At 40.7% G+C, this 72089-nt stretch overlaps 1 protein-coding gene and 3 long non-coding RNA genes across 23 annotated transcripts; 3 read left to right on the plus strand and 1 right to left on the minus strand.

Annotated features, from left to right (window-relative positions):
* Positions 1-9517: 9517 nt before the first annotated feature.
* LOC111251232 (uncharacterized) lies at positions 9518-16131 on the plus strand. Of its 2 annotated transcripts, XR_015328933.1 has the most exons (4): positions 9518-9763; positions 10473-10785; positions 11352-11467; positions 15595-16131. It is a non-coding gene; the product is annotated as an uncharacterized LOC111251232 (long non-coding RNA). The 2 variants fall into 2 exon arrangements; XR_015328932.1 differs by lacking the exon at positions 11352-11467 and having other exon boundaries at positions 10473-10658.
* An 11339-nt stretch (positions 16132-27470) lies between these two features.
* Positions 27471-30656, minus strand: LOC147755464 (uncharacterized). 3 transcript variants are annotated; one of them, XR_015329164.1, is made up of 3 exons: positions 29170-30570; positions 28408-28793; positions 27471-28102 (listed from the first exon to the last, which is right to left on the minus strand). It is a non-coding gene; the product is annotated as an uncharacterized LOC147755464 (long non-coding RNA). The 3 variants fall into 3 exon arrangements; XR_015329163.1 differs by lacking the exon at positions 28408-28793 and having other exon boundaries at positions 30349-30656; XR_015329165.1 differs by lacking the exon at positions 28408-28793 and having other exon boundaries at positions 29170-30656.
* Positions 30657-32187: 1531 nt separating this feature from the next.
* On the plus strand, positions 32188-39198 carry LOC111251678 (uncharacterized). 15 transcript variants are annotated; one of them, XR_015328730.1, is made up of 7 exons: positions 32188-32498; positions 32880-33062; positions 33545-33598; positions 33744-34680; positions 34950-35038; positions 36633-36845; positions 37042-39198. It is a non-coding gene; the product is annotated as an uncharacterized LOC111251678 (long non-coding RNA). The 15 variants fall into 15 exon arrangements; XR_015328732.1 differs by having other exon boundaries at positions 33753-34680; XR_015328726.1 differs by having other exon boundaries at positions 32880-34135; positions 34607-34680.
* An 11727-nt stretch (positions 39199-50925) lies between these two features.
* Positions 50926-59444, plus strand: LOC111251299 (uncharacterized). 3 transcript variants are annotated; one of them, XR_002673693.2, is made up of 13 exons: positions 50926-51492; positions 52063-52207; positions 52369-52597; positions 52975-53073; positions 53321-53407; positions 53793-54146; positions 54428-54541; positions 54668-54879; positions 55150-55334; positions 55656-55834; positions 56281-56437; positions 58329-58612; positions 59307-59444. XR_002673693.2 is itself a non-coding variant. In XM_022807742.2 (12 exons), exons 1-12 carry the CDS (start codon positions 51006-51008, stop codon positions 58538-58540), a joined length of 2460 nt encoding a protein of 819 aa, XP_022663477.1. In that variant the 5' UTR covers positions 50926-51005; the 3' UTR covers positions 58541-59033. The 3 variants fall into 3 exon arrangements, 2 of the variants coding, with proteins under 2 accessions (XP_022663477.1, XP_022663478.1); XM_022807742.2 differs by lacking the exon at positions 59307-59444 and having other exon boundaries at positions 58329-59033; XM_022807743.2 differs by lacking the exons at positions 56281-56437; positions 58329-58612; positions 59307-59444 and having other exon boundaries at positions 55150-55387; positions 55656-55826.
* Positions 59445-72089: the final 12645 nt, after the last annotated feature.

Raw genomic sequence — 72089 nt, forward strand, 5'->3', positions numbered from 1 at the left:
GTTTCAATAAGGTCGACCCTGTTGTCGTTAGCTTTGCGAAGAGAGTGCCATTCGAAGCATATAAAAACACTTTGTCAAAACTTGCCACATATTCATTGGTACCATTGGTGTATAACGCAAAAATGTCTTGAAGACCTGCATCGAGAGATAACATGGCCTGTTTTCTTAATATATTGCAGTTACGAGTCGATAAGTCGTTGGACCTCTTTTGCCTCGGGTGCATGTCCGTCTTTGGATGTTCTTCGTTGGCGTTGCATGCATCCTGTTTTGAAAAAATAGGCAAATTATTGATTCTTATAAACATGAAAACTTTCAACAAATAGAGTAGCTAGGGAAGGTAAAGTCAGTGATGGCACGCAAAACTGCATTGCGTACAAAAAATAGTAGTAGGGTTTGAGCTGACGTTAGCTTTAATTCAATCCATAATACATAAGCGCGTAGTTTTCATAGTTACACTAGTCAAACCGTAACTTACATTCATGTTGGAGAAAATGAATCTGAAGGACATCTGAGGAATTGAGAAGGAGGAAGGGGTGCTAGAAATGTTCAGTGCGAGTTCTTGATCCACGGAACGAAAATGAAGAGAATGCTCAAATAAACGTATCTATTGATATTGATTTCTTCGAAGGCTCAACGACCGCCTCTCGTTACAACTGATTAAATTTTTAGTATGTAAACAATTCGGCTTTAGGTACAATTTAAATTCATGTAGGTCTTTGTGCTCATCTTTTAAGACCTTGAAGAATTTGATGAATTTAAAGCTAATGTTAGGGGTATCACAGAGCAAAAGCGGCAAAGAAGTCGATGCTTGTTTCAGTCTGTCGTGCAGGCATTTTTGTGCATTTTCAAATTTATTCTTCATCGGTAAATTAAAATGCTCCTAAGTACGTTGTCATGTTTTATATGAAAACAGTCATCGTTTGGTTTCTACGCATCTAGTACCGCCGAATGAGCTCTTGAAATTTTTTTGAAACTCTGATGTTTTCACAACCTTGTCGCTTCCAATGTAGTTTTATTCAAAGGTTCTTCTGGCAGTACTTTTTTTGTCTATTAATTTACTCCCTATAGAAACCATACAACAGATCCCAGCAGCTAATCTGTTCCAAAAGCCATAGGCAGCTACCCCAACTGTGGGCGTCGCGTGCGAGCAAAGGATTACATATCGTGTCCTTTGATAATACAATTGATATCGCCTGAATCAAGATCCATACACGGTATGTAATTAACAAAATGGTCACTTCTCCATATTGGGTACAACGAGTATGATCCCGGAAACAATTTTCGATGGTTATGCTTTCTATACTTGATGCCACCTATTTATCTATTAAGGCCTCTAATTGACTGCTATAGTTGCTCATTAATAATCGTACCGACAACAAACTTGAAAAGTAGGACCTTGATTAGACAAACAAAGGAAAAATGTCTTGCCTCAATCCAACACAAAGGTCCCTCGCGCCGACCGCTCCTCCACTTCTGTGCCCCACCGCGGCAGCGCGGTGTACGACGCACGCTCTTCTTCTCTTCTAGAGTATCATGTCAAGACGTACTCAAGAGTGCTAGACATAAGACGCTCATAGCTTAGGGTAGTGGTCATGGAGTGGAAAGTTTGCAGCAAATAAAGTCATTGCATTATATGTATTTAAGGAACGTATATGTAGCAAATTACGCCTGCCCCCCCCCGGCGATAACGCAAAACAAGTAACATTCACTGAACAATTACGTGTTTAGTTTAAGCAGCGGACGATTAGCGATTCTCTAATACACACGATATATTCGCCTTTTTGTAGATATTTATCGTTTATAACTAGTTAATATTGGGCATTTTATCTACTGAGTTGGAAAGTCTTCGTATTCATGATGACGTCCATAGTAGCTAATATTCATGTTCTAGCATCGTAAAGCAGGTTCGTCTATAGCATTTGAACTTATAGTAATCCTACTAATTTAAAAACTTTAAAGAAAACTTGAACTATATTATTATATCTGTCCATAAGTAGACGTCTCGTAGCTGTTCCAAAAGCTACAGGCTGGTTTCACGAAACACCATCCTTTCTTCTATTGTGGACAATATCGTTGCTGACTTCGTTCACAAATGTTTTGGCACTTACTAGACTATTTGTCTCTGCACCAATATGAGTTTACGCGAATCCCTTTTAGTGATGCAATGGTAAAAATGTTTATCTGTTAAATTTATAGAAACGTGAGTATATCTAGTTTTGGTACTGAGGGTAGTAACACTTCGCTTCGCCCAATCGTCAGCCGTCCAAAGCAACGTTTGACGCCAGTAGCGAACATTAAACTAAAAACAGTTTTTTTTAGCATGACCTCACAAGAGAAGAACCAAATTCAACGCAATTGCTCAGAACTGGGAATAGTTGACCAAGAGTACGCGATCGTGAAACGCTTTTGGGTTTTCTTTCTATAAATTTTTCAGGCGGTTTGGGTCGTATGGCCTGCACAAGGCTATTCGAAAAGATAGGAGCACTGGGATTCTGCTTACGAAATCTGGTCCGGTGCAATGTGTAGTTAATTGCGAAAAGGTCTCTAGAATTGGGACTCCTACTCCTATTATATAATAAAAGAATATCTGGATCTTTTTTTAAAGTCACGTATAGAATAAAACACCGAAGATTTAAAACAGTTTTTTTTTTTTTTGTCGTACACAGATAGTACAACAGTCATTAAATTAATATATCTATTCTTGAACGCGCGATACTAAAGACACTAATAGTAAAGAGTGACGTATTTCCTAAATCATGAACTTATAACGGCCATTTTCTACAGCATTTAAGGTTTACATCGCGGAAGCAGCTAAAATAGCATCTCGTATGTGTAGCACGGATTTAAATAGTGTCTAAGATATATCTGTACAGTGAGTGTCATATATATGTTATACTACGTTAAGCTAATATCGCATTGGCAAAGGTAAAAGAACTGCAAGTAAAAAATAATCTTATACATCCGAAAAGACGTCAAAAAAATCGCTGATCATGTGGTAACAATGTCCTGAATCTTTGAAATGGGGTTGAATAAAGGTTCATAAGTATTGTTAATGATGCGTCTACGTTACGCGTTGCTTGATCGGCGACCTCTGTCAGTATATTACTGCTGCCAGCTTTAATTTAATAGGGCATTTGTATTGCATCGTAATAAAAAAAAAACGATGATCAGTTTAGATAAACGTCCATATTAACGGTGTATTCAAACAACTTATAAAGATCTAAAATAGTTGTAAAATAAAAAAAAAAAAGAAATGACTAACAAATTTCGGGCGAACTGGTCGTCTAATCCATCTTAGGCAAGAAAAAAGGATCAGTTTCAACACACTAATTAAAACAAAGCTGGATCCAAATCATTGTTAACCATCAATGTTGCACATCCTGTGTATGGTATACACGTTGATCTTCGATCCATAATGGGTCTTACCTAAGCTTACACATTTTTTGTCCCTGCCCAGCATCATGTGGCGACGGATGACGTCGATAGCGTGTGCTTATTGACCAGCCATTTACAGCGCAGGTTTTGTGCTATAGTAACTGGCTATATTTTTCTATAATATGTCGTATGCCGACGTGACGAAGTTGGAGCTGGATTTTGGGTTGTGAGAATACGCTGAAGAACTGCAGACCTTAGCCAGAGTCAGCCAACGATATAGTCAATATCCTCTTCTCGCTTGCCATTTACGCCATCATAAGACGCACGACAAGCCCATCCCAGTCGAGGCTAACGGAATGAGTGGCGTCGAGTCGGTACATCATCGTACGGTGGCCGGACCACAGCGGCGAGGCCCTCTGGCCTTTAGATGCTACCCGAAAAACACCGCCTGCAATTTTGTGCCCGCTTCCTTAGGAAATACCAACGGAGACGGCAGCAGCAACAGCTTACTTCTTCCTCCGTCCATTGTTAGCTCTTGGTGCTTACTGGTTTTCTTCGTTTTGCTCACTCCGTTTTCCTATCGTCTACCCCCCCCCCCCCCTCTTCCACAACGTCTCTAGCCTTCACCCGAGCCACCGCAATCTTTTTTGTGTCTTAGCCACCAGGCTTCCATCGTATTTCAACGCTTTCGCTACGATGTGCCTTTATAATGCCACCATTCACATTGTTGCCTTCACACACGCGGACAACCACGGAAGGCCAACGACGACCTAAAGGGGATCACTAAGGGTACGGCCATTTCCACGCTTGCGTGAGATGGTAAGATCGTAAACATGAAAAAGAGAAACAATCGAGCAGGGAGCCACCACAAGATTCATGGGTCCATGGACATTCAATCATGGCAGACCCTATTTTCAACCGTGCCCTTTGAGTTCCGGCTTCTACCCCAATTCTTCCACACCCCCCAAGCTTATGCGCCTGATTATGTACTGTCTATTAGTGGCTCACTTGTTAGCTTTGTCATTTTTTCCCAGCAGCCAGCATGTACACTTATCTATCTAGCATATCTCAACAAATTCGAGGAGAACGTGCTTGTATGCGCCGGAAACAGGTTTTTATGAAGATAAATGCCATGGGGTATAGGGCCAGTATTCAAGGCACAGTATATACATTTGTCGTATATATATATAGAGTCTTCACGTAGCTGCACTAATGCTACTATATTTCTTACGCTATATCAAGTATAATGTAAAGCGGCACACGTACTAAGCAAACAAGAGCAATTGCAGGCTCTCTAGGTATAAGCTGCTTCAGTTACTGTAGCTTTGTCCATGTACTATCCTCTGTGTACGTACGTGCCACGCCTCCCATATAGGACCAATGCATTGCTATGCTTACAGCTTGCCTGGGCACCGGCGACAAATAAGAGTCACCACACCTCGTTGCCAACGCCGTCAGAGCTCAAACCAGGTTATAACAACGAGAGCAGTCAGCAATGGCAGCAGCATCCGGAGGAAAGAGCAGAAATAAAATGAGAGACAGCAGACGAGGCAGAAGGAAAGAAAACGAAGTAAACCTGCGGGAGCGGAAAAGGCAAAAGGGAATGAGGAGGAAAATCGTAAGGAGAACAAGAAGAAGGAGAAAAGCATAGGCGCGAAAAGCAAAAAAAAAAAGCGACTTAAGATGTAAGCTCTACCCGATGTCATTATCGTAATCGTTACTGTACGTTTAATTTTCGCAACTAATAGTTAGGTTGTTGCTATCGTTAACAATGTCGGCTTGCCCACGGGTTCTTACTCGCCTGATGGAGTTACCTTGTCGTAACGAAAGGAGGGCATAGATTTGTTTTTGCGTTGTCCGTTAGGCTTCTTAACTTTGCTTTTGCTATCTGTTTTGGAGAACCTGGCAATGTCCAATGGATGTTTGATGGAGGCGTACAAACGAATACGAACATAAGCGAAAAGTTAGGTCAACTTACTATCCTATTACAAAGAAACTACTATACTATTACAGACTATATAACCAGGTTATCGATAATGTCGTGCACATTCATGCACGTCTATAAAGACGATATGCGCTAAGTGATTTGAACGTCAACGGTAAAAGCGGAGTGAACACATCGGTAAGTGCGGCATAGTAAGTGTCTTTTGTTGACACCCGCAAGGCAGTTGACTTTGTCTAACAAAAACCCAGACTAGCCTATAAATCAGCAGAGAACCGAAAGTCAATAACAGTAACCATCAGTGATAGGATAAAAAAAAAGAAAATTATCGCTATATTTCGAATTTTACGTCTGGTATCGCCGTTAAGCATTTTATCGGACAGATGAGTGACTCCTGCCAGCACGCAGCGAATCGTGTGTATACGCCCGGATTTCGAATCTAGACCACAGAGTGTCTTTAAGTTTAGCAGGCAAATACTTTACTCCGAAAGCTATCGTAGGGATCTAACAAGGCTTACTAAAGTTTAACGAATAATAAAATAAGCCCTTAAGTAAATGCGACGTGTAACCAGCAGAAGTGTACTTAATTAGCTAACTATATATGACAGGTGTTATAGGATGAATTGGTTTTTGTCTAGCGCTCGACTACAGCGATAGCCAGAATCAATTGTTATATGTCAACCGTTTCATGTTCCCTGCTATATGGTTGTCTTAAGAATTCATCTTTATTTAGATCCTGCGATTTTCTGTAAAACTCTGCGTTACTGCTGCTTTTCCATCGACGACCTGCGACTCACGTACTTCCTCTGTTTAGTGCTTTCATAACAAAATAAATAGCACCGTTTTACCGCAGACGTGACTATTGAGAAACGCCTCGAGCGGGTAGCCCTTCGATCGGCGAGCAATGAACGCGTTCGGGAGCTATATGCCTTGCCCATATTCGATATAATTGAAGCTAATTATTATTAATGGATGCGGCAGTTCGATAGTTATCTCCGTTCGGCCGATCTAAGGTCGACGTCGTGATTTCGGCGATAGTAAGAAGAAAACAAAAATTTAAGAAAAAATTGCGTTTAGCGGTCGAACAGCGACCCTCACGAGAGTGGCGGTGTCTTAAAACTAATCAGACAACCTTATTCGGCGTGTTGTCTCTCAGTATCAGGATCTGATCCAAATAGAAATTATCCGAAAGTGCAAAGTTGTCGTTTACACTTGTTCCGCTGTAGCACTTAAGTCGATTTCAATTGAAGTTTCTGGTAATGTTTCGCTCTTTCGCTTCAAAGCGAAGGCATTACCAGAAACCTAGTCCTGGATCTCCTCTTCGAGCTATGCATTTTTTGTTACCAACGGGATGCCTATAATGTACTGTGTAGTATGTTATTTCTTTGATACTCATTCCTCTTACTACCATAACGAGTTGCCAAATCCTCCTTCTCGTTTCGATCAACAAAAATGATTACTATTGATATTTCCAATAAAAATTTCACGTATCTCGATACGTTCGCCAAACCAAATAACCGAACGGTCTGGGTCATATCAACTCAAAAAAAGTTTCTACTGCATCGCTTTCAGTAATAGAATACTGCTTCCAGCTGTCACGTCTACGTGCGCCGTGTGGACAACAGACGTTCAGTTTCAACCATCGCCGTAACGCTTTTACGTTTGCTGGATTCTCGCCACTCATTGTCAGCATGCAGGAGGACGAATCGTGCATGCGCCGACAAACATATATGAGCTTTACTTCGTCTCATAATGCTTATGTATAGTTTTGCCATTTTATCTATCGTGTTATTATCGTTGGGCAGCATATAGCCTCATAGCTTTCGTCGTTGAATTAGATTAGTTGATCCAGTGGCAACGACATCGATGGCGGCGGCGGCGGCGGTAGAGGCTGTTAGCGGTGGCGATGCTCGCGAAAGTTCAACTTCTAAAATATCCGATTATGCCGCCGCTACTACTGTTCCTATCGCAGTCTCTATATCGTTACCACTATGGTACAGAACAACTAGGCAAACGGTAAGACCACTACTACTGGCTGGTTTAACGATAGTTCGACGATCGGTCGGTATAGGCTAAGCTAGACTGGGCTGGCCGTAGTTGTCGTCTGTGTACGAGCAAACGTGTGAGCGACGGCCGAGTTGCGAGCTTCAAGACGGCCTGCTCATAGACTGCAGAACGGCCTAAAAGAAGAAGGTGCCCGAGGCCGCTGGTTGCACAGGGCACCTGGTTCGCTTTCCCCGCCCAGCCACAAAGGACCAGGGATGATGGTAAAGCAACCCAGCATCGCACGAATGGCTGGGGAAGGGGCTGTGCTTGCACCGCTGAAACTATTCGCTTTGGTGTTCACTTGTCTCAGTGAAGTGAGACTTTTAATCTCCAAAGTTTGTACTCGAGAAAGCTGCTGTTTCTACCAAACAACAGTCCTATTTTTGTGTAATGTCACAGCCATTGCTGCACGCAGCGACGCGATCCATAGGATTCGACTCGACGTATTAACCGTGTGAATCAATGAACGTCAGTATACAAGAGGTCAGAATTGAGGCAGAAACACAAATTCCACTTCGAGGTAAAGGTGACAACTGTTGGCGCTGCTGCCATTTTTGATAATATTATAGGAGTTGTTGATATAAACGGAACGTCCTAAGAACAACGAAGGTGTCCCAAATACCTATGGTAACTTTCCCAAAGTACTCGTGAAGCACATCGTAGGCCATCTAAGGTACACGCGTGCACAGTATATAGGCCTCAAACGCGAGAGCGAGGGACCGGAGATGGTTAACGTTACAAAACACGTTTTCTGTTCTATGATTTCATATCAAGTCAGTAATTGAGATACATATATATAAGGCAATTCACTGAAACGCAGGTTCATGTCACCTCCAGAACGTGAGTGAACATTAAAAAAGGGTTCTGCATGTCCAAATACGCTGTTTCTTCTTTCTGATTATTAGAAGCCATTTTCCATTGCTAAGCAGATGTTATTGAAGTTTACGCCATCATATCAGATTCAAGTTCTCCCAGATTAACGAGGAAAGTAGCAGAAGTCCTTAATCCCGTAGGGTTCAATGTCATTTTTCTATGAGTGCTTACTCGCACTTATGTGTTGATAACGATCGACATAAAAGAACTCGCTATGCATATTCAATTTCTACATGGAACTACAGCGCTAAACGAAATTAAACGGCGTCAATAGCATTTTCGATTACGAGAGTCCGTTTGATTTGACATTACTAGCGTGTGTTGTCCTGCAATGGCGCAGCCGAATGCGTCGGCGCTACACGCAAGCTCGTTGAACGCCCCGTGCGATCTGCGTGCGAATGCCGAATTAGGTTTGGAACATCGACTACCTTTGGCCTTTACGGCACCCAGTCGGAACCAGGGTCTATGTATTGCGAAGAATTTCTTTTGTTTACGATCTCTTGTCCTCGCTTATTCCTTAACGTTGACACGCGATCCATGCTCTTCGCCTGCTGTAAATCGCGGGTCAGGATGGCGGTGACCGCCTAATGCAAAGTAGCTACGGAACATTGAATTGACGGTATAGGAATTATAGTCGTTGCAGGGTCCTGCGCACGACGTCTTTCAATTCGATGCCTCTCGCCATTTCACTAGCTGCTGAGTAAAGCTTTGCCAGATTCCCTACGATATCTGCACCACTCTCTCCTCACGCCAGTAATGTCCTAGTTCAGATAGCCGCACAGAAAGCATGCTCCACAACGTGACACAATTCTTATTTCTGCGCCGGTCGTCCTAAGCGCAATCGTGGTTGTTCCAGTCGGGACCATCAGCGTTGGCCTGAGCACAAAAATTTTTCCTTCACTTAAGATTAACATTCACAACAAAGTGCTTAGTTTAGACTGGCAAAGAACAACGGATATTCGTTTTTGTTATTTTTATATTAGCTACTGTTCTTAAGGCTGCAACTCAGTTAAATTCTCTTATCTTTATTTTTCTTTTTTATCGTATCTTGAAGTCCGCTCTTTGGTTAGGTAGCAGAAACTACGGTTATGGCATAGGGGGACACACCGTGACCCGCTACAACCAAATTCATCGTGGCCATTCGAAAATGATCTTGGAACAGAGGCGGAACGAACGTTGCAGGGGCTTTTGGGAAACTACCTTTTATAACGTCGAAGATATGACAGGGAGGGGACACGCAGACGATGAAACGGAGACGTTTTCTGCGGCACACAACTACTTATAGGCTAGTTGGTTAGCCGAAGCGCCTCTGACTCTGACGTCTGCGATTTGGGTCCGCGTCTACTCTGAACCACATCTGGGAATTGTCAACAGTCGACCTGCGAAGTCAAGGAGCTTTTGTGAGCCAAAATCGGTTGCCGCTATTGTTGCTCGCTGAACATTTTCACCACGTCATCCTAGTTGTGTGTGCGGAATACAAAAGGGGAAAGGAACAGCAGGAAAGAGCCCAGATCAGCGACTAGAAAGGTCTGAGCCTGACAAACTATATTTTACCGGAGCAGACTTTTACGGATGTAGGGTAGTAAATTGAGTGAATAGATATAGAGAAGCTATGAATAGCAGCTAAATTCGATGAATGGCCGAAGAGAAGTCCGCAATTAATATATATATTAGTCCATTTTTGATTGAATCAGATTTAGATAACCCAAAAAAGTTCAAGTTTTCAGGCAAGGTAATAGACAGGGCAAACGTTGACTTCGTTTCTAAAAACGGCTTCCATCTTTAAGGACGACTAACAGTCGTCGACTGATTCATAGATACGCATTTTTTTTACATGGTAATAATTTATCCCAACTTCTCTCTCTATATTGTGTTAGTACCTATAATACTTACCAATGTAATCGGCAACCGGTACGAACACAACGTTTTCTATTGACAGTTGTCTCATTCCGTTCCACCGCCCACCAGACGCTGCGTAGCTGAGATGGCTGAAAGCCTCTCATTTGCCCTTACAGTTGATGGCGACTCTCTCAACCTATTTGATCAGTGGATGATTCGATGAACGAAAGATCAAGCCTGAGGGTCAATGCTTCTTTTAGGCAGATGACGACACTAGCTAAGTTTCGGATGTCCTTGAAACTCTCTCTATACGCACATACACAGAGCATTAATATTAATGAGAGTGTCGTTGATGGGCACGCAACTCCCTTTGCTTTCGGTCCGGTCTGAACGACAGGCAAGACCTTTCTGAGTCCAACTTCGCCGCAAAGTCTATGAGGCCACTGCAGAGCGGAGTTCGATTCAGAAGCGCTAACGTATGTCAGGGAAAGAAGACGAGGAAAGCTATTGGATCTGGTGGCTGACAGAAAGATGCCAGGGATTAGTGCGAAAGGCGCCGTAAAACAGTGGGTACGGGCAGAGGGTACGCATCCAGCATCGAGAGTTAAGTTCAACGCTTTTTTTGATGGATGATTCATGCAGATCGGAAATCTGTCTCAATACAACTTTGAAATTCGATTTTACTTTAGACAAGATGAAGTTAATAATAGGTAAGACTTTCTAGCAATTTTATTTTATCGAAGATCTAATTGAAGAGAAGCTTTGATTACATGCTATATGCTTAGCTTTCCGCATGTTATTGATGAACATTTAATTTTTAAAGGTTGTAGACGGTTGGACTATAATTTTGTTTATTTACGTAGGCCGCGTATATGGTTTCTTGTTTCTCTCCACCATGAGCTTAACTGTTCATGTCACTGTGGAAGACAGACTGTAACGTAATCTAATTGCAAAAAGTAGTGCCAATGAACGCAACGACTATAGTATACAAACGATCACTTGTCATGTGGGTTTGACTGTTTCTACTTATCACTTTATGCGTACCATAAAGAGATGGTGATCTTATTATGCCCAGAAACTTAGGAATACGCATCGCTGAACTTCGCCCATGTTCATGACATGGTTAATTTCTCGAACTGATACTCTATAATAAAGTATATCGAGTGTAACTGTTTATAAAGGCTTAGTGGTTGCTCGCTAACTCATTCTGGGTAACTTCGTAACTACTCGTAATTTCATGAGGTATTAATTAATTAATTAATGGGGTTCATCTCAGGCAAATACCACGAATTGGAACGAAGTGTGTGACCTCGAGTTTCAGATTTTATGCTAGAGATTGATGGATTATTACTCATAAATCATCGCGAAACCAGCATACCCAGCTAAATACAGGTCTGTCAGTTATCGACTAGTGTATGTTGTTCGATAACCTTTAATTAGAAACCATCTAGAAAAACAATCGATTAAAGCAAAAATATTTTCTCTTGCATGTTTCCAATGTTAGGGATATCGAATAAGACACATTTTGATATTTTACCTATTAATATTAGCTCCTTACCATATTCCTGATGGTGCCAATTTAATTTGTGAAATCCCATCGTATTTTCTCTTCATAAATTTTCCGGTTTTCTAAAACAACCCTAATGAAAACAATCATTTAAAGTTTATCTCGTGTCTGCCTATCTTGTTCAATAGGAATAGTTGCGACATTGAGTCTTAATCGCTACAGCATGGCTTTTGGCTGTTCAATCTGAACCTTGCCCAATGTAATACCACCGCATTGCATCTAACTAGATGAAAACTGTGCCATTTTTGGGATTTTCATACCTACGCAGAGTCCTGACAATTTTATATTGTAGGTACGATGGGGCTACCACTTGCGCCTTCAGACCTTGTCCCAGTCCTTAGCCGCGAATCGTACCATCTTTCTCCATCTTTGCCTACATTTACGTTTCAGAAATTATCACGTTTGAAAGCTCTCCAGCGATATTTTGACACATCGTGGCATTTCCATGTCTTAATGGTGGGATTATGAGGAGAGATTAGGACCACTACTAAAACGTAGACGCCGGCTTCGAACAAAACACACGCACACGCACACACACACACACACACACATATACACATGTGCAGGAGTGCATATAAACAAGTCTGAGAATAGTCATCATCCATCTCAGTTGATTGTGTATATTTACTTGACTTTTTAGGGCACTGTTGCATCTTTATAGGTAAGAACCGGTCGTACTTGCTGAGTCAGTAGGTAAACCTGTATTGAACTTTAGTATATCTTTACTTATTTTCTGGCTTACCGCCGATAACTGACAGCTAACACAGTCACGTTCGATGCCTTGGCGCGTGCCGATTTTTGCTGAGGAATGGTGTTAGATGATCAATGGAAAACATTGAACAGCCTGGACGTCGTCTGCGGTGCCCTCTGGGGAAACAGCAGTTTGCTTTAGTCGGCTTTGTTAGTATGTTGGAATTATTCGCTAGCATGAACTAGTCGGTCGTGGAGTTCGTCTTCGTTGTTACGTATTGCCACATCGGCTTATTCTGCCCGCCGAGTGGTCCGTGATGCGTTACTCTTCGGCCGTCGAAGGGTTCGTCTGTCATAGCAAAACTAGCATGAAAACGATTAGATGTTAAACCTAATGGCGAGGCTGACAGTGATTTTAGAGATAGCAGGCTGTCGACAGTGAGTCTCTCATGTGCTAACAAAACTTTGACAGTAATGCTGTCCTTGTATCTCACGGTCTTCGTTTATATTGTTCTTATCACTGAAGTTGTAAAACGAAGGGGAAAACTATCTTAGTTCGTTCTTGGTTCGTAGGGGGATCTACGTTTTGTAAATTGCTGCATACATTAACGACAAAAACGATTATTGGAGGATTTCTTTAATAAGTGACTGAGGCTATAAATAGCTTACGGAAACGGAGATGATAGCATTTGGCAGATTAATCAACATTTTTAGTCGTATGTCGTCACACAAACGCGATGTTTTGGAAACTGTCTGTCGCACGTACTAAAGGTGTAATTGTGGGCGTGTTTCCGTATAGTCACTTGGAATCACAGTTGGCAATGCAGTATTTCGGTTTGAGCTCTCTAAGCTAATGCAATCCACAAAACTAGGCAAATCGCCGTACGTATTTTTGTTAAAGGCAGGAACTACGGTGCAAAATCTGGCTTTTTCTTAGGTAATAGAAAAGAAATTTAGCGCAAAAAACAGGTTTCATGCCTTTTCAGTATCTTTATCCCTAACATATGCGTGTTGTGAAAGAAAACACTACGACAAGCTATTTTAACATGTAGGATTAAATGAGTAGTAAATACCTTAATTTTTATCATATTACAATGTTCTAAGATAAAAATGTACAGCCTGGAAGTGTTTAACAGTATGACATATAATCACGATAATTATTATTACGAAGAAGCTATTTTCCGTTCAGGTAGTGAATATAGTTAGCAGGCCGTAGGCCCGTGGATATATGTTACAGCTATCATCAACATGATATTCAACGCACGTTCTATTTGAGCGCGTCTGTATAAGCACCTCTGTGGAAGGAACTTGTGCTTCCTGGACAAACAGCGCGCGTGACCGCTAGCATGCGTCAGGCCTCCGCCGCTAAACGTGAACGCCAACAGTCGAGGCCTTCTTAAAGAAAACGAAGAAACAACTAAAAGGAGGGCTAAGCTACCGATCATCTGCCCCCGAGTGCCTACGAATCTCAAGGGGACCTATCACACACAGAATAGACACGAGCCGATAGTAAGCGAAGAACTCGGAACAAGATCAAAGAAAATCAAACTCACTTTTCTCTTTTGCATGATCGACTCTAGTGTCTTACCAGAATGAACCGACGCATTTTTTCTACCTCATACCAGGTTAGGTCGGAAGAGTGTTCATTTACTTGGCAAGAGCAACATCTGAAAGGTCGCTAACGGTTGACCGCACATATTCCACTAAAACTGGCGGTTCCAAAGACGCGACAGACAGAAAGACAGGCTTATTCACCTGGAAGGACTTAGCACTGGAAAAAAACAGACGTTTGCTCAACAGTTCGCTACGATCGAAGAAAACGTTTGCACAATGAGCGCTTCCTTATACTAGATTGTTACTGAATGGTTATATATGAACACGAAATCGGGTGGAATTGCGAGTTATGCGATATATATACACACATACATGTACCGGACCTACTGATCGGGCGCACGGCATGTTAGGTGGTATGTATCTCGCAGCAAGCCACTACCGCTACTAGTAATCGTTCATGCACACGCGCCTATCGTGACAAACAGCTTGGTAGGGAACAACTGGATTCAGACGCAACACTTTATATAGTCACCGATACTTTTTAGTATCAGAGAGAACCTAGTTTTTTTTTTCTGGAAGAAAACATATCGTCGTTATCCAATTACTTAAATATTTTTTTTCACATAAACCAGATTTTTTTTCTATATTTTTAGGTTCTAAAAAATCCGCCGAATTCTTCCATGAGGCAAGCCAAAAGATCTTCAACAAGATTTGGTTGAAATAGATTTAAACAGCTTGAAAACTCATCATAATGGCTTAAAAATCAATTTTTAATAGACTTGGATATTTCATACAGAAATTAACGCCCAACTTGGAAAAATATTGTTAATTACCAATACCCAACGGTTAATTTTTTTTGGAATTCTTTGCTTTTTTCCGCACTTTATGGACCTTTTGGCTTCATTTTTTAGAGCCTTTGGCCTGTTAGTGGCCCAAAAGTGATGGATGCAACGTATTTGGGTAACATGTTAGCGAGCTCACGTCTACTAATATCGTTTGACGTACGGATACTATTAAGAAGTTGTCTGTAAGTTAAAAAAGAATGAGTGGTTTCGTTTAAGCTGTGACTGCGGTGAATTGTCGTTGCATGAAATATACATGACCGTCAGGCATTATATCTCTAGTACGTAGAACGATATTTGTTGAAATAATTGTTTATGTTTAGATATAGAATTCATATGGAAACTTCCGAATTTAAAAGCAACGCCATATATCCATATATATATACATAATTTTTTACGTTTATGTACATTACAAGAAGAAAGTAATTTTTTTTAATCAGTTAAAATAGTTTCCTACTTATGGGTTTAATTTGTTTTTCGTGATGTATTGTAATGTATTATTGCTTCAATCATTCTAGCACATCTTAGAGCCTCTATGTAGAGTTTTGTATCTGGTACCGCCGTTAATCATTTTATCGTACGTCTGAGTTCTATCACAAAACAGTGTGTCTATGCCCGGGTCTGAAGCTAGACTCTAACGTCTCTTTAAGATTAACAGGCCACTGAGCTATCACGGGAATGCATATTTCAGGGAATCTCGATTAAGAGAGATGCTACCATTAAACGGGGTATATATATATATATATATATATATATATATCCTGAAAACACATAAATTATACTCATACTAAACATGTGCGTTTGTTTATAAATCCGTTAGATATATAATACAGCTCAGTAAGATTTTGCACTTGTTTTTGTTGTAGGTACAATCTTGCTGGTATCCTTAACCAGCCGGCACGCTAATTAAAGTCAACCGAACTTACCACCACAGCAACGTTATGTGGGTTAAATAAGATGAGGCAATTGGGAACCAGATGGATTGGTAGCCGTTCACGTTATGACCGTTGAGTATTACGCAGCAACAGGCAAAGGGACTCAGAGGTAGTTCCGAGACTCGGGTTTCTCCAGGACATATATCCAGAGCCACGATTGGCACTTGGTAACAGCTGCAACTCTCTTCAGCAGCATAACAAAGGGATATCGTTTGCAATAACTTATGAAAGGTCTTACCTAGAAGTCCGTTCTAGTACTGGCTACCAAGCTGCACTTTTATGGAAACGAATACAAAGAAGACATCATGGTGCAACATAGCGTTTGTAGTGTAATTATTACATCGTCAGCAAGCATTCTTCAATATATCCATTGTAGAGCTACACACTGATATCCAGCAACCCGAAACGGTGCATTGTTAGTTACAAAGGGAGCTTCACCTCGCTGTTTCCGATATAAATAAAAGTTAGTTGGGCTGTAAGCTAAGCTTATATGTTGGCATTGTTCTGGGTCGTGTACATATGCTCTGCTGATTTCTGCAAGTGTAATAAGAGCACCTTTTCTTCAAAGATGAGATCAGTAGGAACGAACCGTATCACTTGTTATTGATATACTGCGTGTGTACATCCCTCCACACGAGAGGAAGATCAGTTTTTACAGCGGCTGGAAAACAACCGGGGTCCGATGCGTCCGCCGAAAGATGAATGGCATCGGTTGTAGAGGCGTTGCATAAACTTAAAAACGTACATCTAAGCAGCTTCTCAGGGAAATCACTATCTTTATTATTATTATTGGTGTTTTGAGATGGTTATACTTACATCACGGTATTTTATAAATTATATCGTGAATATAATAATAATTATTGGAAATGTCCTCCTTAATTAGGAGTGTCGATACATCTAATTAGGGAAACAAAAAAGCGGGCGAATCTTGTCGAACTAATTATATACTGATCCACAAAATCATGAGCTTAAATACGCCTAGTGGTCACTGATTGGATGTTGGATGCTCAGGATTCGAGGCTTAATGCAGCACTAAGAAACAAGAATTATTAACGAGTCACTATTGGTTGCAGCCACCGACGAATGTGTCTAATACTCTTTTCCTTTCATCATCGCTACGTCTTGCTATCGTGACTGGAACGGCCTTGCTTGCGATTCTTCGTGTCATAATTCCTTTCGGCCTGCCTAATTTGGTCAACCCTGTCGCCCTCCAAAGGTTTTCAGCCTTTTCCAATGTCACGCACATTGAAACAGTGATTCCTCTGTCGTGATGATGACCGCTGCCTTTTCAGTCTGAGCCAAACTAATCAATCTCCCTAGCTTTCTTTGAACCTTTACGGCCGCCTCCGGTCGCATAATCAACGTGTAGCAAAAGCCACCTATTCTTATATATATTGTTTGATTCAATCAAACCAAGAATCATTAAATCATAGCTCATGACCTAACAAAACTTTGTTCTCTATCGGTTTCGGCCTGAAATCTCTTTGAAAAAAAAAACCGTGCATGAGTTCCAATCTCAGGATATAAACATTTGCTTCATCCTGGAGTACAGCTTCAACATACTTCCATAAATAAATTTCGCTTGTCTCTTTGCGTCATTCATTGCCGGAGGAACCTTCATGTACAACCTTAGCGATTTTTACCCACGTTGTGTTGATATACATTTTGGTTGTATTTATAGGTCAATTACTAAAACACCTTTTCATATTATGGGCCTCAGATACCAATGATGTGAAATATCGGATCAAAGCGAACTTTGCATCGAACATTTGAGATACATACTGGATACCACATGCGAAGAATCTTAAAGCTTCTCAGAAGTGGCACATTGTGGTGTATCGGAGATATCATCAAATATAAAAAATATAATATTGAAAATGAATTAGTTGAATATTTGTAGCTGGGTATTTTCGATAAATAATAACAGAAACGCGAAAATTGTATTTTTTTTTATTTATTATGTCCTAAGTTGTAGGCGCTTAGTGACAAAGAGAGGGCTGGTTAGATGTGATGGAGGAGGATTACTTGTCAAACTTTTTGTGTGTTTCTATATTCCTATCTAGATCACTAGTTTTCAGCTCCATTTCCAATTCCATGGAGATGTGTATTTACTAACATCAGGCACTAAGCTATTGACATTTGTATTTTTTAGGCACATAACGCTAATATAAAAATTTCACCATTCCAGCTATAAGAAGACTGCAATAAAAGAATCGCTTTGTCTTGCTAAAAGCGGCTGCTTGCATAATAAGTCTTCACAAAAAAAAATCAATGAATATATTACCAAAACCTCCTGCCGAGCTCAATCTTTGAAATCCGCCGGAAGCACCTTCGTGACCATAGTGATTATAGCTTACTTTTCTTCAAAGTTATACAGAACCCCATATGCAGATGTTATTGCTCTGAATTATTCTTCTACTTCTTTATTGCCAGGATTTCTACCTGGTTAGTATCTCATCGCTAACTTTTTGTATACCTCCTTTACGTGGCATATCTGCATTCTCTGACCAACCTTCTATTTTCTAGTGGGTCTATGTTTGCACCTTTATATCTGTCAGGTCTAAATAATTCATTGATTGGCGCATTCATCTGATTTTCATAACTTAATCCCTTTGTGTACATCTGGGCCCCAAGAGAGGTCCGTGCGAAGACATCGAACTTACCGCATGGAGACGATATGAAGCGTACTGACAATATTAAACAAAATGTGGAGACCATAAGAGGGACGCACTTTTTTTGCCATGAAAATAAAAGGAGCAGGTTTTTGGTTGGTGTTTCTACTAAAAAACACTTTTAATAGTCTGTATCTATGGCAGATTCTGAATAACGTTCGACATGGTCCTTTGTATGTTAGTTTAATATTTCAAGTTTTAATTTCCGTCCGTTCTTTAATTTTTTTTCCAAACGGTTCTGTATGTTACCTAACCTTTTTTATTGCTGTACTACTCTTGCGTCAAATGTTATCAATGGGTCATGATCGTGTTTATATAATTAAATTTAAAATTGTTCTTTTTCCAACCCAACAGCCCCACCCTTGGTTGATGTACTATATACTATAACAGTAGGCATCGTATAGCCAATGGTCTAGTAGTGCTCTCGATGTCGATACCGCAGCTTCAGCTTGCGAATAGGATTGCTCCTGCTGCCGACGATTGCAGCCCCGTATGACTCTATCCTTCTTACCAAATATCTAATCTTGTATATACGGGCATAAATAGCTTTCATGTGTACATGGTGTTCCCTTATACCGTTTGCCTTCTTTCTTTCCTTATCTTACATACATATACGCACACAGCTTTACACACGGGAGCTCGCGAGCACTCATGCTGACTCGATCCGAGTGGACACGACTGTACTCACGCGTACACCCGTACGCTCTCAAACATTGAGAAAAAATGGGAAGAGAAGAAAAGAAAAACGAAGATCGTCACGTCACTTTGATCCCAACGACTTTGAGCTTTCGGCGAAAAAAAAAAAAGAAGAAATCCGTCCCATACCGTTCAGAGGAAACGTCGCAGTTTCGCAGACAGTAGCGGCCGAACGCCAGTAGCAACTCTATTGGCTGACGTCGATGCTGTCGTTTAGGAGAAACAGTGCAAATCCCTGCACAGTTCCCTATGTTTGCCTCTCTGCCTTCCTCCGATGCCTCACACACGCAATCCCCCTTCAAGGAGGCGGCTGTCAGCGTCTTTCGACTACGCCTTACTTACGCAAAGCCTTCGCGCCCACCAGCGTACCCACAGCCTAATACAGCATTTCTTATTGAGTCCACCTTCAGATTTCGGTCCCGTTCGGATCTGCCGTGTTTCTCGGCTTTCTCGGGCCACTTGGTCGTTCCCAAAGAGCAAACCGGGTACGAACGAATCGCAATCCTAGATTCCATTCTTATTTCCCGAGGGGACAAAATCATTCAGAGGGGACCAGGCAGAGCTGGGTAAGGCGTTGGTAAGTGCTGCGACTATGCCTGACGTCAGATATAACCTATAGTTGTCCATTGGACCAGGCGCTGGAGGACCAGCGTAAGTGGCTTCGCATCACAATCGAAGCCTCTATTTTGGCTTGAATCTTACTGAAGCTGATGTATCCCTTGGAGCTTCGGACAAACATTTCGATTGCCATTACGCTAAGAACAAGCAGGATGAACTGACGGAGGTATTAGTTGTACTGGGTTGTGATGTGTGCGTGCTGCTCGCTATGAAATGCATAAACGATTGATTACGACGAGGGTCTTAAATATATTCTCTACATGTCTCACTTATGTAGAGGGCCTTTTCCATAGAGAGGTTGTTTTTTTTGTTACCATGCCATGTGTGTTACTCTATTTTACAAAAAAAAAGAGTAGAGTTATGCGTGCTCTGCGCCTTAAGTGCTTGAGTGAAAATTATCATAATGTTCGATTCCCGCAAAAGCCTCTATAACGGTGTATCGTTTGCAGAGCAAATCATGTAAGTATAGGGACTCGTGCAAGCAAAGACGTTTGCCATGAATTTACCGATAACCAGTGAACAGCGCTACTCTATTGGTGGAAGCATGCTATGAGCAAAGCGTACTTGTCCTATATCTGAACGAAGAAAGATGGTATAGGACGTTGATACCTACCGATCTACCTACAACACTTAAAGCAGCCTGTTTTACTCGAAAGTCGCATTATCACACTTTAAAAGAGCCGGCGAGGGCTTTTCTCCACTAGCTGTTCTCTCACAGTCGACAGAAGAACTAAGTAAATCAACTCAATTGTTTCCTGAAATCGAGCTGAGGTAAAAGTAAGCTACATTGACTCAAAAAGGTGATATAGGTAAAGATAGAGAAACTTGTTTAAGCCCTTTTACCGTCGTAAACTGTAGATCTAGTTGACATATACGGGACTACTGTTGATGTTCAGTTCCATGTGCTGGTCAATACCCATTGATACAGATGTCGACTTGGCTTAAGGCGGTGAAACCATGCGGTAAAAAGTGTTATGTTATTATGGTACTCTTCGTTGATTTCGTCAACGATCGGTGAGCAAGTGTAGGCAAACAGAAAACGATCAGATCTGTGGTGTGCTATGATTACCTAATTACTTAGTAACGGAATTTATGGGAGCCATCGGTAATGGACGAAAGCAAGCATTCGAAAGACCCACACACGTCAACGGAATACATACAATAGAATAAATCCACCGCATTCCGTCAATAAACTTGATGAGTATTCTAAGCACGAGCTTCGGTAATCTTACGATTGTCAAATTTGTTTTGTTTCAATGTCAGGTGTGTATGTTGTTAACAAGTTTCGTTCTGCTCCAGCCAGGCAGGGCCAACTAGAACAGCACGCACGCTTAAAGTAGGGTTAGTGGACTCGTTCGCAACTCTTAGTATATCTTCTGTAGAATAGCACAATCAAAGCCATATTCTATCCAAGCCCTTGCTTTTAACAACAGTGCGTTCACACCTTCCTGTTCAGCAAACCTACTTCAGCTTTCCCTGCTTCATATACTGATCGCTAACCTAATCTGTGTGATTTGGAAGGGCAAATTATACCGATTTTATAGTTAGAGCATAGGATTTAGGCGACAATGGAAATTTCATACAATTTTGGAATTTTCATAGAATAAAAGTAAGCAACACTGGTTGTTGAATATTTATAGTTCTAATCTTATAGTTCTTCTATCTTCTGTATTCTCGGTTACTCTGAAGTATTTTGCATTACTACAACAGTACCATCTCTGTATTCCAAGGCCTACGCCTTCTAGGGGATAACGTAGTCTAAACGGCTAATGCACATATCTTTGAGTATTTCCGTAGTAGCCATAAGTAACAAGTAGATTATGTATATATATATCCTACAGGTGGCATTCTTGACGGTCATGTTTATTCAATATAACCATTATTCCCCGCACTACAGCTTCAATCAGGGGCTTAAACCGCTCTATATTAACTCATGAGTCCTTTAGGTCGTTAATATTTGTGTCAAAAACCCAAAATATTAAAAATGGCCTTTTCAGTCATCTGTATGAATTTTCACGCCTTCAAGGTAAATCTACCTCATGAGAATGTCTTTTTGAAGCCATAGAAAAACGCAGATGGTCAATTTCAAATAAAAAGTGAAGTCTTTGTTTTCAGCAGCTCATGCAGCGAAAAGACTGGATAATAGTTGATCTTTATGAAATTCAAAAATGAAGCTCGGTTTTTCGCCAAGATCAACCTGTTGCTTTGTTCTAAAAGGTAATGACTTTTTCCTAGCATCACAGGTAACGGACGCCCGCTATCACAAACATTCTGTATTTATTTACGTATTTTCTTACCGATAGGCGCAAGTTCGAACGCCTTTAGGGTGTAGTAGCCCTAACAGCTCGTCGAAATATTATCAGTCTTCGACCAGCGGCTTAGTTCTTCACTCTTTATAAGCGCTTTCAAAGGTATTCTGTGATAAAACGAGTTGGCGAAATGCTGTAGCATTTATATAATACACTGTTGATTTAACTTAGGCTATAGACATGGGTGTTGCATGGCAAATAAGGCAGATTTACCGTAGTATATCCGGCAAAGGGTATCGTTCCTTGTCGGTTGGGCAAAGCCAAGAAGCCAACTTATTCGACGGATCCCATCTCATTTCTATAACCGCTTCTATTCGAAAATTGGCTAGTTGTTCGAAACAGCCCCAGATGATACCCATAGAAATAGTGCTAGTTAAAGAGGCAAAAGCGATTCTATAACAACGGTATGGTGCAAATTGCGAGCGTCGGCGAACGCTTCCAATCGCCTCCTTGTACAAATATCGCCACTAACTTTAAAATGGCTTATACTGCAATGAGGGGAACATCGGGCCCATTGTTGCGGCCACTTAAGAAACTCCAATCACACATATTGACTGAAGAATAGGTATTGTAGAACAAAATGATAGGATTATTGCATTTATCTATATAGAGATAAAATCACGACACTCAACTGAAGGTTGGCAAACGTTGAAAGGTAACGTTGTAAAAAGTAAAATTCAATTAGTGCTTTTCACTGATGTTATTGATATTAGACTACCAAAGGAGCGACAATGATACAGAACGAATCTTTTAGAGAGAGCATTTGTCTTCAAATCTCAAACAAAAAATCTTCTCGAATCTCGAATAATAATGACACACACTGAGTTACATCCGTTTGGACTGTTTTCCTTCTTTCCTTAAAAATTGATACTATTTAAATGTATCTAGTTTTTCTTTAAACTACATTTTCTTTGAAGTAGTCAAACGTTAATTAAGTAAGCTTGTAACTTTTTGAACACAGAGTAAAAGGCTTTTTGGCTTTTGGCCGACTTTCAGTCTAGACTCGTTTGGACTTTGCTACGAAGGAAGCTGTGGAGTGCGGACGTCCTAGAATCTATGTGTTGAGATATAATATTAATTTGTCACTGACAAAAGATATCTATTTCTTCCAAATGAGGCCATCTGATGTCTCAGGTCATGGTTATTACCTTTCCAGTGTAGGTAGATATTTACTCTTGAGAAAGATCTCTGTCTAGAAGTTGCTTGAAGAAGCAACTGGTGACAAACCGTTTTATGGTATCAACCCGGCTAACGCCCCACCCTTTATTAGGGCAGATTAAAGCTAGGGCAAGTAATGCATAGCAGGTGCCAACAAATACGGCTAGACCGATATTTGATTTTTCAAGGTACGCAGTTTCTGTAACACCGTACTTATCATGATGTTACAGGACCATAAGCCACAATATAAATAACCGTGCTTCTACAGGGGCTATTTCGATGCTAGTGTAATTACCTATAGAGTTTAAGCGTACCGATCTAAAAAATTTGTGGCCGTTTTCGTCCAAAATGTGAAATAATGTATAAATGATTGACACACATCGTGCTCGGGCTAATGCTGAAGCAGAAGAGGTCTTGATGACCTACTTACATTTAAAGACGCACTCGTCTGTCTTGCTGCTGTGGTAAACCCCGTAGAAACATACCATCAAAATAAGTGTTACGGCTACAGACAGATAGAGACAGAGTAGTAAAGGCATATTTTAGTCTAAAATATGGTCCCCGTAGGATCAAAATAGAGCGACATTTGCAACAATACGTATGTTTCCATACAAAAATAAGTTTATCTCGACGGGTGAAACAATAAACAAAACGGTGAAGTAATTGAAGTCGCAAGTTATCAAAGACGCAATCAGCATTCAAGTGCATTCAGAGAGCCACTTAGAAGAAAGGCAGCCCACCGACGTTGGGTGAACCAACGACAGTTGGTCATCAGTAGTTACCCAACTGCCTTATGATCAAGTACTGAGTAAATAGCTTACCTAAAAAGATTACCGTGCCGCAATCTGATCGTAATAAGTGAGAAGATAAGCCAGTGCGTGGTACCTCGCCATAAACCAGCTAGAAAAAGAAAAAGGAAGAAATGACGATCCAACGATTCGGCGGTCTATGACAGGGAAGAAATGAGCGCGATTGCTCGGAAAACCGAACGATTTTTCTGAAATCCTGGACAGATCCCGCGCTCATAATTTATGTCCACACAAAAACCCTTGCAGACAATTCGCCCACTTTGTGTCAGTTTCCAAGGGCACGCATCGCCTATTCTTAAACAAATATTGGTATAGAAATGGTTAAAAGTGATAAACCTTATTAGACACGAAACCGCTAAAAGAACGTATTGATGCACTGTGTTAACATCATAAATATCACCGGAACGTCATATTTCAAGGGTACATGTTACAGACAGCAGCGCAAGGAGAGACCGAAAAAGCCAAGCGGTTGAAAGAACGCATGAGTCAGCAGGTGAAGCGGTCTGCATACGAAAACACTGAGCTAGAGACACTTGGCTCACAGGGATCCAGGAGTCGCTAGCTTGGGGAAAGGTTGACAAAAAGCTAATATCCGAACATAGAAACATACAAAGACAGTGGACGAGTCTTGCAAGTCATAAAAAAAATACTGGCAAAGAAGTCAACGGAACACCAACAGTCGACGAAAATAACCGTCGTGGGGTCCAACGTGACAAGAAAGAAACTGCAAGAGCGCCTGCAAGGGCTTCGTACACAGGACATCTGCAAACGCCCGTCAAATGAAAAATCGTGCCGAAGATGTGTCCGAATGCACATACAAAGGAAGTATTTAGCTATTGACCAAACATATAAGGAATGCGATGAAAAGGATCACTTCGGTAGTGCGTGCTAGGTTAAGAATAAGGAGAACCGCACAGTCAGGATCGTCGAGGGCGTATAGGCGTCCGAAGCATATAACGTTGACGATTTTTTTCGAGCCGATGCGTTAGGTTAAACGCTGGGCTGCAGGTTATAGGCGCTACTATCGGTGTGCAATTCGCACAACACGACTCCGCGCTCTTCTCGATACAGGCGCGACGTGAAATATCTTGAACGTCCACACGTATGGAATCATCAAAAGTAAACTCAAGGAGCAGTACATCGACGATAGTGATGGAGCAGTTATAGGCATATATGACCAATTACGATCGGTGATCATAAGATTATCAAGGATTAACATCAACACGGACGGCGTAAAGTGAGAAGTAAGGTTTCAAGTCATCGATAACGAGTTCGAGATATTACGGTCCACCAAAATCTATTTCGAACTGAAAGTCATCCAGTTCTCAAGCGAAGTAGAAGGAGTAAACAAAGCTTTTGGATAAGTTTTAATAAAAATGATTGGATTCTTGCCTAGATGAATCTAAAGACATTTAAAAAAAGAACTAGCTTGACCAACGAAGATCTACGACAGTAGAGGAGAAAGACCAATCCAACAATCATCGCGCGTCTATTGATAGCCTGCACAGAAGCAGTAGTAAATCGCATAAAGGACTCTGAGTCTTTCGGCGTCATATAAAGCAGGACTGTTTAATGGGATAGGCCTTCAGGATCGTAGCCGCACATGGACTAAGTCGTGAGCTGAGAACAGTTTTAGATCCAAAATCATACAAAGACCTAGATATTCCTACAAAAATACAATCCGTACAGACCCCAAGCATTTCCAAAGTATATTTTCAAAGCCTCTTCTCACCTCAAAAGGCTTCACACTATACTACTCAAGCCAACAAAATACGATTTAACAGTAAGATACAGACCAGAAAAGTTGAAGGCCACAGTAGACACCCCTTGGAAACAACTAAAATACGTGAAGGTATATGCGGACTGGAACTTGAAGAAAAAGAACACTGTGCCTGCAATCGAGTGTCAAATCCACTGCCAAAACAGCAGAATCATCTAGCGTACGCGCCGCTGTATCGGTAATATTATACATTGGCCAGAAATCGAGAGTGATCTGAAGGACCTATTCGATAGACAGTACATGCAGGCCGAAACAGCAAGCAGAACTATTACACAGCAAGTCTGTCCTACAATGAATGGCCTTGGCAAGTGATGCACCAAGGCGTCGACGACAAAAAGACGATAAATTTTACCTAATCACCGCAGACAGCGAAATCTTCGAATTTGATGACTAGGGCCAAACACGGTAACTAATAACATAATTGGAAAAAAAATATCAACTTTAGGATACCTAAAAGACCTAGCGAAATACACATTGATTCGGACTCAAGGTACAGGAACAGGGCTAATCGAACACATAACAAGCGAACTCCAATCAAGGCGACGCTAAAGCTAGAGGTCGATCAACATACACAAGCGTTTACTGAAGAACATTGCTCTAAACAAAAAAGATATCGATACGGCATTGCTGGAGTGGTGAGTAACATTCCTTTTTCCCTAAAAATAAATATTATTTAAATGTATTTATAAAACAAAGGTTAGGTTAGGAAACCTGCAGAAAAGGACTTCAAACGCACTCCAGTCATCATAACAACGACAGCTTGAAACAAAACTCCGATTTTCACGCCACTGTCGCACCACACAATCAATTACTGAATACGAAGAGCAAGCAAACAAAATTATGACGATGGTGCAAAGAAACCCTTCAATATTCTGTCAGGCCAGCGGCTTTTTTTCACATGAATGGATAATAGGACATTGGATCGAAAAGACTAAGCTCAGAACGTATAAAGTACGCATCGGAAGTCCGAAACAAATGACGCCTACTAGTTATTCCTGTGCCGAGTGATATTGGTAACGATCAAACAAATAACCAATTTTTTTTTTTCATTAACAGAATGTACCAAACACGATATAGAGGCCAAGCGTAAACTCGGTCCAGCCACAGAGATATTAAATCAACGAATCGAGTGTAGATATCATTATGCGTTTAATGAATGAAGCACCAGCTTGACAAACGATATCCTTAGCAAGCAATGGGACGAAATCGAAGACATCACCAAAAAATAAACATCACATCTTCGTTTCATAACGACAAAAAGGACTAGTACCAGCACAAATGATAGACACCAACACAGTGCCGGGAAGATCAGGCCATCTAGGTAAGCTGCAAATGTGACGATGTTCTAATACCAAAAACAATCGGACACTGATGCCAGCGCCGAAGCGCGCAGTTGAGACCTTATTACATCGCGCAACAAAAGGTGAGAGGAAGCAGAGCGAACAGAACATTCCGATTCCGTCTAAACAAGGAGCGGCCGATACCAGATCGCAGGTGATTTGCTATCCCATGCGTGCCCCGGATCGCTGCACAGATGACTCGAAAAGCCAGTCCGAGAAACACAAATTACACGACCAGGAGATGGGAAAAAGCGGGAAGGGAAAAATACAGTAAACGAAGGGCAGGTTAAGAAAAAAATGAATTAATAATAAAGAAAAACACATAGATGTCTACTAAATTCAAGAAGCAATATTGCTACTCCGAAATAGTACAATGGTAGTGCTAAAAATAATAATTATAATAATAGCAACAATGATGCACGACAACTTGCTCAGTTTATTAGGAAAGATCCGCTTAAGGGCTTGCATATCGAAATTGTAATTATACATAATTAGCGTACTATAATATAGGTAATTGATCAGCAAGAAAACCCTGATGTTACCTACCGTAGTGTACCGGAACTTTACGCTATTCTATATTTATTTACGTTTAATGAAATTGTCATTTCATTCGTTCGTGCTGTTAGAATGGATATGTTCGAACAGATTCAAAAGTTCCGCCAAGAAGCTCAGACAGTTCAAGAAGAGATTGCAAACAGACACTCAGTCGTCAGTAATCACTTAAGTCTCGTGTTGTCGGTACTTGAGTAGATAACTTCCACAGGACAACACAACTATTCTAATATGAACTGTGTTCGATTAAATGAAGTAAGTTCAAAGTTACTAATCCACTGCTGCTGCTGCTGCTATTGTTACATCAGCTATTGTCTACAATAGTGCTTTGTATGACTTTAATGCCGATATTCGACCAATTCGTCGCCGGGCCCTCTGGGGCTTGACCTGGAGTTGACGATGGTGGACTTTGAACTTAGACGAGAGCGAACTGTTGTTACAGCCGACAGTGAGAGCGAGAAATCCGATAAAATAGAGGATTAAAAGTTAACTTCCCCCCTTACACCTGTAAACATACACACGAGCAGACTTAAACGCAGAAGAGATATAGCTGAAAATTGGAACGTCATGCAAACTCTTCTGACTGATAATTTTTTTTTCTTGACGTCCGCGCGGGACATCAATGTAGGTGTTAGGGCCCAATCAAATTATTCTTGCTAGCCAAGTTTAAACCTAAACTAATAGCTTTGTACCCTGTGAACACTAAATGATATAAGAACTCAGCAAATATAGAACGTTACATTATATATATGTTATATAGCGTTACAATGAATATTCGCATTTATGTACAGTATAAATCATCTGTCATACACCGTTCGGAGCTATGTATGATATGTTATTTCAATATCACACGGAACTATAGACAAGAACGTCGGATGCGCCGGCGCTTGCGTTCCGTACGCTTTATCCACACCATCATCCGAAACGACAGATGGAGCATGAACAAACGGTTGTGGCCACGCGATTCGACTTAGCAGCAACTCATCTGGTTCCTTGCGCTTTCTATTTACGCTGACAGAGACTTGATAGCTGCGACGTATCGGGCCGCGCGCATCATCGCCTCTGGGCATGCTGTCTTCAGTCTTCTGAGCGAAAATGAAATCAGCCCTGAAGTGACTCCTTCTAACGTTTGCGTGCCTGACGACATGTGCCATACACAACGATTTTCGCCCTTTTGTAGATAGCGCCATTAGCATCTGCGGCAAATCGCGACGCAACAACAACAACAGCGATGTTATTTCTTTGGTGATGGTGATGCTCAGGACAACGTGACGCCTGAAGCAGGATTTCGGGAACGCGTAGCGACGAATATGACTATAGAATCTATGCATCTTGGTTGGGCGAGAGGCGTGAAAAGACGCAAATGCAAATTTATGACTATTCATTTCCGGCCTCCTCGACGAAGAGCGAACGAACCTAACAAATCTGACAGCGCATTGGAAGACCGAACGGAAAATAATAAGATATACAAATGTATCTGCGGCGTGTGGTGCTCTTCCCGACGGAAATGCTCTTGTGCGTTTCGACGTTTGAACATTATTTCAAAACTGCTAAGGTAAAAAGTTTTCTTACCATTCCAAGCTGGTGGTGGCTGGCTAGGTCGACGCCTTGTCATGTAGACTATTGAATGCGTCGTGCATGATTGTCCATCGATAGTAGAGTATGGGAATGGCGTCGTCCAGATGGTTAATGCGTATCTCTGAGTAGATTGCCATGGTAACCATGAATATGCACCCATCGCCGGCAAATGGTTACTATAGCATTTTGTTTCCATGCCGTTTCATAGGTATGTTGGAGAAAAACTCGGATAAGTCTAACAAAACCCACAGACTGGATAGCCAACACCTGACAGAGTAGCTCGCATCAGAGCCGACGGTCTGTAATAAAAGCTTGTTCTTCGCCGATTTTGGCAGGAAACCAAAATACGCACAGTTAGCTTCCCCGTGGCTGACTCTCATAGTAATACCTCATGGATGAGATCCGAGGTGAGCCAATATATAAAACGTAGAGGTTGAAAAGCAACCGCGATAGTAGGGCATATTTGGGACATTCGGACAACTCGGTCATGGGCTGCGGGAAATAAACAAACAGAAGTGTTGATCACACGTTTTCGATTCTATAAGGTCGTTATTTAGTTCATGCGTTCCCAAGTCTCAACACACGGATGCTGGCATACGACTTCGAATGTAAGTCTACATAAATCTATTAGTATACAGTTAAATGCTTGTTTCTGCGACTTCTACGTACGGTACCTCCGCTAGACGTTGCTTTAGATGACTGGTTAGTTCCAGCACGGAACGAAGCATATCTACGTCCGGTTTAGAACCAAGGCTACCACAATTCCCGAAACCTAGTAGTTATGTCCCAGTTGGCTGATGAAGACTAATCACCGATCAATATTATCGTAACGTTACAAGGTAAATATTTTGTGACGTTTTGTTGAAGCGCTTCCTTATCCTAGGTTCCTATTTGTCTTGGACGCGTCCCTTCGTTCTCCTTTTATCACCGGTCCGCAGTAAGAGGTACTGTTTTAACATCTTCACTCGTTCTTCTACCATGTGTCCGTATCGGTGTGGAAACACTTTTTTAGTGTAGACGTTTCACTGAATTTGAACGCGAAGTCGATTCTCTCAACTGCTTCCGAATGTTTACCTCGCGCGCGCTGCCACACACAATCAAACACGAGTTTCGAATGCAAATAGCTCTGGCTGGAACAGATACCTAACGGAATAACCTTGCATTACTTCTTACAACATGGGAACGACGGCGGCTGCAGGAGTGGGCAATAACTGGGCTCCAGCGCGAATTCTTCGACTTCAAAATTCACAGAGATGACTGCTGCCAAGTGCCCGTTCGCGAAATCGGGTCGCTGAAGGACATTTCCAGACCCAGCTGAGAACAGCGAAACAATAACAGGGGAGTCGACGCGACGGCCGATTTTGAACGTAGTCTTGTTTGCAATGGCGGGTATCAAAATGGCAACCATTTTAACCGCTTTGAATTGGCAAATCTAATTGTCTCTCTCTCTCTCTCTCTCTCTCTCTCTCGCTTCACCTGCGCTGTAGACAGCTGTGCGTATTCTTTCCCGCACAATTGTCCTTGTGCTTACCCTACACTATTTGTCAGACCTTGTCTTTGTCACACATTGTGTGGAACTCGATAAGGATGAAAGTACACGCGGAGACGTTTGTTAGTAGTAAAAAGCTCCGACATTAAACAGATCTGCCGTAGCAGACGACAGCATGGAAGAGAATGAGGGAATTCGATGCTGCTGAGTTCGTCGTAGGCCCAATGAAGTTGAATGAAGGGGCGACTCAATGACGTAGAGTATACGGGTGAACGGAAAGCAGCATCGAACGATGAGAGCGTTTTGGAAAGAAAAACACGGCGGGAGTGAGATCCTCCGCACGTGAGCCGTGTCACAGGACGAGCTGATGGATAGAATACAAGAAGTCGGGTGAAGATTCAAAACCTTCAAACAATCAGCTAGCTAGTGAAATATAGCGTTCGCCAACTGCTGACGGTGCAGACAGGCACTTCGGCCAACATGACGAGCTCCTGTCATAATAGACGTTTCAGTGTAATTCGGTAACTATATTTAGGATACATAGCGCGAAGTTGTATACGGTCTGCTGTAATAGCTATCAATAAGTATATAGATAAGCGTTGATATGAAGAGAAGTAAATAAAAATAACAGAACTGGAATGTTAAAACTTAGTAGCGTTTGAGTTTTTAGTATTGTATTATATTAACTACAATACAGTTATATTCAATCAGACGTAATACTACGCAATACGTAACAGTGTGATATGTTTATTCAAAGTTTTTTTTTTTCTAAATCTATGAATTCGACTGAGATAGGTTAGATAGATAGAAGCATAGCTTCTATGAATAGAAAATGTATATGTGTTTTTTTGAATAACTTTCTTTGTCGGCGCATGTATCATTGACGTGAAACTTGAATTTAATTAACATTTGACAAGATTTCGTTTATTGGACCGCATCTGGGATTTACATGGGGCACACTTGTAAACACCCTAGGGGAACCTTAAAATAATAAATCAGACCATACACACAAAATAAGTCATACGAAACGGTGCATTTTGGTGAAAAATCCATTAGTTCTACTTGCAAGGCCTAGCCTCGGTTTGGTGCATAGTACTGCGCAGTTTTCTTGATACTTTTTTTGTTTTTGATAATATTTAGTGCTGGGTAGTCGCAAAGGAGTCTGTTGTGTACCTATATTTCGGAACTTTCTTCCATTCGAGCTCAGCTTTGACAATGATGCTAGACATACAGACGTACCCGTTCGCCCATGTCTTGCCACCAGCAACCATATGTCCAAATTCGGTTTCGCCCTTGTAATCGAGTTAATTGCATTTGTTCGATGGTTAAATTTGTCTGCACAATCCTTACTAAAAGTTTTCTCACCTCAGATACTTTTTCGAAATACTGCAACACGATTCGTATGAAACGTCTAATTCTTCTACGATACTTTTCTAGCATGGGTTGTTGTTGTTGTTCTTTCTCATCCTCTCTTACTCTTTCCTACCTTAGCCCGTACTCGCTTTCACAGAATGTCACTAAGACTTTGCGTGTGTCGGCACAAACATATGTGTCGCTGGTAAAGATTCACACCCTTTTCCACAAAAGCGTGTTGCAGTATTGATTCATAATGCTCTTAACTTGAAAATAATAGACAGATAGCTGGTCACGTGATAGTTCAAGGAGTCCTGGTAATCTAGCTTCGACGCGGGTCGTAGAGACACTCCGTTTCGTTCTGGAAGCCAGCAGTCTGACAGAGCGCTTTTAACGGTGATGCCGGACAGAAAACTTAAACGTTTAGTCAATATACGAACGTGTGAGAACGACCCAGTCACGGGTCGTCCTTTAAATGACAGTGAGTCGGACGATTTTATAAATCTTTTTGTTTCTGACCCAATTGTACAATTGGAAAGTGGTCAAGTCCGTGAAAGGCTTCGAACACATCAGTATCTTTGCTGTACCTACTGTGAACTACATTGTTCGAAGCCTGTGTATTTGCATATGAGTTAATTTTTATGCGAACGCATATAACTTAATTAGACGTTTGTGCCAGTACGTACCTGATAGCGGCGATTAATCATATAGGATATAAGCAACAGCATTTGTCCTTCGTCTACTTCTGTCTGTCTCTTGTTATTTGTTGTAGATATGTAGCTTTTAGCTAGTTTGCTACAACGCCATCGTATAAATTTGCCAAATTAAGTGCGATTCATACTTTTTCGTTGCCCGTTTACAGAGATTGCTGCTGCTACCTCACAGGGGGTGAAGGGCAAATGGCATTGGTACGATTGCCCGAGCCGTTCCTTGAGGTTTAGCCTTAGGTCCGAGATGTCATAATGGTAGAACGAGTGAATGTTTATGTAATGGAGCCGTCATGGCGCCCATATTATTGGGCAAGAAATTGTTTCTTTGCTCAAACGTAATTCTGCCGGTGATTTATTTGCTTCGGCCATTATACTGGAGGACGTTCCGTAGAGCGATTCATAAGATTCAGAAGACCACTCGAATACCCTTATCAGGATCATGTTTTCGACTAGACCACTGAATATTTTTAGTTGATGTTGAACCTACTTGCGCGTTTTTTTCACTAAAGTGATAAAAGATATAGTACTAGAATACTGTTGTTTTTATGTTTTTATTGCTTACTTTTATTTTATTTTATAACCTATGTTTTCAATGCTGAAAATTGTGACATGTTTTTTTTTCTTAGAACTAGAAAAACTGACTACTCCAACCAAAGAGCGTAGGTAGGAGTAGCATAAATGTGAATTTCAGGTAACCCAGAAGGAGAGTGGTGCGTCGTGGAAGTAGCCACGTCTGTAAATACGAAGGGTTTATATATTCGTGTGTTTTCTTAAAACCAATAATTTCTAGTAAATTGCGATTTCCATATCTACACAGATCCGTATTTACCACGCTTACTACGACATGCAGCCTAAACATAAACGAACTAAGGTAATAATGAATATTGGCTGTATTATAATTATTATCAATTGAGACACTTTTGTCTAACACAGAGGGATTTTTTTAAGTGAGCCATCTATCATTTATCAATAATGAACTAATATATTATAATCTTCGTCTTTCTGATTCAAACAAGTTGTTTCAGTCTGTCTCCATATAAAAACATCGTTCGTTGTAAGAATCGTATGAAATTAACATCGTAGCCTGTCGTCGCAAGCTTCGTCGCGGACCCCATATAAGATGTCGTTGAAGACGAATCACTCAATGACAAGTAGTCATTTATGGGGATCTATTCACAAATACCGTCATATGTCGATAATGATCAAAGGGTGGTTCGTCCGCAAAACTCCTCGTATCTCATTGCAGTCGGATCCAAAGGTTTGAAGCACGTTGCAGTCTATTGGACAGTTAAACAAAGGACGCAGATAGTCGGCCAGCTACTAGCACAATATATCATGAAAAAGACTAGAAGAAACCTACTACTATAGTAGAAGAAGTTCAAGCACAAAAGAGTATCGTAGCTAGCTTGTACGTAGAAGAATCGGATCTTAAAAAAGGGTGTTTATAAAAATAATAGTATAATGAAGTGTACTTTCTACTAGGCCCTGATTTCTAAACGTACACTTTCTAATAACATTTTAGGTTGTATAAAGTTTTGTTTACATGTTATTAGTATCGTTCACAACTCAATCAAATCGGTTAATCATTGTTACTCTTGTAAGCAGTGCTCAAAGATGTATAGAGGGCACCATCGTTGGCCGTATCCTGCATACAATGCCTTACAATTTTAGTCCATTTTCGTCATAATAAAAGTGTATTGAAATTGTATCGTAAAACAGATGTAACGTCGCTTTTATACCCCCTGACGACATCGAATCTGCGCCCTGTCGTCAATAGTTTTAGGCCGGTTATCGAAACGTTTCTCAAGTAGATGGTCATACAACTATATTTGTGCCTATGTAACCATTGTAAAATTAATGTTTTTTTTTTTTTGTGTAGCGTAGACTCGCTCAAAATGTGAGATTAATGATCGAAGAATATTTGGAAAAGACTCAATCGGATGTACTTGATAGGTAAATCTCTACTTAATTTATACTATGTCAATAAGGCCATTGTCCTGCTAGGTCGAGTCAATTGTAGAGTAGATGATGATGCCTGGGCATTTATGAAAAATCGCCCATGGTATTAGTTAGATGTTCCATGTGTGATGAGAATACTTTTGGATACGTGATACAAATAATGTACACATTCGAATAAGCTCTCGCTATTTGCTACGGATTGCATACATAGTTTTATTGTTGTACGACGGAACACAAACCGGCAGATCCTATTTCATTTCTAGGTCCTTCATCAGGATTTAAGGATATAAGGAAGAGGCTTCGTAAGGCGACGAGCAGGTTTATGGCTAAGTATAAGTTGGACTTACAACGGGTGATTATAACCTATCTTTTATGATGAAGCAAATTATGATTCTCCTACTATTCAAGATTTTGCTACTACGATAAAAAATAAAGTTCTGTAATTAAGGAGAAGCTAAAGTAATTAAAAAGATTCGCGAATAACATAGCTTATAAAATGTCAGTAAATGAACAAAAGAGATTCAGTTATGAGTTCATTTAGGGTATTAAAACAAATATACCTCGTTAACCTGATTGTAGCACGTGGCTACCTTCTGATAAGAGTACATCGTGGAAAGTCCATTTGTAACATCCGCTGATGTTCTAATAGGCTCGTCATGCCGCTAAGAATGCGGCCTGTCTTACATTTAAAATTGACTTAGCAGCTGGGTCGCGTTTTGATGTTGGAATATTTAGCGCTATCTATTTTTTTTTTGTAGGCCACCTCAACCATTTTTCGAAAATATAAGGACAAAAATGATATTGCATTGTCTTTCCTCGTAAAACATACAACATAATCTATAAACACACGAAGACTCTGGTCCAATTCACAGGCGTATGAACAAAACGTACCGAACAAATCACTAAAACCTATTTTTTTACGTGTAGAACTGAAGACCTAAATTTGCCACTTTCGAGTCTAATTTCACGTTTGATTACGTAAAAACTTGAACATCATTCTATTACGGCCTAAGTAAGGAAACGCGTACAATACAAGCCCCGTTGGTACGCGTTTGTTAAATGGTATTTTGACCAATAAGCTTCGTATAGTTGACTTTATTGGATAGTGATAAATGAAGGACACTGCTCATTCTACTAAATTCATTCAGATCACTTAACAACTCAACGGACTCGGTCGCATAGGGTTTGGGGACCCAACTAGCGTTGCTAATCGCACGGCGTCCGAAGCTGTCCTTATCATATGGGTCATTCCTGAAAAAAGGTTTATTAGGATCAACCCAGGTTTAAGAGCGTTTGTGGAATCTGCTAGAGAAAAGCAATATATTAGGTGCAATATCCGCATACCTTTGAACGAGTTAAGCCACACTATTTTAACGTCGACTTGTAAGCCAATGTGGAAACTTTGCGATGACACCACCATACAACCCAAAACAAAATCGTGCATTGATAGAAAAACTGTCAGCAACAAGCACACTTAATGGAAATATGTGAATGATCCATTTAAAATTTCTCTAAGGTACCGGTTTCTTGTGGAAATTTTTTTTTTTTTCGCTACTAGAGTTTCTTTAGAACCTTTTGCTAAAGCTGCTTTAGAAGAGGAATTTCCGTTTTATAAAAATTTGTATTACCACTTACTAAGTTTGTTCCTAAACTAGTTCAGGCTTATTTGCGTGTAATATGAGCGCTTAAGTTTACGCATTTTGAGCCGTTGTTATCGCAGGTCACGCGCAAGGGACGCCCGCAGCAAAGACCTTCGAGTGAGCCAATAGTTGCTACAATGTGAACCGTAAATATTTCGAGTACCTAAATATTGAATAGGTTGACGATGTTGGTTAATGGTTCACCCATGGTTTTGTTGCTTGGTTGCCCGCACTTACCAGCAGTAGACCGAGCTGAGCGACAGTGAGAAACACTGCGACTAACCTATAATTCTACCATGTTCGCAGGTACAAAGCATGCATTACTAGATTGTTTCTGCGATGCTGTAGCGGTACTACGCATGCCCACTGAAATAGGAAATACGTGAAGTAATCTAGGTTGAAAAACGGGCGGAAATACTGTTTATGTTGCACCGAAGGTCAGCCGTGCGACACACTGCCTAATGGCGGTACCGATGCAGCACACAAAGGGTTCATTTGTGTACTAAAAAACCGCTCCAGGTAATAAAATGAAGAGCAAACAGTTAGCGATATGTATTGTTATGCATATTCTTTTGAGTTGATTATTAGACTGGAAAAAAACTGACTAAACACTCACTTACAACGGTTTCGTCGAACTGACGCAGGTCTATATGAACCTAGGTACGGCCCTTAGTGCGTTGTTATTATTACTTTTCCAACGCTTAACGCTTGGCAGGCCTACAATTGGAACAGCTTGCGTTTGCACACCATTCAATGGCGTCCGTAAGACATAACCGCGGCAGGAAATGAGATAAGATGGCGGGATGCTATCGGAAATGGTGGTGACCAAAAAGCGAACTCCTCTGTTGGGGCTGATGACGCGACAGGAAGTGACGGACCCTTTATCTAAGTAGATGACAGCATACGATAGGTAGTAATGGTGGTACCTTTCACAGGCGATAAAAATCATGATTACTCCACTAGATATCTACACACGAATAAATACTTTGACACGTTTATTTTCATACAACTTTGTTGAATTTCAAAGCAAACAAATAGATCCAGCTGATAGGTGCAAGCGAAAAAAATCTACACGGTTCTTCTAGACTTTTCCCGTCACAAATTGACCCGTACATTGTCGATGTTTGAACAGATTTCTCGTCAGTCAGTCAGTCAGTCAGTCTCCTCTGCCTAATCGACCAAATGAAGCTCTATTATTCCTATCGATCTAGTCAAATCTATAACATTACAAGGAACGAACATTCCCACTTTAACCTATATATCCCATATTCCCTCCTGAGTGTTTCGTTGTGCCGTCATACAAAAACGCCACATTGTATATATGAATATCCTGCTAGAATAATATTCAAGCATGTTCTCGTCAGAGGAAAGAGTTTTTCTTGTTATTGCGTGACCATTTTTTGCTTATGTTCAGTTATACGCAGCTAAACTTGAGTCTTATTTTTCCAAGAGGAACTTCTTATTTCTGTACCGCTACGGAAGTGGTGGTCAAAAAGTTTCAATTTCTAGCGTTGATTCCACGTCTCTTCTTAGCGATGGGTGTGCCCCGTTTCGTCTGGCCTCTGTTTATGCACTGTTTCACAACCTCTAGTGGAGGATACCGTCCGCGGCCGAATTTCGAAGCTGACACTGGCCATGCGATCACTTCAATGCAACCCATCATCCTGCCACAGCTTGGCCGTGGCTACGTCTGCTGTTGCTATGTTTGGAATATCTTTGCAGTCAGGATTTACGAGGTTACGAAAAGGGCTGCTTAAGGAAGTGAGTTAGTACTACATGGCCCATGTGCAACGTCGCTATGACATGCGAAGTCGTTGGAGCAGATGCTCGCAACGGAATAGGAGTAGCCCAACGGCCGGCTCAGTCAAACCATAGCAACTGCAAGACAGCTATCAGCGATTCTGTGGAGGAAACAGCCGAACAGATCGAAGCCTATATATATATATTGTTGTTTTTTTGTTGTTTTTTTTTTTGCCTTAACTAGAGCGATTACAGCAGAAAAAATAAGATGGAAGAACATTCATTTCTCCTCTAAGAGCTTTATGAAAAAGACGTAAAATAACGTGAAAAAAGCTACTCTTATTTACGTTACATATTTATGGCCTCATCTGTCACTGACGGTGTCGAATATAATGCGAGCACAAGTACCCGAGTCTGTGGTTCAGTGGTTCTGAAGAAGTTCGAAATTAAACCTCTTAAGCTCCAGCCAGACCAAGCTCCAAGCCAACCAGATTAAGAGCGAAGCATGGCATTAGACGAGTGTAAACTTCTAGTTATGTCAAATGTGTGCGTCGAAACTTAGATTTCGTGCTTTCGTTCTATCACACTCTATCGTGACTGAATAGTGCATATAAGTGAAACGTCGTCTCAAATAATATATTGGGTTGTCTAAATACTGTTGACGGTCTTTCTAGGCAGATGCATTTAAAGTTACGTATCTTAGCTAATATAACTCGTGTCGAATTATATCATCTAGAAGCTGAAACCTAGCAGTGTCTGGTGGATACGCTACAATTATTAGACCTTTCCCCATGCCTAAGATAGGGCGTCTTGAAGAAGATGAGCAAAATTTCCATTTTTTAATTGTTATATTTTACAATCATATTTTATCAGAAGATATAGATCGAAAATCGTTTTTGTTCTGGGAATTTTGATACAAAAACACTCCTCTTTCGGTGGTCGATCGACGAGTTGCAGGAGAAACTAACGGAAGGATTATAAGAGCGGCAGGTGGTTAGTTACGATATCGCCAAAGACTAGACAACGCGACGAAATCGAGCCGTTCTTAAATAATTCATGAAAACTGGATAGCATAGAACAAAAATGTACAAATGAAGAATAAAACGTTCCACAATCGTTATTGATGTCAAAATGCCGTGTGTTCGGGGAAACTAAAAAGGAATCACGCATTATAAACAGCTGCCGTCTGGCAAAACGACGGATTCGGACCTCTAGTGCCTACCTTTAGCTAAATCGGGATAGAAGATTTTCCCGTGTAGTCCGGATCTTGCACCATCAGAATATCATCTGTTATTATTTTGGTGCGTGTAGCACACTGTTAACAGTGTTCATTTAATTTCAACAAGAAAACGCAAGAATTATTTATCAAAGTTTTTCATTTATAAACTATAATAGTCCTATAGTAATTTGATGGAGTACCAGAAAAATAGCAGAAGCTAGTCAATAGGAACGGCGCGTATGTAATTAAAAGTAATATTAATTGAAAAAAATATGTCTTCCATTTGGCCTAAGAACGGTCAATATTCTTTCGACGACCCAATGTATAGCTATACAGGTATGAAGGCTTTAGAAGTAGTAACCCATAGAGAGGGGAGGAAAACCTCTAGAGTTCATTGTTCTTCTGCAGTAGCTGAAATTCTGCGATGAGATACTTCGCTTCAACATACAAATGCTCTGTTCTGTTTGCAAAAATTTGGGATTAATTAATCTTAGGAGAGAGCTGTGAAATTGCCTTTCTTCTGAATGTCCGCTTCATTCAGAAAAAATGCATTGCGTTTTGATACGGTAAGTACTAGAGGATGTTTCGACTGTGGCCAAAAAAACTCTCGTGAAAAAGGACTGCTGAATATACGTTGTGCCACTTGCTTGACGCACACTATAAGAAAATAGAATACATAAATTTGATTGGGTTCCATATTTGATCGTAGAACGATGTAATTCCTACTATTTGATTCACTGTCATAAAATTTTTACATGTGTAACTTAAATTTTCTGTTGCCAAAGTATCAATTCTCTGAAGTCTAATAGTATTATGCAATTTGACTGTATGTTTCAAGCTGTTCTGTGTACTCTATTTTTGCAAGTAGTGAGCGCAAGATTTTAGAACTTACCAGCAGAAACTGTACGTAAGTTGAGCCCGAATTAAAATCATTGAAGTATCATCGCTGATATAGAAACAGCACACGCATGACATATTGTATAATTATTATATTATTATTACTACTATATTATTATAATTTGGTAAGTGGACGTGCTGCGTTTGGACTTCTTACGTAAGTTTATGAAAGTTCTCATATTTACACCTAGACGTAAAATGGCATCAGTGGCATATTTACAAATGGTGTAGCCGATGTATCATGCCTAGTAAAATAAATCTGCTGAGATGAATTATCAATCTGTTTACACTGAACAAAAAGAGAACGGCTTGTTAAGTAATCTGCGTCAGAAGAGTTGTGTTCCAGCCAAACGTTGTGATAACTTTAAAATCAACTGACAGATCCACGTTACGTGACCTCAATATAAACAGAAACACTCGACCTGAATTTGCTATATCAGCTGGCTACTCCTATCACAGGACAAAGGCTTTTTATTAATGATGGCCGTAGAAGCCGCCAGGCTGAATGCAGCGGTACCAGTATATGCTTTGCATAGTAAAAACAGGGCGTCCCGGGGTCAGTCCTTGGGTGGTTCTGGCCTAGCTCAACAGTTGAACTATCTCTTTTGGTTGGATAATGGGCACTACTATTTATTTTATCACTAAACGTAAGATTTTCTTCGTCAGACATAGTTCTGCGTCAAACGATGTGATTACGTGCTATGCAATGCTTGCGTTTAAAAAGTTGATGAAGAGTCTTGAAGACATAGAATTTGTTACAACAACATGCAAGACTGGAACTGAAGAACGATGTTTTTAAGCCCAGTCTGAATATATGAGTTTGAAAAAAGAGCTATACTAAATTAGCGACTTTTTCCAATGTGTACCTCACCTAAATGGTCGTTTGATTAGTATTCAGATGCAAAGATGATGATCTTTTTATTTTTAAATCAACCACGATCACTCCTTGGACATCAGTTGATTCTAAACGTGTATTCAATTCAAGTAAATGATTTCTTAATTAATGAAGTTGCTACCTAAAAATTTAGAGAACGATTGACTAAGGGTCTTAAATCCGTCAAATCATCTACCTTTCATCTTTCAGCAATCGCAGTAATTGATTGATAATTAAAAAAGCTAGCAATTAATGCGAGCTTTTTAGAGTCAGAGCAAACCGAGATTGAATGACGAACTAACTTTACTCTTAAGATATTTAATATAGTAGGCAAGATCCGAGTCTGTCACCATTACTTACATTTTATTAGAACGACAACTTTTGTTTTGTTTGATAAAGCGCGTGAGCGTGTCTTCACATTGATATATCACTTCTGCCTACTCCACGAATACAGCCTATAAGATAAAATTGCTCAAAATCTCAGTCTGCTGTAATACTTCCTTTCTATATATATATATATATATATATATATATATATATATATAGTATTGCTTTCGATGGGATAGACACTGTGTTGTATAACTATTTTTTCTTTTTCAACTTTTGCAGTAGCTGAAACGCTAATATACAAGATACGAATGCTCTGTTCTGTTTAGCAGAGTCAAATAAAGGGGATTAAACACTTTTTGGTGTTTGTGTAACTACTAAGTTGCATGACTAATGGACGACTCAATAAAGCTTCTTTAGGTTGACCGACGGGAGATGCAAACCTATCAACCCATCGATGGAAAAATGTGTCAGTCGCTTCTCACAGTTGCTACAAGTTTTCCGACCAACTATGAACGTCGTGTTAACAATCACAGTATTGCTAAAAATCATTTTTTGATTTAAAAATCTGCAAATTAGACCTCAATTAGCTTTCGAACATTTCACTGCTGCCCAGATCTATGAGGAAACAAATCCCTACAAAAATCGAAACGCTTTGTGAACCGAAGCCGGTGTTCTAGGCACTTGTATATTTAGAGAATTCAATGATGCCTCTTCCTTTATAAGCTATTTTTGCCTGCAAGATCATTTTACCTATTTCGAGCATCTCGCTTGATGTGCCGTAAGTCTACGGACCGTATAAAATTTAAAAATAATTAATTCCGCTCACGCTACGGACATTTATGGAAGTAAATGTTCAGGTCGACGGGACGTAGCTTTTTCAAATGACGCTCTACAGATGTCATCAAACCTATAAGGGCAAACTATGCAGACTTTACGAAGTAAGCAACTCGAATTATACGAGTAGTACGACTGACGCTTTTGTCGTTGGTAAGCCCAATTGTCTATTCTACCTCTTCATGAGCGTTCGATACGTCGGAGCTCTAGGACTCGTTTCGCCCTATCTGTAACCGCTTTGGAACGAACGATGCGGAAAGATTGAACTGAGAGTGTCCCACCTCCCTCCCAGTGTAACAACGATTTTTTCCAATTGAGGAAGAACGTTGAACTGCCACTAGCTAATTCTAGGAACGACAATAAGAACTATGATTTGTTTTTCTTTTTCGATGTTTATTAGGCCCGTTATTATTGTTAAAAGCACTATATCAGCGTTCGTGTTTGGCATGAAGGGCTTATATCAGTGTCGAGAAGTCAAACAATAGAAACCGCTCGAAGGCAATTTCTTCGAACGCTTTACATTTTACCTGTCTCCTAAATAGTTTCATTCGAGTAACTGTAGCAGCTACCCGGACCCGAAAATCTTCTTTCAGTCGGCGCAATACGTCAGAGCAAGCCTGAAGCAATCCAACTTGATCTATTGAATAGACGTGCAAGCCGCTAATAAGACGATACAGAGTTAACGTTACGTTTCTGCGTGGATCACGTCACCTTTCCCAGCTCCGTATCTGGCATGTCTACTTTGGAAGAGAAAACCTTACTTCCAGTTTGTTGAGTAGCTTTGATTACTATAATATTTTCAACGAATTCGCTGACTCGGTCGGTAAATGCTCAGGCTCAATTTAAACGGGGACGAAGCCAGCGATTTAGTCGCGCACGACGGCTGAATACCGTCTAAACCTAAACAACCTGTTGGACGAAGGCTCATTTTTCCACAGGATTAAAGCAATGGAAATAATGTTAAATTACCATTGTTTCAATGTGCTATATGCCTAATTGGAAGCTGGTCATTATAAAAAAATTGGATAAATCAGAACCAGTTAATTCATAATGTTTGATGGTTGATCAAAGCAAGCTCTTTGTGGCAATATACTTTGGTGCCGTTACGTGGTGATAAGGCGCGATAGATGCCGTCTCCAACAGCACAATTAGAGATCTTTTTGTCCACAAAAAACACATTAAGCTTATGGTCAATCTTCGGTAGTCAAATATATTTTTGACGCTGATAGTTAATGAGTGTTTCGTTTGTATGATCAAAACTTCTATTTTGCCTGTATCATTAAAAGTAAATATCCACCCCTCTGTCTTATGCAAGTTGAATGCAGAGTAATATAGTAACACTTTGAAACTAAATAAAAAATATATATGTAAAGTATATGATTGAGTATTGCCAAAACTAATGCAGTAGGAAACCTTAGCTATTTAAGGATATATATTCCATTTTAAGTTACCTTAGTAAATAAGAACGATCTAGTTAGACGCTGAGTGTAATAGAATTTCAATGCGAGGATAGCTTGTTTTCCTTTTGTCTTAGGCTTGCTGCCACCCCAACGGAGCAGAAGGCCATGAAACAAGGAATTTACCGTTACGTTATTATACTCTCCATAAGGGTCTACTGTAATTATGAAAGGGTTGAATTTCCTCCCCAACAAAACCCATGAATGGGGCGCAACTTCATCTTATCCCCGGTTTAGTTGCTGTCCAGTGTCGCAGGTATTAGGTCGATTCAAGATATTAGCTTGGCGGCTACTCCAATTCTGCCACTGACAGGTTCAGACAATGTTTGTCCCATTGGAAAGCGTTCGCATCGTTTATGCTTAGAAGTCCAATGTTCTGATGGAAATCAATGATACAACCAGGCGTCATCGAACATTTTTTGTCATTGCTTTAACGCGGGGAAATCCATTTATGTATGCATGAACTTTCTAGGAATTACCTATAAATATGTACAGATATTACATCAAGTTATTTTAACTTGCGATCACGCCGTACTTTGTTGTATCACAACCGATGCTGTCAGAGCGGTAAAATATCGCTAAAGAAGTATTTTTTGAAGGTGCTGTGTGATCTGAATGGACGTATGCGCATGTCCATTCTGGACAAGATGGAGATGGTGTATTTATAAAGTTCACCTATGGATTTAAATAGTCTGCTGTTAGCTACGACAATAATATCTGCATTTGCGCATGACTGCACGTTAGTGCACAAAGAAAAAGAATTCCCTAGAACCTAAACACGCTTGTCTATATCGTATAGGTTTTTAGCGTTGCTAAAATCTAGATACCTTTTCGGCTGTAAATGGACATAACAGACAAATTGTATAGTTCTGTTAACCAATTTCTACGGGCATTTAGTGCACACGTACAGAATCTGAATCGACGCGAACGAGCCCTTGGCGCTTCAACAGCTGCCGCAAAACAACGTCTGCCTTTTGCTGAGCCAGGCTCCTAAGCTACCTAAAACGTGGATCACTAAACATAATTCTGCCCACCTCTTGTTAGTAGCGTTATTGCTGTGCGTATTTTGATCGAAAAAATGAAGGAGAATTACTGCAAAAAGGGCACACATGCGTAGCGCAAGATTTGAAACGGATCGAATGTGAGCCCTAGTAGGGGCCCTGCGAGGCCTCCTAGAGGGGCGCCCGTCTTCCGCATTAAAAAGAATAGATACTAGAGCGGATTTAAGGAACTTTTGGTGTCAGAAAAAGAAAAGGTTCCTCATCTTCTTTTTGGCTCAAGTGCCAAGCCCACTGAGTCTGTTTGGTTATTTGTTCAGGCGCTAGCTGGAGCGCGTCTAAAGAAACAATGCAGCGACCTAAATTGTTAGCTTTCGTGACTTTTCTATCAACTACAATTGCGAGACTTTAGGCTCTTTATTCCGCATTATGACCAAGATAATAAAGTGGTTGTGAAGCAAGACGATCGAAAATAGCTCGCCGCTTAAATTCGTCTATGGCCACTAACATCGAGACGTCAATTCTTGCCACCTTTCTAATTTTTCCCGATTTAAAGCGGAAAAGACGCTTGATTTTGAAATAATGTAGTTGAATCGAAATAAATAGATTGTTGGACTCCATAGATAGTTTTTTTTCGGCACAAAAACTTCCTACAGAGCTACCGTGACGGGCTATGGTTGATCGTCAACTTGTTTTCCTTTATAAAAGGAAACTCACAATCACGCGAATGATTTAGTTTTTTTTTTTTTCAAAAACAAACGCTAGATTTTAAGTTTAATTTCCTTCGAAAGTTAATAACTTGAGAGCCAGCTCCCAGCGGCGGCACTAATCCTGTTGCCCTAATGGCATTGAGCGTGTAAGTTATCCTATAAAATAATCATCAACCAAATCTGAGTTTACCGTAGCAGACTGTTATCGTTCACAATGTACCAGTCTGGTAAATTGCTTATTTAATAGATATGTAATCTGCTTGTAATGGTGCAGGGTGTATTTGAAACTGTTTAATATACTTTTTCAATACGGCTATACGAGCGACTACCTGGGTGTCCGTCTATTTATATATATAACCAAATTTCCTGAGCTATAATCTTCTATATTTAGGAACTACCGTTACGCTCGGCACCCGTGCCTTTCACGAACAATTTTCTACTGTTAAAATGAAAACGACGGATAAATCAGCTTTCGTACACAGTGAACGGGAACCGAAACTGTGATGTAAATGCAGGGCATATGTGAGGCTCCATTTAGACACAGTCGTACAGAGAACGCTATCATATAGAAACAAATAGGGCGATGACTGTTAGGGTGGGAATGGGCTGGTCAAACCACTTTATAAATGGCAACATTTTAATTATTCACAATGGTATATTAATTTATTTAAATTCTTTATAACGCCTGTGAACGACGATATTGGGGTATCCTCTTTTCAACCGGCGGTTAACTTCTAGCTGTTTACTTTCTGCCTATTGAACCATTTCGGATCTGAACCGGGAGGCGTTATTATGGAGTCATCCAAAAATGGGTCCACAGTACAACTAGCTCACTTCTGCACTCCGCCGTAAAACCACGGAAGTGTAGGGTGTCAGTGGCGACGTAAAATGCTACATGTATTGTTCCCATATGGCTGTCCGGTCGTTATGATGAAAGGGAGAACGAAGGGACGAGCTTGAGACAAAAAGGAACATATAGTAAAGAGGTCCTTCGATAGGACCCCACAAAAATAATATGCTTTGTAAACAACTTTACGCGTAAAGCTTTCGACCCACATGATCTCAGTCGGTAACAAGTCTTCGCAGGCCAACTGGCATGTAAATACTAGATTTTGGGGTCGTGGTAGCTTCGATTCGAAACCGGACGTAAACACGCTTTGTTCCGTGTTGGAAACAATCGGTCACCTGAAGCAGTGTTTAGTGGACATACCGTACGAACAAGTCGCACCACCTATTTAACCAGCATTGGACTGTATTGAAAACTTTGAAGTGCATCAACTAAACAATGGCCTCATAGAATAAGAAATATTTGATCAATACTTCTGTCTACTTAATTTCCACAGCTCATACCCAAGTTGTTCAGATGTCCCGAACACGCCTTACTACTGCGGCTGCTTTTCGTAGATTGAATTATTCCGGATCTGAACTGTGACATCTTGCTAGGGAAACTATCCAGCAGGGAGTCCACGTGACAACTTCAGTCTCTCGCCGAAACCGGCAAAGAAGAGGCTTCGATTATATATACAGTTCCGATATAGGGTACTTTGTGTGTTTTTTTTTACCGGTTTTTAGATAGCCGGTCTATGGGCCTTGTTGAGCTTACGTGGTTTCTCTCCAGCAGACCTCCGGAACGGCTTGATAACAATACGCCATACTAATTAGTTGCTAACGTTAAAATCTGAACCAGCGATGGCCGTAGATTTATAGTTATTATGGCGACGCATCTAAAGAAATACACATTGGCCACCTAGAGTACGTCGCCCCAGCATGAACCAAGACGCTGTAGGAGAACCAGCGTATGTGTAGATAAAACAGATCTTAATGGCCTTGTTTTATCTTTATAACTATTTGTATTCGATATTTTGCTATCTCTTTAATCAACTTCATTTAAGCAAGAAGCTTTCTTCATAACTAATCTTTGTTCCAGGAATATGTTGTTGCTTAAATCTCGAAAATCGTTGTCAGAAGTTTTCTGAGACCAGCGGCGTAGAAGTCATCTTCTGCCCAATTTGCATCAGTGACAGTGACCAAGCCAATACTTTCCAAAAAAGTCTCCTAAAAGATCTTAAGGATCTATATAGCATGATGTCGATATATGTGTGAAAACTGAAGAGACCTGTGAAGGGATCCTATTCTAAAAGGGGAGAAGCTGAAAAACATTATGCTCGTTAGGAATTAGGAACGATAGATAATCAGACTGTGTTTGCATTCCGAAAAAAGGAAAGAAGTTACATAGCGTTAAGAAAACAATAAGAAAACAACAAGATATGTACTTGCTAGCTAACTATATAGAGGATAAATCGTTAGAAGTAACTTTATTTATTCACCTAGATTATGCAGCACGTGTCGCTTGCAGCAAGTAACAATAAATGATTAAAGTAAGCTTGATTTTTCGAAACAGTCCCAGAAACGAGCTTCCCAATAAATCTGTTATCAGCATATCTTTTTGTTTGCTAGCTTTGACTTTTTAAATTAATCAGACTTTCTGTTATCTCTGATACGCTAAGTTTCGACCGGAGAAAGGTACTTTTTAGTTTCTTACAATTACCAGTTGTCAGCCTTGATGTCCCTAGAAATTCGTTACTCGCAGCGTTCTATGAACGTGGTTCGAGCCTTTCTTGTCCAGCTAATTCTAGTATACGTCAAGGACGGCTGAGACAACGAGAACATCTCCTGGTCCGTTTGATGGCGGACTAACGACCGACCCCCAGCCATTCCAATGAGCGCTATGCGCGTCACGTCCATTTCTCTGGAATCTCCTTCATGGGTTTTGCGTCACTTATCTGGCTTCTTTGCCGGATTCTGTCTATCGTGGGGTGCGGGACGGGGGCAACGAAGGTCAAAGATAAATGTTTGCACAGGACCCCTTCTTCATCTCATCTCATCTCATCTATCTGTATCCGTCCTCAAGTTTTCTTCACTTCCCCATTCAATATCCTTTCCTATCGCGTTGTCATCACTTTAACTTTTACAGCATTCAATGCAATTGCTGGAAACTGCTTCACCCGCGTAGACTCACTATGGCTTCTTAGTGAATCGAAAAAAGACATATAGAGAAAGGGTGAAAGCGCGGACGCTGTGGTAAATTCGAACTTCAATGGGGAAAATGACGGGACAGAAAATGAGGGTATCCAATCGATCTTAGTAAACTTGAATGTTTCTAAAGGTGGACGGCCGAACCCCTAACTTATGTTCGTGATGAATGTGCTGGTTACGAATGAACTGGCTGCAGAGAACCAATTTTAAGATAAATCAGTAATGATTTAGAAGAAACATAATAGTGTAATAATATCGTGTTTAACTCCAATGAAACTAAGCGACCGGGACAAATAAATAAACTAATAAACAGCAACCATAACATTTAAGTGCACTCTCACTAAAAATTATCTAGCACATTATTCAAGTATATCTAGTACAAATTCTGGTATTTTTCTTAGTTGAAAACTTACGAAACCTATATATATATATATATATATATATATATATATATATATATAGTAAACCATAATATTGTCATCATAAACAACTTTCACGCTTATCAGGTATTTTGTAAGACAAAACTGTCAAGAAAGTCAACTTTCTGCCTTTAACTTTTGACGCAGACGTTAGTAGAGTCGCCGCTTATTGTGAGTGACTTAGAAAAGAATACAAAGTTGAATACATATTAGGTAACTGCGCCCATTTTGAATGTTTCCATTAGTCTTGCATGAAGATGGCGCAAGTTCCGAATCAGACGCGTCACTTCGTTTATAAACGGCAAGTAAACATGTAATCCTTGTTTTCGATACGTCACATTAATAAAGGGAAATAGTTTATGCCAATACGGGTATTCTCATCTCTGTTTAGGCATCGATATATTGAATTTTGATAACCGAACAGTATCCAATAGGACAAATCATGGCAAAGGTCAAAGTCGGTTGATCGATCGTCTGTGACAGTATTTGAACACGGACATTATATTGCCCACGTACATAGCCTAGCGTCCGAGGATGACTGTGCTAAAGCGTTTAGGTCAGCATTAAACTTAAACAGATCTTAGAATCCCCGGAGGCAACTCGTGTCGTAGCCCAGAATACACAGCCCAGTCGCACTATATAGACTATGTTCTGTTAGTGATTATGTAGGACCTATTGTAATTTTCCGTAAATGATATCTAAAACTGAGACGTGTGTGCCGATCCTTCGATCTGTTTGTTCCACGATTGCACACGTTTCCTTAAGCAGGCGGTTTTTTCCGTCAGTGAGTGCTTCTTAGAATGAACATTCTATGGCTTCCCTTTAACGACGTTAGCTGGCATGTCCCTATTTTATCGAAAACCAATAGCTGTCCAATACTGCGGTGTTTCTTTTTGTTCTGTTTTTCCCGTTTTTTTTTTTTTTTTTTTTAGCAAAATTAAATTAAAATAATGAGTGAATTGTATCGGCCACAAAAAGTAGACTGCTCAAAACGCAGTTTGATACAGAGGCAATATGGTTTTTGTAACGCAAGTGGTAAACACCTTTATATGCTTTGTATTGGGACGGTTAGAAAAGAACCCAACAAAGACGCTAGAGAGAATCTCGTAAGTTTAATGCATGAAGATATGCATTGATGCATAACTAGTGTTTACGAAGAAATACAAGATGTACACCAGTTGCCGACAAAAAGTTCCGCAAACATTCAGATATTTTTATCTTCCTTCTGAGGAAAAGTCAGCGAACTTCCAGTATTCGTACTTTATATACGTGATTCTAATCCTCGGCAGCCTTTTGCATTTTCGGCTTACGTACGATCCAGATACTATAAAAAAAAAAATCTCACTTTCGTATCGGCTGATGATTGCACGTCGGTAGATAAGATCGATTCAGCTTGATAAGCGCCACTTCAGCCGTGTTAGGCCTGTTCGTCAGCACCTGATAACAGTAAGTCAATCCATCCTTAATATTCCTCCATCAGATCAAATTGGTAGTCATATTAAATCCAGCTAGTTTCTTCGGCTTCGAACGAATGAGTGGCTCTATCGGTGACGTCCATAGCGTGTATTAGAGGCATCTATATAGTTATTTTAACAATATGCGTGAATGTGAGCATTTCTACGAGCTTCACATCTAAAAGCCAAGATGGACTCGATTGGTCCTTATTTAAGGTAAAATACATAAGTGCATCGTCTCGACACGCTTTAACCGTAGAGCCATTGATAACAGTTTCTATATGGTGACTGAAGCACTCCACAAAATCTATAACTTTATATATATAGTGAGCGTTCGAAATGTCTCAACTGTTCATCAAGATTCATAAAGTCGTGCCGACTCGGTTTCTAGGAAAGCTTTTTTTTATATTCTCCAGGTTGCACTTTCCACTTTTTTTATATATATATAATTAGCCCAATATATAATTAGCTTAACCCTTGTAGACAACATTTTAATGTCCTCTCGCGTCGGCTCTCCGTATAGAAAGCGTTTACTCCGACCGGTCGATTTTAGTCGATCCTTTTTATACTATGACTTTATCAAATCTGTTTGCGCAATTTCAGTCAGTGGCGTCTTTCTGTCGACCATGCCACGAAGCCGCCTATTCATCCTCTCTTGAATAGGTCTCTAAATGTCTGAATAACGAAACTCGACGATATTGGGCAGCTACAATGTCTACCAGTTCTAGCGAAGGCGAACCTTCCCATCCTTCGGTACAACAGCCCAGTGGAACGAGTCAGCTTGTGGGCATAGTTGCCCCTGAGGATACGAGCAGCACTAAGTCGGAGTTGCCGCCTGTTATAATTCCAGCCGTCGTACCTCCTGTATCGGCGGCATCAACAGACGCTCACCATGCGCTGTCGTCCTCGGACGAAATGACATTGACGATCGCAGGACCAACAGCCGCTACTCAACCAGTACGAACGGTTCAGATTGTCACTTGTTCAGATTCCAGCGTTGCCTCTACAATAACGACCTCTACCGTTTATTGCCTGGACAAACTAAGATCAGCGTCGGCCACTGGAACGAAACTCCATATGGAGCCAATTAGTCCCTCGTTGGCCCTTGCTTCGGACCTTAGGAAAGGGAGCACCACGGCTACAAAAATGGCTATTGCAACGAGCACCGATGAAGAAATTAGTGATGAGGATAGCAATGGTAAGTTTAATATATGCACAGATTTTTTATGTATTCTTCCAACGTTGTCTTCTAAAGTGTACGTAACAAATACAAAGAAAACGTTGACTTTTGTTGTATCTCTGACGCGGAAAGGTGAGTAAAAATTTAGTTATGTAACGCCAGCTCCATCCGTGGTAGAAGTAGACTCTTATTTGAACGATATACTAATATAAGCTTGTCCGTGCTGACTGTACAGCAGTGGTACTTGGTCAGTAGCTTCCTATGGGAATTGCAGATTGAGTTACATATTTGAACTGAACACACAAATAAAGAAGTAGCTGGTCCTAAATTTAGCGGCGTACTTGCATGGAGCTCATGCCAGAGCTATCGTGCAATCTTCGTGAGCAAATCAAATCGGTCCCTTGACTGTTAAATGGTTCTGAATCGAAACACAGTCCTCATAGCGTGCCAGGCTTACTCTATTAAATAGACCTTGGATCCGAAAACACGTTAATCGGGCTTTACAAACTATCGAAAAGCACAGAACCATGGTCGAAGACCATCAGTCGCACTCTTCAGAGTTACTACGATTATGCTTTCAACTTACAGACTCAACATTTCGAAGTGATATCCTGGATCCCCTAATTTCGTGCGACCCCACAATAACTACCGTCACATCAGATGGCAACCGCCAGCGAAGACCCGCAATAAACAAACAGAACATAATCTACGTTCTTCGCAGTATGGATCCGAAGTAATGAAGTCTTTCCATTGCATTCTCAAATGCACAACTCAGTTCTACCCAAAGTTGCGGTAGCTATTTTTTTCTACTTATTATCAAACTGTTCAGTCTTAAACATTAGAAAATAGACGCTGCTAAGCCATTTATTATGTTTTCTATTGACACTGTTCAAGCATGGTCAAAACCGCTACCCAGTGCCTCGAAGCGTACATCAAAGCCCGAAAGTGGACGAGCTCCACAGCTTTCGCGCGTGAATATTACGCCTGCGGCCAGGTTCACCTAACGGCCATTGTAATTCATCGGAAGATCTGCAAATCGCGTATTACTTTTCTGCAGATGCGAGAATACATTGAGAATATCTCGTACTTATTCGACCAATACTCGGAGTACAGTGAGATTACGGTGAGTGGGTGCTCTCGCTCAAAAGAGTTTACCGCTGCAGTAGTCTTCTAAACATTGCACCGTCAGACCCTGCAGGCGTTTTCAAAGTGAGTTAACGATGACAGAGTCGTCGGCTTGTTTTTGTAAAACTGTTTAAAAATCAGATGAGCTCTAACAGACAATTTACTTTCACAGCATCGTTGTAATGTTTAATTAAGTAATTAACAAAATTGGGTTGATTTTTGATAGCAACGTTGACGTGTCATTTACAAGGTCGTCCGTATCTGCTGTAGGCTTGTCATAACAACAAGCTTCTCGATACTAGATGTGCATGATCCGAAATTTTAAGTCAGATTAACGTAAAATCTAGCATTAATAGGGAATTCTCGGCTTTGTAGCGTTTAGGTGGCGAAATCCGTCAACTGATCCTGATGGTCGAGTATCTTGCGTCATGTCTAGAACGTTGTTCAGGAAAAGGAAGTACAGATTGGATCGAGGTAACTTAGTTGATCATTTCTCAATGACCAATAACGTGACAGGTGGACAAGACATTAATAACAACAAAACTTCAAAAGAAAAAACCGGTAGCTTAACTTTGGCTGGGGCAAGCTTGCTGGACTTTGTTTGTATATGCACTCAGTATGTATAAAGCAGAAATCGTCACTATCGTCTATACATAGCGCGGGCGTCTGCTGCAGTATATAGATGAAACTAATGCAATCTTTTTGCTTTGGTATTTTGAAGGTTGCACGCATGTTTCCGATGGAGGTGTCGCGGGAAATATCACCAGCGGAGGATTTGTCACCTTTGCTTAACCGCATACGAGTATTGGTAGTGTATTTTGAATAACCGAGTTTGGCCTTTGAGCTAAACGAAGTTCTACCGCGCCATGTTACATCCTGCGATCAATAACCCTAACAATGATGAAGGCCGGCGAAGTACCAACGGCGCATTTAGCTGCTGAACGCTTGAATAATTTTGTTCTCTGTTAATTAAATTCGAGTTTCATTGAAATGGTAAAAGACTCTTTAATTATGGCGGTTGCAAGGCGTGGACTTGGTACCACGTGTTTACTCGATGCGCACAAATGCGAAGATTGAGCCTTTTAAATTAAGACCACCCTTGCCACCGATTTTCAAATTTTCAGTGCCTTTGATCGTAACATTTCATTCTAAGATCATAAGTAGAGGTCAATAGAAAGTTTTGTTCTGTGTAGGAAAAGCTTTCAGGTCGTGAAGGTGGTTGTCATTTCGGCTTAGGTGCCGGTAACCTTTATCGAGTTACGTTGGCCGAATCCATTGAGTGCGCTATGAGACTATCGCCGCGTCAGGAAACCTCTCCACATGCCGTTATAAGTGCAGTATCAGCGAAGAACGGGGTAACAGCTACAGGCCTGGTGACTACAAGCTCCGATACCCATTTATCGATACATCAACGTGGCGGGACCATGGACCGTATCGTGTCTGCCGTCATATCATCTCCATTCGTTCTTAACTGCTACGCTAGTTTCACAACATATGATGCCAACGTACTGCTCCTTGAGGTTGTTGACGCAATTAACCTTCAACTGGTTTGTGTTTCCACTATACTGTTATAGTTAGATTTAGCTTAGAATATTCGATGTTAACAAGTTGGTTCTTCGTGTGTACGTGTTCATGCAGTATCGTCCACGCTCGTTTGAAACTAGGGGTGCTAATGTTGCGCCATTTAGCCTGCTATGTACGAGGGACTGTCTGCGGAATATTATTGTAGCTCGATGTTCGAACCGTATTCCGCAAGATCTTACGGCGCTTCTTGGCTAATTTCAATCGTTCCCGCTAATGGTTTAATCCATCGATTTTGATTCAATAGGTCTTAAACTTTACAAAGAAGATTCCGGAGGACCTCCTACGGCATCTCCTGACGCAGTTGATGATGGCCGTAGAACATCTTCACTATAAAGGATTTATCCACCGAGATATCAAGGTATGGGCCATACTCCATATGGCATCGACCCAGCAGGTTGCATCATTATTTGGCAACGTTTGATTCGTATATAATAAATTGTCCCTCTTTTATGTGCGTTTCTTTGCAACTCTTTTGATCAATTAGCCGTCGGGCCTGCTACTTCTTCCGACAGGTAGGATTAAGATAGCCGATTTGACGCTCTCAAAAATGTGCATCGGCCGCTTTGCGCCTTCTCGTCTTAAGAGCTATAGCCGAAGCACGCCATATGAATTCAATGACCGCGAGATGATGGGCACGATTCCCTACATCAGCCCAGAAGTACTTCGAATGCGCCCATATGGACGAGCCGCAGATTGGTAAATACAATTTGATACATTAGTGTGACCTCTTACCAACTGCTTAAAAGATTGTTGCTATTTTTTAGATTTATTAGACACGTGGGTTCCATCATTGTCATATGCTGAGAGCCTATTGTCCGGCCTAGTATTCAATCCTAGTATTCTTTTCTTCCATTCTAACGGATCGCCTGACGTACTCAGTGGGTGTGAGTCTATAATAATAATATATATATATATATATATATAGCTTATTATTCGTACTTTCTTTCGCTGTCTGCTTGAATGAAGGTGGTCTGTAGGAATGACAGCTTTCGTACTATGTTCCGGCCAGTTACCGTTTCGAGTTCCGAAATATAAATGCATCGATGGGGTTCGATCGTACGGCAAATACTCGAGTATTCGGTGGACCACGTTTTCGGCATCGCAAAAACTTGTTAGCCTCATCAAAGCGCTCCTTGTTAGGCGACCCTCACGTACGTGCATGGCAACCTGGAAGGCTGGAAAACTGGAGAATCTATTTTACATAGTATGTGCAGCAGAATCCGCCGGTTTTTATTGTTTGTAGGGCATCGTGTTGCACCACATCATTAGCGCGGAGAATGTGACACGAAACAAAAAAACAGACAGACTGAAGTAGGCAAGCGGGTATAGAGGGACCTTCAATTTTTGTACAGAAGTTCTAGCCTGAGTAACCTGTCAATCACGTACCCCGGAAATCTCAGTAACGGTATTACGCATCGTACAGGCGAGGTCGTTCGTTAAGAATGAAGTCACCTTTTGGCATGATTTTACAGAAAGATTGTGCTCATCATCTTATCTTGAGCTGAGGAACTACGGGTTCTTTTCCGATGTTGACTGGACTGCCGTGGCTAATGGAGCCACCGAATTTGATTGCAGCACGCTCATTGAACAAGCCCGAGCGGTTTCCGAACCAGCTGGACGAATGGCAACACTCGGGACCAGCGTCAGAGGTGTACGTAGTCCGCAATGCACGTTTGATCGCGATATTTGCTTACCGTGACGGTTTATTATACTAAAATAGATACTACGGAATTTAGCACACACCGTACGCATCTTTTTACAATTTTTGCAAACGAAATAACAGGAACTCACTTCTGGTTTAACTAGTTCTAACACCTAATACTAAATCTGCAAAGCTAAAGTCACCTGAGCAATTCCAGTAAGCTGGAATTTCTCTTTTTGAAGAAAAATTAAATTTTTCCTTTCTTTTTTTCCATTTTCCTTGAAAAAACATACAGTACCTATTACCGTATGGGGGGAAGGGTATAACATACACTATCTATTACCGTATGAGGGGAAGGGTATAATATCTGCGGCGTTTCTAATATACCCAGTTCGTGTATACGGATGGGCATCTGTTTCTAAATTTCTAGGCCCCACTGTTTTACCTTCTTTCAGGAGCCTAGAAGGAAACTGCCCCTGTTTACCTACACATCAGCGGGTTTCTGTCGGGTTGTGCAAAAGCTTATGAAAAAACGCAAAATAAATCAACAGGATATCCTGGATCCACATGAAGCCATCACTCCCGACGTCAAGTACACGTATAAATTTAAAGGTATTCATTTATTAGAACTGATACTTCGAATTTCCGATCTTGACGGGATTTATGATATTATTACTATATTGAAAAAAAATTACTATATTCTGTAGAAATGAGGTGAGAACATCCCTACGAAGTCTACATATGCACGCTTTCAATCCCCATAGTTTCAAAAGCATGTAAAAGAAAACCGTACATACGAAGGCGAATCCCGAGAAAGATATGACCTGTTGGGAAAAGAAAGGTTGGGCGAAGCTCCATACAACCTCTTCAAGGTATACTTTAAAGCATGCATAAAAGTAATGTATGCGTTGCTAAACCCAAACACAAAGGTTCGACTGTCACGTTCTCTTAATTGCATAGAATACGATTGCTAGGATAAATTGCTAGACGAAAGGCTCTTGTATTGTACATTTAAAAATTTACATAAGCATCTGACTAGGAATGTACAAATTAATAGTTGAAATTAATAGTACTTGTGTAAGGCCATTCTATCCTTACTATCCTTTGATATGTATATGTCAACTTCGCCATGTCAACCCCTAATCTGGCCAAGTTTCGCAAAAGTTGAAATGATGTTCGACCGTTCTGATCGAGAAAAATTTTCGTCTTACCTTATCCCACATTAACACGTCGAAGGCCAATTTCTGTTGAGGTTTCTTGGCGGCTCGTAGCAAGTCTATGGCGCAATCTGAAAACCACCTAATAATAATAATAATAAGTAATATTATAATTTTATTATAAATATTAAATCATTAAAACTGAACGAACATGTCACGTTCAGAATCAGCAACAACAGTTTCGTCAAGCACGCGATGCAGGGGACACAAACTAGTACCCAGTGTAGATCTTTCCATGGAAGTGTTTCCAGTTGCTGCGAAAAAGGCTTAGGAAAAACGAATGATCAAAAGCGGCATGAGTGCAAAATACCCGAATATATTTAACAACAAATGGAACGTCAACCAAGAGAAACAACAGCAATTCATTGAAGCCATATTCTGTCAACGGTAGAGTTGCCGATTGCTTGTGGAAAAATATTGAAGAAGTGACAGAGATATATATCGTTTTTGATTTCGATAGACATTCGTAGCCGTTATCCAGCGAACTCAAGAAATCCCCACCCAGTTTATATTCTGCCCACCGATCTTGTGCAGGATTTTTGTCATTGGCGTGTAGCCCTCGAGCACAAAAGAACAGTGATTTTTCAGTAAAGCTTTCAGGCCCTGTGAGTTCCGATGAATGCAAGCTTTTCGAAAGTAACATTGTTTTCGATCAATCTATGGCGTGAGCAGAAATATTTTTTTGAAACACTTGAATTTTGAATGCAAGCTACCAATCAATTGCTCAGTACGTGTTTTGATGATCCAGCACGACGCTATGAAGCGGCCGTCCGGTGAGAAATATATCCGATGTACAATTCATCGGTGCAAACATAGATCGATGTGGATAAGACGTTCTGAGAAAATCTTCTCCAACCCAGACTGCCGAGAAAACCTGTCTCACTATAGTAACCGGAGTCATCGTAGCGTTGTAAATATCTAAAGACGCAGAACGACACCTCGGCGGACGACAGTGGATAGCAAGCTTGCTATCAATAAGCGAAAGCACAGCCATTGAAACAGCAGCAGGTCCGACCCCTGAGGAGTAAAGAAAAAAAATAGAATTCCCGTTTTCTAGCCGTTCATCACTCTGAAATCACTATGCATCCTATTGTGGACTCTCAAACTGCTTCTGACACGTAAATCAGGAGGCAGCATAGGTTTGAATGAATCAAATTGCGTTATTTAGCCGAAACAACAGTTACCAGACCCTTTGACCAAGTCGTTTTGCTTTTGGGTTACAGTGGGACGGTCAACGAATATTAGACGATATCCTGTTCTTTTTCCCTTTTGTTGCGATTTCGTAGATTTTCGCAAGACTCAACCATGTCAGACTCAGCGGTCCAAGAAGCCTAAAAGGTCTATTGCATCGTCGGGCACATCCACCGGTGACGAAGAGCTCCCGGCGGCTACGCCCTCCGCCGCTCCAAACCAGCAGAGCAACTGTTTTTCAACAGTTTCGACGGTAAAATCGACGTCAGTAATGTCTTTCGTCAAAGAACTTCGCAACGGATTATGATGTAGCCGTAGGATAAAAAGCTATATCGTAACACGACGAAGGCTACAGCTGTGAAGAAAAGTAGCTGTGAAGGTAACGTTTCATAAAGGACTAATCAATTATCAGGAAAACTTGTTTCTATTATTTCCCAACTTTCAATCAAAAGTACCTATAAGCAACAAAAACTCGCGGAACTAGCGTTGAATACGAACGTGCTTTTCCACTAACAAGAGTAAGTCTATTACCGCTGCATAATAGTACCGAGTGGTTATCAGCCAGTGGAAAATGAGGAAAATGTTGACGATCTGCTAACGTTAACCCCACACAATAAGACCGTGACAGCGTCTTGGAGGTCTAATACATGTTGTGTAGTTAGTATGAAAGCGAAGAATTCGTGTATAGAAGCCCATGAAATGGTTAAAAAATTCGCATATTGGTCGAGACCAATAAAAAATCATGACAGGACAACGAGCTTGAGAACGTAGTCTGGAAGTCAAATCGGTAGGAAACATGGTGAAACCAAGTGCCTATATATGCTGTGTATTGAAGTGTGTTTTTAACATGGCAATATAAAGGTATCTACTAATAGAACATCGATCCGATAATATGTAAACGTCCGACGTTCTACGAGATATTTTATTGATATTGCATTAAATTTTTCATAATCATAATTGATTCCTATTAAACTTACTTTAATATGCATCATAATTTAATAAAAAGATTGAAATAGCAGTGCGTTAATAGCCGCGCGCGATAGCTATATGCTCTCCTCTCTGAAACGGTGCAGGTGTCAATCAATACGATTACCATGGGCTCGAATGAGACAACGCTGCCGGATCAACTCCTGTTTCTCGGAGCGGGAAGCGAAGGTCAGGCAGACACCATCTGCTCTTACGAAGCAAGAAAGGGTGAGGCAACAGCTGTCTCAAAGGACGGAGCCAATAAAATGGTCTACGCGTTTATCTGTTGTCTTCATTCGTATTCGATTCTCCTTATAGCATATATCCGTTAAAGTGGCGCACTGGCAGACAATGGAAGCGTGAGATAGCAATTATTCTATCAGCTAGTGAAAAACCCAACCCAGTTGGATTTGGGTGGGTAGCTACAAGAGTGGTTAATTACTCGTTTGTCGTAGTTCGTAGTTTCATATAGTACTCCTCGTGTCTGTGTCAGACGAGTATTTTACTAACTGTCGCTACTAAGGAAGTGCTTACTGTGATATGAAAGGAATAGTGATATTCAAGATTAACTCTTCACGGTTGAAGAGCAGAGGTTCTAGCTAGTCCCCTCGTTATACTGGAACTCCGTACACTATGATCTACTGTGACGTCAAAATTAGGCGTGAAGTAAGTTTCCTCGGCTATACCCTATTTTTCGTAAAAACTGGTAGCAGCCAAATGTTTCGATCTCCTAGGTATCCTTGTAAAAACGTGCGTCAATCAGGAAAATGCTTTGTTCGCCTCGTCGAATTTCCAGGCCATGTTCTATGTTTATGCTAACAATTACAACTGCCCCAAAAAGAAAATACAAATTGCGGCGTAGCGTAGGCCGAACCCCACTCCTGCTTGGACTTCTGCCGTTCGAATAAAACTGCAGCTGTCTTAGCGAACGTGTGTCAAGCGATTATTACTCCATATCAATAGAAATACTGCTTACTGTATATATATAACTATAGCCTACATGCATTATTCATACCGTTAGGAGAAGCATAAGACCATTTTGGAGATCCAATCCATGACCATTATTATTAGACAAGCATGCCATTTTACGCTGTTCTATAATATGGTATATTATAAATTATAAGGGCATGTTTGGGGCGTATACGTGGTAGGAAAGACTCGTCACATTGATCCTCAAATGTCTTACATCTCAAATGTTCTCCATATTATTAAGACTTGAAAGTTATTTGTGCATGGTGAATATTCTTGTACTTCCAAGTGCATTTTTCATTTTTCTACCGTAGAACTTTCAAATGTCCAGCCCCTTTGCAATAGATCTCCTCTGCGTGTATAACGGGACGAAGAAATTCATAATAGCAGCACATGGACAATGTTGTTTCTTCAATATACCACAAAAGTGAAATTTTTACGATGACGATAACCGCGTTGATATGACAATACATCGAGAAGACCTGCCATGAAAGCTCCAAAAAAAAGCTAAGGACCGGTCTTCGTTACACTGCTCACTTACTCCCACTTCGTGGGTTCATCAAGTATCGCCATTTTCATCGATACTGCACTGTACATCCACTCACGTTTTTTTTTTTTCTATTTGTTATCATTCACTATGTTGTCTTAATTCTCTGCTCTACCACCATTTAATGGGTCCTCGTAATTTAATAAGAGATCCGTTAATCATCTTATATGACTATTATACTGTTGAGAGCTCGATGTTGTTCTATGGGTTGCTCCGTCACGCTTCCCCATACAATACTTGACATACTGCAGCGTCAGCAAGTTGGTTGCGCTCGATCTAACTATGAGTCGCGCACGCCCAAGAGCAGATCCTTCGTCCATTGGGGGCAGCGTAAATCATCCTGTCCGTTAGACAGCTATGCGGCCGAGACGCGCAGCGTCTCAGCAATCGCTTGACTGCTCCCTTTTGTTGCTCACGGGATTATCGAGTCGGCGAGAGATATCATGCGATAGAAACGCCTCTGATGACGACAAGACAAACTTAATTATGAGAATGTGGACGACCGTTAGCTGAGGTGATAAATCATAGCATACAAGTCAAATGGTAGTTGAACACTCATGGAAAAGGGACAGAATTATCGGTGCCGTGCATCAATTCAATCTAAAAGGAAGTTTACGAAGAGAGGTAGACGTAGGAAATCGATGCCATAACAAATACACACAACTATCCATGGCAGACTTGCCGCTAAATGGTCAATACATCATGCAGTGCAAAGAAACATTACTTAGTACTTTGCTAAAACATGTACATACGTTCATTTAGAGTATTTTATTCTTCTTAGAGGAATCTCATTTCCAACAAAGCCATGTTGTTACACCTGTTCGTAGGATCCGTACCGACTATATAAGAATCACGGTACAGTTTTGTAAGATAGACATAATTGTTCGCCATTCGTAAATACAATCCACTTGATGATTATATATATATATATATATATATATATATATGTCAAATCATTGTTCAATGATATTTAACCTATAGTATTTATGCCTGCAGCTTTAGCTCCCATCTTTAGCCGATTACATGTACATTGAATTTATTCAACACCCCTTCGTCCTCATAGGGTCCGTCTGTGCAATGCATAACGCGTATATCGAAAACAATTTCTTTTACGCGCCATTAATAATCCGTAAAGTGGATTGTACAGGGTCTACAAACGACACTGGCACGAAGTTCGTCTCATGTTAGGATGGTCCCCGTATATAGTCTAGCATTTCCATCACTCCTGTATCTCTCCTTCAGTATCACCGGCCTTCTAAGTAAATAAGTGGATGGACTACCCAGTGCATCCCACAATAAGATAATTAAAAGTTCTTCTCGATAACACAACTCTGTGAGCTAACCGCGGCGGAACTTGGAGGCTCCTCAGGGACTTGGCTTCTTTTACGCATCCCCTTCTCATTGCAAGAGGCAACCTTTCCTTTCAGAAGGTCTCAAGAGGACTCATCTATTTAGCCATATCTCAAGCGTTGTTTTTTATTGTATTTCTAACCGCTGCCTTCGACGCGGTGGCTGTGTCCTGCGTAGCGATATGTGGGTCCTGGACAGGTTGGCGTTAAGGCTGGAAAGATTCCAAAAAATGGAAGCCTAGCAGCAAGATCTGGGTATTTTTTCGAAGCAGGTAGTACTATTACTTTGGTTTTTCTAGTACTGGCTCTAAGAAACGAACGTAGTCGTCTAGGGTGGCGCGTCTGCTGTCCCTCGACGTAACTGTCGATCCGAAAAAAAGAAAATAACTTCAGTTACTTATCTTTACACCTGCACCTGCTGGAGTGTTATATTTGTGTCCGATGCTATCCACCGATATAGAAGTAGAAAAAAACTATGTACAGTTTAATGTGTCTGATGACGAAAGTCGGCAGCTTGCTGGAACGTTGTACCTTAGTTGAATGTTGGCATCTTCAGTTGGCCTGTTTTGAGTGTTACTAGTAAACCAATTTTGGCAAAAAAGGAAAAATGGTGTCACCCCAACTCTGTGAAACTTTATTAGCTTTAACATTGTTCAAAAACTTTCGGGAATTGATCGTTTGCATCCTCCATCCGCACAAGTACGTGAAAAATGACAGATAGACATTTTACTAGCCGATGAAAGCTCGCTTTTGTTAGTGTACATTGTGAACTTTACTACATTTACATTAATAGTTTATTTGATTTCTCACATAAGCTACAGCGAACTAGTTTACTCTATTAAGGTGTATATGCACAAGTATATGATATGTACATTACAATGTACGCGACCAATGATGCCTATATTAAGCAGTAAATATTCCTTTTGCCTCAATTGCACCTTCCATAAACTTCACCATCAAAACACCGTGCAGATCAGATTGGCTATTCCTTGTGCACGCGTATTCTATGCATGTCAATATATACAATATGTGTACATACGAAAACGTATCGCACAACATCGCTAACTGTAACTACGTCTTTGGGAATGCGACAGAACTGCCGTGGCACCTGTGCCAACAGTTCGACCTGACCTGAGGCACCTTATGATCTCTGTTGAGAAAGGTATATTGAGGTCAAACCGTTCCCACTTTCTTCACTTCACTTCCTCTCCCTTCTGTTAGGACACATTCCTCAGAATTGTGGGGCGAAGAGCCGTTGGTCGACATCGGCCTATGCGTAAGTTAAAGGTTAGTTGCCAGCATACGTGCAGCTATCGTAGAAGCGAGGATTAATTCTCGTCTGGGTTCTCCGCCCACGGGCGTCATGGATCTGGTCTCCCGCCACCCGCTGTCGTCATCCTGTTCCCTTGAAATCTTGTCCTACGCAACTCTTGAGTTCTCTCCGCACAGACTCGATCTCTTCATTGTCAGTTTACGTCAGAACTACGGTAGATAGTTGCACGTATAGGTACTCATTGTCCCTTTCATGCACAGTCGGATGAAGTCATCATTTGATTCGAGTCTACCTCGCTAATGCCATCACCCTCAATGTATCTATTCGCTACGTTTGTATCTCGATAATGCGATGCAAATTCTACATCACTCTGATCTCTAAGACAGAAACGGTTGACGGAACAGGGGGTGAAGAATCTCTTTCCTTCGATCTTCCAGTGCATCCACTTCTGATAGATCTCTAACTCAGATGATAGCTGAGCTCGGTAGCTAACTCATTGGCCCGCCAGCGTGCTTCCAGCCAGTCCCCACGGGCAAATCAAACATTAATCAGGGATCAGATCGAAGTCGTCCGTTAATGCCAGCACTCCAATTAAAGCAAACGGAAGAATACGGAACGGTTTGAGCACCTGCCAATACGCGCGTTCCGACTTTGTTGTGGCAGTATTTGTGTATATATATAGTGCGCTCTGTTTGCGCCTGAGGAGGCTGTGGGTCGCGAGTTCAGCTCAAATTGGAAGGAGCAGTGGCATCGGCAGCTCTCGGCATTGCAAAAGCCGCAAGCGCGTTTCCCAGACACTCTTCCCTTTTTTGCTCAGTAAAGGACTTCGTTGGTTAGTTATAGAAGAAACTAGGCAGGTCGCAAAGATTGGCGTAGACATGTTTCTTTTCCGCGGTGATCTCCACACGATTCCTCAGATGAAGAAGATGATAGACACACAAGCGCATAGGCTTACACAAACACACATAGTTAGGCACATTCACGGATACAACGGTTGGGCACGAGTATTTCGCCGTTCTTCCGGTCTCCTGTCTAATGCCGATGCCTTTCGACCACCACAGAAGAGACTCCCGGAGGGAAAGGTTTCACCCAGCAAAGAAATATCTGGGAATACCAGCAACGTCCTTCGAAATCGCTTCGTCCTGCACCATTTCCTGCCTGGTATGTTATCATTTGCTGACCGTGCTTCAAGAGGAAGCAACGCCAGGTAGCAACGGCTGACAAGCGCGCAAGCTTCATAGAAACGTGGCATTCGGCTTAGTTTCTTTCGTCTTCTTTGATCTTCTACGCTGCACAAACCACGTTGACCCGCCGTTCTTCCTTTCTTTATTCCCCATATGCTTTTTGCTTGCCTTTTGGTCGAGCCAGAAGAGAAGCAGCACCTAGCAATGGCACCTAAATGGGGTAAAAGGCCAACCAATTCAAAGGATGTCTATCGGGGATAGCTTGATCACGTTCGTCGCAAATATTGTGGTGAGTGGCATTAATAGAAGTCATCTATCTCACTCTCCCTGACCGCCTGCATCATATGGTCGACTGTATATATGTGGCTACGTGTCTGCGTTATAAAAAGCAGAAAGGCGCCTACGGCGCGGAGACGAGATTGTATGTCCCTGGTGCAGCATTATACTAATGAAGACTTTTTCTTTTTCTTTAATTTACCTCTATTGGATAAATATTTCCAATCGTCATGTCAAGACAACGTAATGGTCGTGATTAGAAAATCAATAATTTTGAAAGGTAAAAATCTATGGTAATTATGGACGTCCCCTATAGTACATGTACTAGCACAGTCGCACATATAGTGATTGTGTGCATGCAAATAATTGTTTTGATATATTATGTCTTTTTGTAAATGTTATTATTCGTGGTTCGGAGTATGTACTCTTTACAAATGGTGACTTAAAAATCTTCAATGCAAGCTGGTAAAATTTCTATAACTTGTTTTACGATGCTGGTCTATCTAATGATCGACTTAGTCAATACTGATCACGATGACCACGAAAATTGTTAGTTACATAAATAGTATGCTATATCCATGAAGGTGGCTTAACATTTGTCACTTAGACACTAGAAAGTTTTTCATTTTTTCTATTAAATGTATACCTAATAAATTTTTTTTTTTCGAAATCTTTTCGATATAAGTTAAATATAAACGAGCAGACGTACCATTCTTCAGTGCAATTCGCCATATAAATCACTCGGCTGTTGTATTAAGGTTGATACATTTCTTACAGTGTGTCTCAACAAAGTTTCTCACGGCTGAAACTCAATCAGCGGAGCAATGTAACGGATGCGGGCATAGCATAAAAGCACCCATACAAACTAATAAGATGTTCGCGTGCTATTCTTCATCTGGAACCCTGACGAACTGGGCCTTAGCAGAGGTACCGAATCAGCTAGGGACCCCATGTAAGGTCCTCTCGAGGGGTTGATGCTCGATGGGGCGTAGCAAAACGAAATCAGGATTGATATAATATAAAGACAAGCTCGCTGCTGTCAGCCTGTTTTAGCCACGTATATCTATTGACTATCGGCAGAAAAAGTGAGTCTCAGATGAGTACGAGCCTGTTTCCCTACACTGAACATATCGGAATAAAAGTGAGCAATATCTACTACTCAAATGATCGCCATACATACTCTGCCATAATCCTATTCTAAGTATCCGGTTTAAGCTCTTAAATAGCAACATTTTCAAAACGACCTATTCATAGGACGACAGGTACATCTAAGAACTAAACATCTCATACCTGTGAAAAAAGATCAATTCATTTTGGAAGCCGCTTTGGACAGCACATACAGTAGAATCCTAATCTTATTCTAAGAGCGCTGAGCTTCGAGCTTAATGAAGCCTTTAAGAGCTCATCAAACAAAGACAGCGTCCTTCAGCGAACGTATGTGCCTATAAAGTACTTATAAATAGAGCATGCCTAGATGAAATGCGCCACAGGACTGCGTAACGAACGTAGTAAAGCTTAAACAATACTTGGACATACCTTGCATAGGACTATGACGCTGAATAGCGTTGAAAGTGAACTATGTGGATATACTAACAATAAGAAACTCTGCGGTTGCGAGCGGCAAAAACACATCTGATGGATGCTGGATGTTGTTAAGTTGCGATCTAATAACAATAATATTTAAGAACGCTTGGTGTACAAAAGTAACTTAATTATTTGTAATTTAAGTTTTTTTTTTTTTTAATAGAATGAAGTTCTCTACAAAATAAATAATTTTTAAGCGCCTTTTTTCTAGGAACTACTGAGTGGCATCGAATTTTACCTTAAGTTAAAACATGTTAGCACATTAGCAGCTGTGGTAGTTTTCAAAAGACTAATGTCGAAAGTTTCCCTTTATCTACGTTTATTCAATAGATCGTCTATAAAATGACTGACAAAATGCACGTTTCAGAAGGGTTACATACGTCCTAAGTCGTGCTTATTTCGTTCCACCTATTCGGTGAAAGATATCGGGCCGTTAGTTGCTTTACCCCATTTTAAAAACAGGAAAATTCTAAGTTGCGGGGCTCGTAATTGCCAACAATGTGAGACTTCAGCAAAAAACAATTTCCAATCAAATCGGTTGCTTATAGTCTAAAGATTCACCAGACAAAAAACATGAGTGAGTTTACTAGAATAACTTTCATTTTTTTATTCATACACTAACATCCTATGTTAGCTTTAAGCTTGAGTAGACAATATTGAGTTTTTTTTTAAACTCATCAATCGGACAAGATTAGCCGAGATTGTTTGGAGCTAGTAAACCAGTGGGTCGCAAAACGTGCTCAGTAACTCTCATTCGAAAACCTATGCTTGACAAATTGAACTATACAATTGTCTTAAACATTGTCATCGGATCATTTTAATTTATCTTTGCCCTTATACGTCAGGGCTACTTCGGATGACATCATTTTCCCTAACCAAAGTTTTTGTTGAATTAAGCTGCCACAGCATCTAATATTCCAGATTTCCATTCCATAAACAGTCTACAAATTATCGTAGGCATTATTTGACGCGTTGAAATTTTGCATTTGAATATAGCGTTGTGTTAAGTCACAGATAAGCGCAGGGAATTTTTCCTATATTTTCTGACACGTACGCAACCTCGCTATCAATTTGCTGACAATACTTCACCGAAAAAGCAAACGTTACTATCGTATCTTCAGCATTTAAAAATTTTGTGCTTATCGATCTAGACACCGGTTAAATACATCACGCTATAAAACATATGGAAAATTGCATAAAAGTGTTATCACAGAAATATCATTCTCAACTGATAATACAGTTGCAAGTCGTTCCGTTCTACCCATACCTTTTGTCTGAAACAATTAGTCCGTTAGTCACTTCAGTGTGTAATACATAGCTCAGGATTTTTTTTAGAAGTTTTGCCACTTTGCAATGGCGGACGTGCAGCGTCGTCCCTCGTCGAGAACGGACAGAGGTCCCCAACGAAGTTCGCTATTCTGCTGTAATTAAATGAACGTGGGTTCTAACTATGTCTGCGGGAAAAATCTGCTGTGGGTCTAGGAGAGACCAAGTTCCCTCAGACTCACAGCACAGTTGAAAAGAATATCCTGGGCAAACACATCCAATGGGGCGAAAATCCTCGGGGGACCGACCGATCGCCTCACGGAAGGATACGGGCTTCGCTCGGTCATGATAATATTTAATGGCGTCGGAAGCGTGTCATGAGACCGACAGAGAGGACGTACATGTATCTGTGCCAACTAGCTATCTAACCTCTTTACCTAAATTACATTGTTAACAACAGGTTGCTTGTTCTTAATGTAGTGAAAGCACAGAATCTCGATTGAATACAAGTGCATGCGTAATATTTGAGATGTATAAATAATAAGTTGAAGAAAATTAAAAATAAAACGCAAACACAGTGGACCTTCGTGTCTTCTCTGTGACACTTTCAATGTCCACAGATGTCCTATTACTGGAGCTTTTTTTTAGAGAGAATTCGGGTTTTTATGAGAGTGATATGCAATTTATTCGAATCGTTCTTATTGCAATTGAGAAAAGCAAGAAAGGATTACAGAAGCGAAAGCGAACCCTGATTCGTTACTTATATTTTTCTAAATACTCCCTAGGCAGAAATTTCAATCAGTAGTATTCGTTTTCGGTGAATAATCTATTATTATTATTATATAATAGATGTTCTATTTCAGCAAGTGTTAGCATGGGCACTACGTGTTAACTTTGAACCCAACTATCATCATGACAATTAATAATGGGAATTGTTTCTGGTAAACTTCTCACTGCTACCTCAAGCCTTATTCCTTGCCGGGTGCTAGAAATCAGTTTTGTCAAAAAAAAAAGTGCAAAAACGTTTCTAGCTAACAAGATTTGATGCCCGCAAGTGAGGATGACTAGAGCACAGGACTCTCAGGCTTGGGTTTAGTTTCCAATCGGGACTATAATTTTCTCAAGGATTCGATGATGTTAAATTTCTGCTCGAGTTATTAATATTAGCTTCTGGCCAACGTACGAAAAACTATGCCCCTACAAATAACTATCGATTCCTATATTCCCACGTCCGAATGTATATCAGTAATGTGATAGGCTCACTCTCATCGAGAATTATAGTTTCAGGGGTTTGAGCTGTATATTGAAGTATTTTTGGAACTGAATGAACCCCAGCTTCCAATAATGATAACAACAGTGTGCTTGTAGTGGCCGTATTCTAAAGAAAGCAACGAAATTTTTACCGAGTAAAAAATCCTACGTGCAGCATTTGTCCCCCAGCTAAATAGATTTGAACTTTCATAGAATTACCCATATCTCTTTTGTGTCTAATTTATCGAAAAACCTGTGATATGAAGATCTATACTAGAAAAGTTACTAACTATTTTGTCATCTAATTTCTCTAATATTAACCTTGCCTTCTGCTCGAGGCAGCGTTAGTGAAAGCTGATCTTTCTTATTCAGCCATGATTCAAAAACCATGTTTCGATCGGTGCTGCCCAAGCATAGGCTATTATTGCAAACCCATCCACTTCATGGACTTATAGTCCTCCTCGAAAAGACCAAAAACGATTATCGACATCTTTCGACAACAATAAATCGTAAAATGAACTTTCGCGACTGGCGCTAAGAACACTAAGCTGGATCATTTGGCTTGCAAAAACATACTGGGGTCCCTTTGAGAACCCTTCAGTGGGTTAGCATACGACATCTATTCAAAGCACTTATCAGTACCTTAAGTCATCGATAAAACAGCATTGCTAACTTGGTCTATATACTAATAAGCTATCTTCCCAGAATCGCAAGTTGAAAGAAAAACGTACAAGAGTGCGTCGTTTCAATGCAACTCTTCAATAAATCACGATTTGACTTATGCCATCTAATCAAATCGGCGTTATCAGCGTTAATCGGCTCCACCAAACAACCAAGCAAGATGCGTACTAATGTGACTAAAAATCGAAGAATAACAGCCCGAATTTTTTCTGTCTACAGCCAAACGTAGATGCCTTGACTTTACAATCTCACCGCTTGCTTTCAGTTTATTTCCCCTTCTATTCTGTTAGCGAACCCGATATTTGGCATTGCTCGTATTCCCTATGCCGCATTATCTACTTGGGTCTATTTTGGTCATTTATTTCCACTGACTGCGTTGGGCAGTTAGAGTCACTAAGTCGTTCTAGGTCTGCTGTTCATAATCGAACTAAACTATGAACCCTTTTCACAGTCTGTTTCTCAAGCCCGAAAGGAGGTATTAGCGATACCAGAGGTAGTTGCTAAAGCAAACCCGTCGATGTGCTTTTCGGGCTAGCAGTTCATTGTGTAGCAAGGGCGTAATGTCTACCTACTACTAAGTTGGTAACAGGTCACAAGAGAAGAGACGCGTATAAAACGAATATAATTCGTTGAACTCGGATCCAACCTGACTGGGACGTTCAGCTGCCGACGGTTGAAGAAGGTCTACTCCGTATTCTGTCGTCGCTGCGAATTCACCATTGACCGTTACCTGATTTTGTTTGGTTCGGTATTTTTTAGACAGGATGGCTCTACGGCCACATGCCATTTTCCATTACTCTAAGTATGAACTAACATTACTCTAACGGGAAGCAGAAAAGCTTTTAGGTGTGAGTTCGCACTGTCTACTTCATCCGACGCATCATAGTTCTCTTGGTTAAAAATATAGTGTATTTGTTTTAAAGCATTCATCTTTGATTTCTGAAAGTAATGACCCGCCGGTCCTACTTCACCTTTTCTTCCTTGCCCGTTGAACGGACAATGATAGAAAATGGTCGAAGGGCAATAGGGGCGGTCGTAGCGGTCGCTCGATACCCCCCACGAAGAAGCTATTTCAACTGCCAGCATGTTGGCGATCGTCTAAGCTAAGGCCTGGCCAGGTTCGGCTCTGGCCTGGTATTCCGTGACCAGACAGGTAGAAAAAAAAGGGGGTGCACTTCAAAATACAGTGACAACGATGAAGGTAGCGCCTGCATCAAAAGAGTAGGCTTCTTACCATACACAGGGTATACCGAATACAGAAGACACCCTGTGAAGACCCGAGGTAAAGAACACTGAAATGGAAAGTATAGATACTAAACACTCGACGATGGTACGGTTGAGCTGCACTAAAGCACTTTTTGCTAGCAGTCAATAGCCCAACTACGGCCTGCTCTCGAATCGACTCCACATATAGCTTTATATACTTACCGGTATTTTTTTTTTCTTTTGCCAATGGCAACTATCTACATTGTGCTTGCCTTCGTCCCTGGGTTGAGCTTCTGAATAGAGATGATATTAGACTACCAAGCAATGAGAAAACGACACGATTGTAGACAGTCAGGGGAATAAAACCATATTGCGTCTATACTCGTAGTTTGCATCTAACAAAAAGATAGTGAAACCAAATAGGGGGCCGACGGTTGGGAGAGAAGGTGAAGGTTAATAGAAAACCTGTACTGCTAAACCAGAGCCATGGCTGAAAAATCAAGAAAACGTTATGCGTGAAGAACCAGAATAGGTGAATACATATTGTTATTGATCAATTTTGCGACGATGTATATTCCAATGAACTCTTCCTTCGTACAAAAAGGGCTTTGTAATATATTTCGTTCGTAATATTTGAAAAAAAAACTGATATAGCCACAATCTGTTTGAGGCGAGGTCAAATGTGTTGAGGGGACATACTTACTTTAACATGCAGTGTCGTCGGGTAGGAAAGAAATGCTGAGGTCAGTATTATACTTATTGTCCTGGGTAGAGCTGCTGTACTGCGGCACGAATTCCTACTGGGTTGGCGCACATTAGAAATACACTTAGCCTATATTGTCCGATATAGGGCCTTAAAATTTGCAAGTCCATTCTTAATTTAGTGCCTGTGCCCAAAGTGCCAAGTTTAGCATCGCCGACCGTACAGTTAAACAGGCCGCGCGGGAAATCAACCCACGACCAGGTCCTGCTAACAAGCTGAATCTGAATACTCCAATTTGTATGTCTTTGATGTCTTTTTGAACTAGAGAACACTGTTCAGCACTAAAAGACTCCATACGTCACTGTTAATGAAAATGCTAACGCTGAGTCGAACGCGACGTTTGCAATAATGGAGGCTTAATCATGTTATGCTAGGTCATGCCTCAATAAACACATCGTAAAAACAAGCCACGACGAATTTCGATATAATAAAACCAACAAACGGTCTTTCGGCTAGTAATAACTCCGTTTTTTTTGGCACTTGTGCAAGCCGACAATTGTCGAAAATAAATTTGCTTGTTTACTCTCCTCGTAGCTCGGAC

Source organism: Varroa destructor, unplaced genomic scaffold, assembly GCF_002443255.2.
Source record: "Varroa destructor unplaced genomic scaffold, Vdes_3.0 BEIS01000005.1, whole genome shotgun sequence".
Taxonomy (NCBI): Eukaryota; Metazoa; Arthropoda; class Arachnida; order Mesostigmata; family Varroidae; genus Varroa; species Varroa destructor.

Bases quoted from the DNA above. Each gene is read 5' to 3' on its own strand.
- LOC111251299 (XM_022807742.2), top strand. From the start codon at position 51,006: ATGTCTACCAGTTCTAGCGAAGGCGAACCTTCCCATCCTTCGGTACAA. The intron at 52,598-52,974 runs GTGAGTGGGTGC...TCGGCTTTGTAG, and splicing joins CGGAGTACAGTGAGATTACG to CGTTTAGGTGGCGAAATCCG. The intron at 56,438-58,328 runs GTATTCATTTAT...GCGATTTCGTAG, and splicing joins GTACACGTATAAATTTAAAG to ATTTTCGCAAGACTCAACCA.